This window comes from Teleopsis dalmanni, chromosome 1, assembly GCF_002237135.1.
Source record: "Teleopsis dalmanni isolate 2A chromosome 1, ASM223713v2, whole genome shotgun sequence".
Lineage (NCBI taxonomy): Eukaryota > Metazoa > Arthropoda > Insecta > Diptera > Diopsidae > Teleopsis > Teleopsis dalmanni.
Genome location: NC_051846.1, coordinates 96472307 through 96535362, shown reverse-complemented (window position 1 = coordinate 96535362; position 63056 = coordinate 96472307). Strand labels below are relative to the sequence as shown.

Below are 63056 nucleotides of genomic sequence, written 5' to 3'. Positions count from 1 at the left end.
GGGCCCTGTTGCACCAACACTTTTCACTTTTCACTTTGCAAATTTTTATGAGTTTTTGAGCATTTTTCTCTCATTGAGAACATAAAGCATTAATTTGAGAATTGAGTTATGCAAAGTTTTGAAAACACTCAAAAAATGCAAAGCGTTGCACCAATGTACTTTTCAATGAAAAGTAAAGTATGAAAAGAAAAGTGAAATATTTGACAAAAAACTGGTTTCTTTGCACTTTCTGTTGCACCAACACTTTTTATTTTGCGCTTTGCAAAAGTAAACTGCAAAACTTTACAAAAAAACTGCAAATGATTAATTCACTTTGCAAATTTTGCAAAGTGATTTCTTTCAATGCGTAAAATGAAAGAAATCATTAATAAATAAATAAAAATAGTTTTAAAAAAATAGAAATAGAAAATTAGTTTAAACAAATATTATTGCTGTTTTTGAAATAAATTTAGTTGCAATAATTAAAGGGATATATTACCGGACAATACTTTTAAATTGTGAATTAAAGAGTTCAGTTTCTAAAAAAAATTTACAATACATTTAATATAAATATTTTATGTGAATTATTGTTTAAGCATGAACACTTATTTATTATAATAATCAGTTTATTATTATTATAAGTCTGTTACCGTTCAAATTCTCCGAATTATGAACTAAGAAAAAACATGGGTATAAAATATCCTATAATAGCTAACATTGTAACATTTTTAAATATCTAATTATCCGTATCTAATTATGATAATAAAAATGTATTTCTAAAGACAATAGAAGAAAAAATCACAAGTGCCTGGACTTGCGTCGTTTTTTGAACCTTGTTTGAAATGTAATTAAAAATAATATAGTTCACTAAAATTAGTGATAACAGATAACATATTATTTTAACGTTGATAGTAAAATTAGTTAAGTTAGTTTTAAGGTAATTTTGTATAAATTAAGAAAAATGTTCTAAATAAAATCAGTAATTTAGGCCCTTTATGCGTAGGTTTCTTTTGTATTAGGATAATACACAGCGACAAGTAAACAATACTTTAATAACTTATAATATTTTAAAATTAAATAATAATGACAGATTTTCAACTAAATTTTTATATAAAAGCAACTTATTATATTTGTTAACTTTGTTTTTCAATATAATTGTTGTTAAAACAACTCATACTCATACTCCTTATATATAAATTCTTTTTCTATAACTTTTCAAACAGCAAAATAAATTAAAAGCATAAAAATTGTCTCTATGGATATACACAACTTCTTTATCTACGATTCAATGTCAATAAAAGAAATCATATACAAAAATTTTGTGTTTTGTATTAATATATAACATATAATTGTACTAAAATTATACAAATATTACAAATTGTAATAATATAAATTGTTAAAATAAAATATTATTTTAAAAACTTTTATTTTAAACAAAAATTAAACTCATAAGTACATACTATGCATAAATCATGTACTCATAGCATCAAAATATCAAACAAACAAAAAACAAGTATACATACAGAATCGAAATGCTTTCAAAGACCAATACAAAATGAAAGTGATCTAATTTTTTGGTGCAACGCTTTGCTTTGCATTTTATGCAAAGACTTTGCAGTGAAATTTTTATTTGCAAAGTGCAAAGTAAAAGTGAAAAGCGTTGCACCAAAGACTTAACATAATTTACTTTGCACTTTGCAAATAAAAATTTCACTGCAAAGTCTTTGCATAAAATGCAAAGCAAAGCGTTGCACCAAAAAATTAGATCACTTTCATTTTGTATTGGTCTTTGAAAGCATTTCGATTCTGTATGTATACTTGTTTTTTGTTTGTTTGATATTTTGATGCTATGAGTACATGATTTATGCATAGTATGTACTTATGAGTTTAATTTTTGTTCAAAATAAAAGTTTTTAAAATAATATTTTATTTTAATAATTTATATTATTACAATTTGTAATATTTGTATAATTTTAGTACAATTATATGTTATATATTAATACAAAACACAAAATTTTTGTATATGATTTCTTTTATTGACATTGAATCGTAGATAAAGAAGTTGTGTATATCCATAGAGACAATTTTTATGCTTTTAATTTATTTTGCTGTTTGAAAAGTTATAGAAAAAGAATTTATATATAAGGAGTATGAGTATGAGTTGTTTTAACAACAATTATATTGAAAAACAAAGTTAACAAATATAATAAGTTGCTTTTATATAAAAATTTAGTTGAAAAACTGTCATTATTATTTAATTTTAAAATATTATAAGTTATTAAAGTATTGTTTACTTGTCGCTGTGTATTATCCTAATACAAAAGAAACCTACGCATAAAAGGCCTAAATTACTGATTTTATTTAGAACATTTTTCTTAATTTATACAAAATTACCTTAAAACTAACTTAAGTAATATTACTATCAACGTTAAAATAATATGTTATCACTAATTTTAGTGAACTATATTATTTTTAATTACATTTCAAACAAGGTTCAAAAAACGACGCAAGTCCAGGCACTTGTGATTTTTTCTTCTATTGTCTTTAGAAATACATTTTTATTATCATAATTAGATACGGATAATTAGATATTTAAAAATGTTACAATGTTAGCTATTATAGGATATTTTATACCCATGTTTTTTCTTAGTTCATAATTCGGAGAATTTGAACGGTAACAGACTTATAATAATAATAAACTGATTATTATAATAAATAAGTGTTCATGCTTAAACAATAATTCACATAAAATATTTATATTAAATGTATTGTAAATTTTTTTTAGAAACTGAACTCTTTAATTCACAATTTAAAAGTATTGTCCGGTAATATATCCCTTTAATTATTGCAACTAAATTTATTTCAAAAACAGCAATAATATTTGTTTAAACTAATTTTCTATTTCTATTTTTTTAAAACTATTTTTATTTATTTATTAATGATTTCTTTCATTTTACGCATTGAAAGAAATCACTTTGCAAAATTTGCAAAGTGAATTAATCATTTGCAGTTTTTTTGAAAAGTTTTGCAGTTTACTTTTGCAAAGCGCAGAATAAAAAGTGTTGGTGCAACAGAAACTGCAAAGAAAGCAGTTTTTTGTCAAATATTTCACTTTTCTTTTCATACTTTACTTTTCATTGAAAAGTACTTTGGTGCAACGCTTTGCATTTTTTGAGTGTTTTCAAAACTTTGCATAACTCAATTCTCAAATTAATGCTTTATGTTCTCAATGAGAGAAAAATGCTCAAAAACTCATAAAAATTTGCAAAGTGAAAAGTGAAAAGTGTTGGTGCAACAGGGCCCTGGTATATGGTTAAAAACTTATTTTCTTTCAATCTTGAACTGAGTCCATATACCAGTTTACTTCACAAACATAATTATTATTTTAATAATTATAATACGCGAGCTTGCACAAACGAATTTTCATTCCTCATAATGTTCTGTATTAGAATATTGCACATGCCAAATGCATGGCTTATCTGTAGATTCATATGACTAGCAAAATGTGCTCGTGTCATATATAAATGTTGTTGTTGTTTTTAATAAATGTTGATATCTTAACCCACCATTCAAGGTTAAGAAAATTCGCTTTGGCTTAAGTTTAAGAAAATTTAAAAATACAATAAAATAAATTAAATAAATTTTATTAAATTTATAAATAAGTGATTTGTTATATATATTATTGATCATTATTATGTCCAAATTGGACAGTCGTAAATAACATCTTATAAAAATTCTGTCTGACTATTGCATATGAATTTATATTCTTCATCTGGCTTGATTTCGACACTGTAAATAATAAAAACATTAATTAAATCGACTTTAATAAAAATTTTTTACAATCCAAATAAAAGGAATAATATTTATTAAAGTATTCAAAAATTCTAAATACTACTAATTATCACTGCAATTCGCAGTTTTTTGATCAGCTGCAATCTAAAAATTTAATTGAAATCAAATTGTGGACGAAATCACTTAGTCGCTCTGTATTTCGCTCATGGTCACATCAAAGCATCGCTGTGGTCACTATTCGTCTAGTTCTATGTTCTTCAGTTCTCTGTAGTTAGTTTGTGTGTAGAATTGTTCTTTATTACTTCGTTAATTCAATATTGCTGGTAAAGGTGATATCAATTGCTGACGATCTGTTGCTGACTTTAAAGGTATGATATCAAATATTTAGCCACTTGCCGGATGATACGCATTTGGTGGCATTTGCAGATGACGTAGCCGCAGTGATAAAGGCAAGAAATGCAGAAGAAGCTCAACATGGTAATGATACGAACACAGGCATGGTTGGATGACCACAGAATCAAACTCGTCGCGGAGAAAACAGAGCTGATATTTCTCACAAAAAAGCACATGCAGCTAGGAGTCGAGCTGCGAGTAAGTGACAAAACTATAATGTCGCAGAAAACAGTGGAATATTTGGGATTTCGCAGAAATACCGCAGAAAAGCGTAAGTGTCAGTGCAAAGAACAGCAGCTCTGAGGATATCTTCAGCGTACCACACCGTTTCAGAAGCAGCGATACTCGTGATTAGTGGTGATATTCCCATTGACCTACAGGCTCAAGAGCGAAAAGCATGTTGGCAGGCAAAACACATGAGAAACAACAGAATCATTGCAGTATGGGTGATGGACCGCAAGATTTATCCCAGATCTAAAAAACGGGCTAGCAAGAGATATCGGCGAGGTTAACTACTATCTCACTCAGTTCCTGTCTGGACGTGGATATTTTAACAGCTACCTTTGCATGCGCAAAGTAGAGTCACCAAATTGCATATATTGCGGAGCTGAGGACGATACCACAGAACTCTTTGAGTTCTGTACAATAAGTGGTCCCCTGAACGAGAAGCACTAGCAGCGCAGGTTGGTATTTTCTCTCCAAGGACGGTGACAGAAAAAATGACCGAAAACAAAACAAGCTGGGATCGCGTAAAAATATTTGCTGAAAAGATCCTGAGATTGTAAAAAGTAACTATTGACCCCAAGACAGCTGGAGTAAACAGATGTATCACATCAAGATAAAGGGCAAGGTTAATCATATGCAGCAGTAGCGGGATCTGGATGTAGGTCACACCGATGAAAGTCTTAAATGACCAATAGAGACCCTACCTCGAAGTAATACTAACGTAGTCCCGGGGTAGGACAAGGTCTCTAGGAATGAGGGGAAGTGGTTTAGTCCGTGCGGGTCAGACACTCACTTTCTCCGGGGCACCGGATCGTGGTCAGTGCGTAGATATGCCACTCCTTTCCCCAAAAAGAAAAAATGGTATTGTTTACAGAAGATCACAACATTTATTTGTTGTTCAGTCACAATTCGCATCAGTATCGGCGAAAAGCTTGAACAAGTATTTTTTTGATGGCTTTTCTAGCAATTTTTTTCCATTAAGAGAGTTTTGCAGAACCGAAAGAAAAGACAGTTCGAAGATGCAATTTCCACGCTATACGGTGGATGTGTCAAAATTTTTCAAGCTAGTTACGTCAATTCTTTGTTATGCATCAACGATGTATGTACTCTGACATTATTATTATTGAACACAACTCGTAGCATGTCTAATCTGCTAGTATTTTATTATTAGTTTAAAAGCCAACTCTTTTACTAATGTCAGTACACGTGAAATTCTTAGCATGAACACCTCAATGGCTGAGATTAAATTAGGCACGTAACTCTTGCGGTGGATTTCGCTAAATGTATATTTGATTTAGTTGATGTTTAGTCCTCTTGAAAGCAAGTTAGAAACCATCCGTAGTTTCTCTATTGTGTTGCAATGAAAGAAGTCGTGCCTTTTTTTCCAAAATAGACCAGGGAAATTTATGTGCAGTACTTAAGACCGTTAAATGATTGCCGTCTACGACCATGAAGTGCTACTCAACATTTAAACTATGCGCCCCAGCGCGACCATTCAGTTCTGCAAATTTCAAACAGATGTTAACAAAGCTTTATATAGTGGCTCATTTAAGTGTGCCAGCACCGCGCATATTGGCATAATTAAGTAATTGAATCCCGTATCAGAAGTTCAAAAACAGCAGTATATAAAAATTGCGATTGATTTATGTGTAAATACTTTATGTCGATTCTAGCTCAGCCATCCGGCGTCAGGCCTCGACCTGCCTAATCGACCTGCAATCAATATTGCTGTTAATATAGAGTACACACTGAAATTATATCTCTATAATTTTTCTTTCAAGATGTTCTTAACATAACATTGAATTCCTGCCCAGTTGCTTTTAGAATTCGAACTAAAACCAGGTTACAATCAATTTATTTGGTTATGATTAATACACTTTTGCATGCGTTCGAACAATTTGTCGAAGCATTTCTTCCAATCTTCTTCAGACATTTCCAAAACATTGTTTCTAAATTCAACAACGGCTTCTTCCGCCGACAAAAATCGTTATCTACGCAATTTGTTATTGACGTTCAGGAACAAGAAGAAGTCATTGAGTGCTATATCAGGACTGTACGTAAATCTGGCGGATGATCTATCAATTCGATTTCTTGAATGTTCAAATAGTCGGTTACAATATCAGCTGTTACAATATTATATACGTCTTTTAAGGCATCGCCATTGTACTTCTTAAGCATTTGTGAGCACCAAACGGCACGAGAGCATATTTTCGAGATTTTGTCTACTGATAGGGGATGGTATCCAACGAGAACAAACTATTCTGACGGCTAAATGATCGAGAAATATTTTATATGCTGGTATATGATCATATTATATTTCATGACGATCTTGCATTATCAGTTTTTGCACAGGATTAATGTTTCAACTGATTTTAGACGACCTTTACAAAATTCGTCAGTGGGCGAACTGCGGTCACCATGAAAATCATTGTACTTACGTTTCACAGTGGCAAAGGATGAAGCTTCATCGCCAAATGTGGAAGTATGTCTATCGATGCCTTCTTGTCTTGATACTCACAATCCAAGATTATTTTTGTGTTAATATTTATTTAGTACTACATAGGTGAAAAACTACCATTTCACATCTTATGGTAATTGATAACATGCACTTATGTAACATAAATAAAAAAAAGGTCGCAAATGATCGCAAATACAGGTACGACCCCAACTTTCAGAAAAGAAGGATGTCAAGGTACTATACCAGATATCACACTTACATCGGAAAGCTAGTAAGCTTAACCAATGGAGAGTCTTAGAAGAATACACAGGAAGTGACCACGAATATCTGTCGTATTGTGTACAGACCGAGACAATTTCGGGTAATGATCGAAGCACAAGAGGAACCTACAAATGGAAGGTGGCGAAACTAGAAACAAGAAGCCTATAAGAAGCAATTGATGCCGCACTTCCCACGCATATGGCAAACGCCGAAGAAATGGTGAGACATACAATGATAAGAATTACACAGGCATGTGCGATATCAATGCCAAAAACTACCCAAAAGAAAGGTAAAAAGGGCGCTTCTTGGTGAGCAGAAGAAATAAGTTAACTGCGAAATGCATGTCTACGTACACGAAGACGCTACACGAGAGGTAGACAAAATGGATCCTGTGAGGCAGAAGGTCGAGAATATATCTAAGCCAAAAAGAACCTAAAAAAAGCGATTAACACAACGAAGAAAATGGGAGGAACTTCGAAAGGACATAAATCATAATCCATGGGGCCTTGGATACAAAATAGTCATGAAGAAATTTGGAATAAAATCACCAGTAAGTGATTTAGAAGAAAGGAAAATGAACGAAATTGTTAATACCCTGTTCCCAAACTACGATATAAGGAGTGACGAAAATGTCGCACAAGTTCAACTGGAAAATATTGACAACTTCAGGGAAAGAGAACTAACGATCACGCCTAAAGAACTACAAAATAATAAAGCACCTGGACCGGTTGGGGTACCAAACGAAGTTTTAAAAATAATTGCGGAAAATAAGCCTCAATTATTACTGACAATGTACAATGCATGTCTTAGAGAGGGAATTTTCCCAGATATATGGAAAAGGCAGCGATTAGTGCTTATCGACAAAGGCAAGGGAAACAGAGATACTGCAGCAGCATTTAGACCACTGTGTTTGCTAGATACCGCAAGAAAACTCTATGAAAAGCTGATAAAGTCTAGACTAAAATTCCCAGTAGAAGCATCTGGTGGACTCAGCTCTAAATAATATGGCTTCAGAGCCAAAAGATTCACAATAGGAGCCATCACTGAGGTTATCTCGATCGCAAAAGTAACCCAATGTGATACTCAAGACCAGTAGTATTTCTTGCCACCTTAGACATCAAAAATGCCTTTAATAGTCTCAGATGGAAAGACGTCATACAGGCGGTAGAAAATCGCTTCCAAGTACCCGTTTATATAAGCAGAATAATTAAAAGCTACTTAAAAAACCAACAATTAATATATTCAACAAAATATGGTTTAAAAACGGTACAAATAACGGCTGGAGCAACGCAAGGATCAACCTAGGGACCTGAATTATGAAACATCACTTATAATGACATTTTGCAAATAAAGATGCCTCAACATACCTTTTTAGTAGCTTACGCAGATGATTTGGCAGCAATTATTTCCGGCCGTGATACCCAAATAGTTCAAAGAAAACTCACACAAGTGATGTTGAGAGTACAGGACTGGTTAAGCACGCATGGCTACTCATAAAACGGAGATATTACTGTTAACTCGTAAGCATGTAAATACAGAAATAGAAATGCGAGTAAATAATAATGTGCTGAGGACCCAAAAAACGATTAACTACCTTGGAATGAGATTAGATGGGAAACTTACGTTTTGGGTGCAAATAAAGTATGCGGTAGAGAAAGCAGCGAAGGCCACTGCTGCCTTAAGTAAACTAATGGCTAACACAGGAGGACCCGTCGCGAAAAAAAGGAAATTGTTAATGACAACAGTAAACGCAATTCTTCCATATAGTAGCGAAGTGTGGGCAGATGCACTAGATATCGAAACGCGTAGAAAAGAAATAATAGCGGTGCATAGAAGGGCAGCTCTACGTATCACATCAGCGTATCGCACTGTCCTGGCGGAAGCAGTTTTTGTAATAGCAGGTGTAACTCCAATTGATCTTCAAGCAAAGGAGCGCCAAAGAGTATACAACAGGAAAACAAACGGTGACTATACTCAACAAATGGCAAGACAAGATCAGGACCAAACCATCGAAATGTGGCAACAAAGATGGAACAATAGCACACAAGGAAGATGAACAGCTAGATTGATACCAAATATATTCACTTGGCTCAAACGGAAATCGGGAGACACAAATTACTATCTCACTCAGATGCTGACCGGACATGGTTACTTTTGTAAGTACCTGTACCGCATGGGAAAAATGAATTTGCCCGACTGCATATATGGCGATGGAGACTATGCCGACGCAGAGCACGCCTTTTACTGTAATAGGTGGCTCACAAATAGAGAAGAGTAATAGCGCAGATTGGACCTAAAAATCCGAAAAATATAGTGGAAAAGTTGAAAGCGAACCCAGAGAGTTGGCGAACGATAGAGTCATATGTGACTCAAGTTCTCAAAACGGAGAAATTAGATCTAGAAAGGAGAGTTAGAAACTAAAATAAGAAATATAATAAATAGAGTGGACACTAAGAAAAGTGGTGGTCTAGACGCAGATCGAAAATCAGGAGAGCGTGACTTGAAACGCCAGCATAAAAAAGACCCTCCTCGAAGTAATGCGAAAGCGTTTCCGAGGGGGAATAATTCTCGTTGAAGAGGGGGTGTTTTAGTCCGTATACTACATATTAATGTTAGGGAGTCGGATACACCATTCCGACGTCGGTCGGTTTGACGGAACATAAAGCATTCCACCTCCTCACCACAAAAAAAAAAATAAATAAAAAGATTAAAATAAGAAGTAGCAAAGTAAAAACGAATACAAAAATGTATATATATTAAGAATTTTTATAAATAAATTTAGTAAATTTAGTATTGAACAAAAACTCATCACCTTCGGTTGATTTTCTTATTAAGGCAAAACCTTAATATACAGTACATTAAAAGAGTTAACTATATAAGTTCAAGTATTTTTAATTTTTGCTCTTCATCAGCAGTACTTAAGGAGTATTTACCTCCATAGTTATTAAATGTAATTACTTGGCGTGAAGGCTCACCACTTTGGTGATCTTAGCAGAAGTATCGGTATATTGCGCTGACAAACCCCCCATTTGAATTTTCAGGGAATTACGCCGATACCAATTGAAACTGTTTGGATATAGTTTCCTCATTGGTGAGGAAATCACCTCATTGGTCACCTCATCCTCATTGGTAAGGTAATAGGAAGATAAATAAATTAAGTTTTAGCGGTAGAAATTAATTCGATTAACATTTAGAAATCTAAATCGATATAAACCAATGTGTGAGAAGTTAGACTAGTGAAGATTTAGGGCAACTATCAGAATGATAGTGAAATTGTGGTTTACTTGTTTGGTAGAAAATGTTGTACAATACGTGTGCTTGCTGTTAGGCTTGCAAGTGTAATTAGGACAGCTATGAATGATTTTCCTAAAGTTGTTTTTTATACAAAATATTTTAATAAACTTTATAGATGTTTTTTATCGAACATACAGATCATTCAACATTATCGGTGCCTGTATGGTCGTGTTTAAAAGTATCAATGATTCTACTCTAAGGCACCTGTGGTGTGCATACACATCTTATATATACTTGCCGCAGCGTACTTTATACCAACATTCCATTTCGATACTTAGTTGCAATAACTGTGCAACGGAAATTGGACACCACGTAAATAGCGTCGAAAAAGACGCTTAGTAAGCGAATATGCCTATGCACACTCTATACCTATAATATACTTTTATAAGTAATGTATTTTAAATTAAATACGTCTTAACAACTTCATTGTTGAAATAATAATCTTTTTCATTTTCATTATACAAAAAATACATTAGTTTAGAAAACATGCTTCTTTACCGTTTCTATAAATTCAGAGTAAACAAATAGCAACAATTTGAAGGCGATGAGTTGATCATGTCATTAAACCGTTTCTCCAAATTTATAGAAACAGTTTACAATTACTAAAGAAAGGCAGGGGCGGATTAATACGATTATGTTACTTATATACATAAGCCTCATGTACATGTGCTGCGACGCTATGCACATGTAATAGTATACATTCTATGTACATGCGCTGCGACGCTTTTTACATAGAAGGTTAACTTAAGTTTTAACAAAAGAAAATAATAAAGATTACTTTTATATCATATCTCAAACACAACGGACTTTTAATCCCACACACCATAACATTTTTCAAGCCATTACTGGATATCAAACTGTGTTTTTTTTTTGTTAATTAATTTGAAAAATACAAAAATAATGTCATTAAACAAATCGTAATTGATATAGTGTTGACATATACCGTTTGAAGATCTTTAATTTCTAAAAATCGTAAATCGTAAAATCAAAGTGAAGCCTTTATACTCGTGTGTAAAATTTCCAACTTATTGAATGGCGATATCGACATACATAAATTTTATTTCCAATTTTATTATAATTATATAATAATTATAAGTATAAATGTTAATTATTGTTAATTGTTAAAATCTATTATTTCTCAAATTTCAACGATTTGACCATACATAAATTTTAGTTCCAATTTGTTATAATTATATAATAATTTTAAGTAAAAATGTTAATTATTAATAATTGTTAAAATCTATTATTTCTCAAATTTAAATTTCTATAATTTTTAGACGGTTCAAATTTAGTACGAATGCGGAGCTCATTAGGAAAGTCGGCACCATGCTTAATTGGAAATAATTCATTTCAAGAGGGAAGAACAAATCAAATATCTACACACAACTTGCTTTCTCAGTCTCTCTCTTTATCATTTAACAACCAAGTTTCCCATAACAATACTTCAGCCACAACATCCATCCCAACAGTTTCATCTAATAGTACACGATTGAATACAGGGCTTGGTATTGGTAAGCACCATTTACATGGTGTTGTTATGAGAGGTGGTAGTACCTCTATCAGTGTAGCATCTCATCGTTTGAGTTTAGTGACATCTGGTGTGGGAGTAATAAACACATCTCCAAACTCTCATTCACCTTACTCAGCTAGTCCAGTTGACAGTCCCCGTATAAATTCTCCAATGCAGTTTCCTTTTGCACCTATTAAACGCATAGCTGCCTACCGTGGGGATGGAAGACGGTGGTCAGTAGCATCATTACCATCCTCTGGATATGGAACCACCCCAGGCAGTTCAACTGTTTCCGTAAGATTTCTATTAAAAGAATTACCTTTACAATTGATTTATTAAATTTGATTTTTATTCAGTCACAATGTTCCAGTCAAGAGGCTTTGCATGCTATATCAACTACGTCTACATATGACGACATGAAAAAGGTAGCTGCACAAGATCATTCTTGTTGTTCTAAGCATAAACCACATCAACAAGCAAAGTATAGCTTTACGAAATACTGTGAAGCTTTTGAAAATATTGGAGGTTCATTGAAAAGCAATAAATGTGTAATTTTTGCTGGAGGTATTCCAAAAGATTTAAGTGACCAAAAGAGTTGCAGTACTAGTTTAGTCAACAATAATGAAAAGTTAGATTATTGTTATTCAGATGTCAGCCCAATATGTAGTAACTGTACAAACAACCGAATACTCGTTCATCGCCCTCGTTCTCGATCGCTGTCTAGTCCATCACGATTACCAATTATTGATAATGATATTGCAGTTATGAATACTTTATATAAAGAACGTTTTCCTAAAGCAACTTTACAAATGGAGGAGCGGCTGAAGCATTTTGTTAATGAAAACAAAAGTGCTGTATGCAATAGTTTTCGCGATTCTCAACCAATTGTACGGTAAGCTGTAAAACTTAGTAATTTAATCATATTACTAATTTATAAACATGTAAATTCGTTTTGTTTAATTTTTTATAAAGAATCGTATTTACTTTAGAAAATTTGGTAATAAATTTAAAATTTATTATAAGAACAAATAACACTAGTTAAGAATTTCGCAAGCACGTAATAATGTCATTTTCAAGTATTTTGGCTCGCTAAATCCGAAAATGATAATTAAAAAAACATTAATAATATTTTTGAGATATTGGCAAATAACGGATTTTTCACTTTTGGTTAAAATAACATGCCAATTTTGAAATCGTTAATCCATTTTTGATAAACTTATTTTTAATTATTGTACACGAAAGAGAAAAGAATTAGCAATTACTTTTACTGATTTTCATTTATTTTCTGTCACATGTACATTAGAGTGGCCGCAAAAAAATTTTTTTTTGATTTTCATATGTTTCTGCTTCTTAAAACATTTCCTTTGATGATAATTTAAGGAAAATTAAATTTCAGATCGATCCCATTGTGCCAACCCGTTTCGAGTTGAGCTCAAAAAGTTGTAAAAGTACCTCAATATAGAAAAACTCATAAAAATTACTACTTTGCTCGTAAAATATATTACTATAGTTTTATTTCAGGAATATTTTTGACTAATTTATATATTTTGGGTGTTAAGCCCTCTTTGAAATAACGTAGATACCATTTGGAACATGCGCCACTTAGACCTGTCGATTACCTGGCATCACCGAAAGAGACGGTTACCCCGGATATTCGTTCAGTATTGGTCGAGTGTTGTGGGATGGTCGCCTTAAATGTCGAATCATCTATAGAACCCGCAACCATCTTTTTGTTTTTTACCTGATGAAATTGCAGTTGTTGCTGAATACGCTGGACCAAGTTTCTTTTCCTTAAATTTGTTGTTCCTTTCGTTCTTGTAACCTCCGTGTAGGAGATAAAGTCTGGCGTTCACTATTTCGGATATCAGACTCCGCCTGATTCGCCAGTTGAGTTGTGGTATGAGAACCTGCTAGTTTGTTTAATTATTTTGTGACATCCATAAACATCCCATAAGTGTGAGAGAAAGCTATGTCCTCCGTGTCACGATAAGCCTACAGTGGGCTTGCCGGCGGGCAGGTATCAGTGAGATATCCCGGATTGGGATGCTTTACAGTTTACTCTAACACCTTCACACTTCTATCAACTCCAACTACATTCACATCATATATATAGACATATAACATAAATATAAAAACATATGCACAACATATCACAGCATATATACACAAAAGTAACACATGCCACTGCTTTGACTTCCCTGTGATTAAGCTTTAGCAGCAGTGAATTAATTGTCAAAATTCATAATAAAGCGGATAACACTTCTTGTAGTCTATCTCTCTCGACGCATTTCTTAATGCTTAGATTGCCCATCTCTGCATTGATGATTCTGTACACCAAGCATTGATGCGATCCATCGAGAGAGGTAAATCGGAATGCCAATTTTTCTGAGAGCCTCCTGAATGGCCTCCACACTGACGATTACATCCTAGAAATTTTTGTACAACGGTTACTACCGCATATATTGCCATTTCCGTGGTGTTTCCTTTGAGGTAAGCATGCTAAACGCTTGATAGGTTTGTGAAACTAGGCACCGATCTAATATAAGCGTCGATCAGTCTTTCCATAGTCTTAAGTAAAAAAGAAGTGAAGCTGATGGATCTATAATCCTTGACCGTAATGTGAATTTTTCTACCTGCCTTTGGAATACATAATACTCCAAGCGAAATAGCTACTATGGAAATGTCCATCATAAACATGATGTATCTGTGATCAGAAAAGGATCTCTTAGTTGGGACTCTCCAATTATTGATCCCTAAAGAACGGGAAGTCAAACAATGGGTGCTATCTAAAATCTCTTCCCAACCTATATGATCCTCCGTACTACGATAAACGAAGGTAGGAGTGTTATCCTGATTACAAATTTCAATATTACATTTTAATATATAATCAAAAAGCGATTCACCTCTATTTCCCATCAGGAAAACTAGCTTTTCGGTCTGTGCGAAATTGTGAACTACTTCTACCCTCTCTGGAGACGTCTCATCATCGTGTGACATGTAGGCGGACACTATTAAAACTACAGGCTTATGGTTCCGCTCTACCCTGATGGTGGTGATATCTAAAGAGCTCGATCCTGGCCATTATTTCATCAATAAACTTTGTTATTGATGATTGGGCCATCTAGCAGCTTGCTAGTGCCCTCAACCTCATCCAAAATGCTATCCGGTGGCTCATTTTTGAATATCTTACTTTTGGCCTTTCGGATGCAACAACGAAGCTTGTAGTTGTTAGCTTCACTGATTGGCAAGCATTCATTGATAAGAAAGAGGTATAATTGGCTATATTTATGCGGTTCCTTCGTCTTTAGAACTGACCAGTCTTCTATCTGGATTTCTGAATATTGCAGCTTCAGTTGCTGCAAAATAAGGTCCAGAGGGCCCAGATTTTTGGGCAACCAAACGCGCCCTCTAGACATCGATGGAATTTCCGCAGCAGGGACAGTTTAAGCTTTAAACCGTTGTCGTGTCTAATTACTCGATGATCACGGACGATATCTCTGCAGTCGAATTATGCAACGAACCCCGGATTGGTAATGAGCTCAGCCGTAACCAATTCATACAGTTTGTTTTCAATCAACGCCCAGCTCTCCATCAGCATCTTGCCATTCGAGTTGTGTTTATCGATGGTTCCTTGCCACTTCACTAAGGGGACAAGCAGATTTTATCAAACCACGTTTTATCCAACCACGAGTTCGAAGACAGTTTTGGAAGAGTTCATAGCATAATCATAGAATTCATGGCATAAGAGTTCATACATAATCGTCCACCTTACCCGATAAGACAGGAGTGGCAGACCCGAGGTAAATTGGACAATAGAAGCCACCACCATAATAGCGTCCCATATCATGGCTAGACCGCACTTACTCCCCAAAGCGGTCATGTATTGGAGACGCTCCGTAAAAATGCAGTCAGACAGACCCTTTGACTGCAGATCTACGCCCGGTGAGCACGGATCGCGTAACACTTCCGGGTTAATGGGACCTCTATATCATGATCAAAAAGTATAGAGTGGTGCGCAGCTATTGAAGAGCTAACAACAATATTTGCTGGGTACTGCCCTAACAACGTATAGAACAAGAATACTATGTGACGCATTTTCATGTGCCTCCATGTGGAGCGTTCAGTAGAAGGATTTTTATGTATATAAAATAAAACAATAAAAAAAAAACAAGAATTTTAGTGGTGAAGTGTTAAAAATTAAGTATTGATATTGAATGCGTGAACTTATATTAATTGATGTATTGTTAAACATCTTTTGCTGTGATATAGCCAACTCTATTCTTTAAATTCATTATACTCGTATAAGGTGTATCATAGTCTTCGTCAAACCATTTGTTTGAAAAAAAAAGTTTTTATAAGTGAAATATATATTTTATTTTGAGTCTGTTTCGCAGTGAATTAGTCGAACTATTGTTTCATTTTGGTTTTACCCAAACTCTATTCAATACTTCAGTTAACAATTCAAAACAATACTTTAAAAATATACTTAATAAATAAATGAAAATAAAAAAAAAGATACTGCCACCCCACGAAAACCCGACCGATCACCACGCTTGCTCCGAAAAGAAGAAGGCAAAACTTGCCAACAAAGAAAAAGAAGCCCACACACAGTAATGGCCAGATTGATATCATATGTAATTTTAAACATTTCTCCAACCTAGACGTGGAGATACGGCCGCATCTTTCGTCTGTCTTACTCGTTCGTTTCCGGACGTCCTTCAATGTTGATTCGTAAACCAGAGATCTTCGTAATTACCCATTTCACCATGGTCACCACGAACAGCACCGTCCATGCCAGGATGGACTAGGATAATGAGACCAAGCAACCAGAAGCTTAGAGGCAATCGTTCATTTTGAATTAACTTCAGTGGACCGGCTGTGACATTCATTTGCCTTTTATTCCATTTATTTTTCACATGTAACGTTCGATTATAAGCTTGATTGATAATCAATCTAGTAAAATTGTAACGGTTTGGTAAGATAATCGGACATCGTTCATCTGAGGGAATATTCGAATTTTGTAGTCATCTGTTTAGAGTCATCTGTCCACAGGTAATCGTACCTACGAAAGTTCGTTCATTTGGAACCATTCGCTTTGCTGTGAATGCACCTCAAGACGCATATTTCTATTGGAGTCAAGCTTTGGGTTTAATTTAAAAACTTTACTATATTTGTTCATTTGATTGCCTTTCGGTAAAGCAGCACAATCGTTGGTAAACTGGTTCTTTTGTACAATTTATAGTAATTTTTTGAGGACCGTTTAGGTCACATACACAAAACTTTCAAACGCGTCTGTTTTTTGACACACATGAATAAAACGTAAACATAGTGCACTGACTGCAAGTAATTTGTCAGAAGTGGTATATTTTCCAAATATTTCCAATAATTTCGTTGATAACTGCGTAGGTAATGAGGTAATCTCCCTTCTCTGATGTAAACCATCAGGAATGAGATTGAGTTGGTGTTTAGACCACATTTCTTCATTTAAACAAAGCCAAAATGGTCCGTACCACCACATTAAATTGTCTCTTAGCTACAAGACGCACAACCAGCCGGCTTATCTTTTGTTGCAATATACCTCCAGTCTTCAATATTTGTCATTAACTGATTTTGTGACACTCTGTTTGCCACAAACTGTTTTAGTTTGCCTGGATCAGTTCTAATCAACCACAGTGCGGTTGTGTTATCAGTTCACAAAATACATCGTGATGGCTGACACTTAAATGTTCCTTTAACCTTGTGTAGAATTTTTGCTGCTAGCAAAGTTATACATATTTCTAAGCGTTGTATAGACGTTTCTTTAAAGGAGGCTGAAGCTGCATAAACTTGGTTTGATGAATCACTAAACGCGTAACTCAATTGCATTTGTCTAAAAGTATTTATCCAACGTGATATTCGGATGTTATGTAATTGTTGTAAGTTAGTACGAAAATTATGTTAAGTGTGTGTCATCTCTTCTGACAAGGTGTCATCCCAATCTAATCCAGTACGCCAAAGTTGTTGCAAAAACATCTTTCTTCGAGCAATGATCGGCGCCAAGCATCCAAGCGGATCAAATAACTTTGATATCAGACAACATTAGTCGTTTTGTGTAATGATGGTTGTCACAAGTGTATCGACCTTCTCCGGTCCTACCGAAAGTGGGAGTATGACTCTGTAAGTATACCAGGATTCGTTATAAGAATTAAAAATGAAAAAACGAGACACTTCTACGTTGTGCTTATATTTTCTATATAGTTGAATCTTAAAAAAAGAACAAAAATTACATATAGAGTAAGCGGTGAAACTGTTGAGTTGTCGTGCGTTCGAAAATGGGCGAGCGTTGAAATGGCTGGAACCACCGTGCGTGCGTAGAACTTTCAATGGCGAGAATTTTCAAATAGCTTAAGTACATAATTGTTAAAAGTTTAATGCATACTTTGGTCACCTATAGCCAGGCAAAGATCCCTTCCCTGATGCTACTCCTGGCCACGCTCGTCAGCAATCGCCAAAAGCTCGTAAAACCCACACGCCTTCCAACAGTGTTGGTGACTCGTCATCCATTCTTTCATCAGCTTTACCCAAATGGCAGTCCGGATGACTAGTTAAGTTGCTCTATGCTAGCATAAGCCAAGCAGAAGGCAACTCAACCAATGTTCCTAGCAAACTCCTAACTCAGTGCTGGTGGTTCGCCATTCATTTTTCCATCAGTAATGGCCAGATGGAAATCCGATTGGCTGATTAAGCCACACTTCGTCAGCATAGGCCATACGAAAGGTAACTTAATCAATATCACCTCGGCCATCTAAACTTAATTGTCCACATGATTAAAGTCAGCAAATGCCAAACGAACCATTATGTGTCCAGATCACCTGGACTGCGCTCTCACTGTTATCTCTAAGCACACACAACTTATCTTCAATGATACGAAATTTCAAATATGTAGAACAAAAGGCAAATTGGTTTTCTTTTATATAAAATTCCTTCCATTGCAGGCAACAACAAAAAAAATGTTTGAAGTCAACAAAATACCGTTTGCAAAGCAACTCTCACATTGCATTCAAATTTAACAAACTTAATTTAAAATTCGCCGAATTTTGCTAGTAGTAAAATCGTGGAAAAACCATGATTTTGTGAACTTAAAAAGAATACTGGCATAAAATGCACAATTACGAAATGATTAAAATTCGTTATATTGACTTTGTAGCCAAAGCTGTTCGAATTTGTACACCAAGTGTCTTATTTTCAGTGATAATTGTTTAAAACTTAAGCCTGCAGTTGCTAAAAGCTCCTGAAAGTCATGCAATTTCGTTCGAGTATGACAGCAGTTAATTTGTCCTGTCACTGGTGTGTATTTAGGTAGCAACAGTCTACCAAAAATTACCCAACGAGTTACATATGTTAAGCAACAATATTGTTAGTTGGTTGCTCAAATACAATAGCAGCGTAATCTGAATCATATCAATTGCCCCAGGAACCTGTAATTACGGATCGATCAAATATTAGTTTAGAAAATCATCAAGTGTTTCCTTTGGTACTGGAATAGTTGGGGTAACACGACCCATTTTTGGAAGTATTAATGCAACACAATTCATTTTGAAATTGAATTTTAAAGAATGGAGTGTAAATGAAACCATTTACCAGCTCTTTGACATTTATTTTGTCCAGTTTTAATGAACTAGCTGACAAACGTTGCTTCCGACGTACTATCCAAAACAGGACGTACAGTAAGCTTTTGGCCAGAAAGACCTGTTACTTCTATCAGTGCAGTTAAAACAGTCGGTAGATGCAATGCTCGAGTACCTTGACTGGCACTAGAAACGTATATGTTGTTTGATGTCACAGCGTATTTCTTAGTTGCTTCGGTGGACGTACAGTAAGCTTTTGGCCAGAAGGACCTGTTACTTCTATCAGTGCAGTTAAAACAGTCGGTAGATGCAATGCTCGAGTACCTTGACTGGCACTAGAAACGTATATGTTGTTTGATGTCACAGCGTATTTCTTAGTTGCTTCGGTGGTTTTTTGCTGTGTATTTGAGTAATTCGTTTCTCCACCACTTCGATTGTGTTCATGTAGCAGTGTATGATGAGTTGCATCACATCTCAGGTACCGATGTTTCGATGGTCAACTATGACACATGTTTCCCGCTCTCAAACAATTGAAACACAATCTTGCAGTTCTGGCTACCTCATATTTCTGTGGCCCAGTCATTTGTCAAAACTCTGCGCAATATGCCAGCAAATACTTACCCTAGCATTATACACATTGCTGAATAGTTGTATAAGAGCCTTTTCCAAAACTCTTTGCTCGGGTAGTTGTTTTTCTCCCGATTGGATTTATCGGGATCGATTTTCTATGAAGTTGACCAACTTCTGAACTGGTCGTTGACAGCTCTCAGGTTGAACGCGTTCTAGTGTGTAGTTTATATAGGAGAATAAAAACCAACCAATCATTAAAATGTTGTACTGGACGACCCAGTTGTTCTAACGCACGTACAGCTGACGTAATGGTGCCACATTGTAATCTATTTAGATTTAGTGAGCAGTCAGACACCGCTGTTATATTAACAATTTCCTTCAAATACACATTAAGGATTATCCTTTACTGCCCAATGTGCATCTGTTGTAGTAATGTTGTCTAGCGCGTGTTAAGCGTCCAATTCCATTCCACGTTTTTAATTAGTTTTATTGTTATCTGAGGAGTCTATAATTTCAGTGTTTGCTAACGCATCAAATAGCTCTCCCATCGTTTCTGCATATATCATTTCGATTTCCAAGTAATTGTCTTTGCTGACTAACGGTACCACTGAGTCACTCGTTTCTTCAATTTTTGCACCGTCATGGATATAGGCTAACAAATTTTCTCAAGCTTCTTTGTACTACTTCCAATAACTTTCAAAGAGATTCTTCTTTATGGTAAAGAAGCCTTTTGTTTGCTTGCTTTTTGTAGTTTTTTTTAAGTTGATGGAGAAGCTGTTCCGCATGGATTGTTTACCCGCCAATTTTCTTACAATTCTGTCCATTTTCCGTTTATATGCAAATCAAAATACGACTATTATATGTAAGGTAACTACTTGTGCCCAACGGTTTTTCTAATTCAAAGCAAACAATTGTACCCAGTGAGTATAGAAAGTAACCAGTTGTGCCGGTCGGCTTTTATATGGTAGATAGTGGCCAATTGTGCCCAGCAACTTTTATAAAATTTGAAAAATTTGTCCAGCGATATTCGTAGTCAGCAAACACAAAATTGTAAGATATGTTACTCCACGCAAAGGATGTCTAAATGTTTCGCAATGAATTAGCCGAACTATTGGAATTTTATTACTGAACAATTTTCATTTTTTTTTATTTTATAAAAAATCACCAAGGTGCACAAATTTCAATTATTTGCAAAAAGTCAACCAAACATCTGATGAAATCGAAATATTATTTTAAATTCTACGTTCAAAAAGCAAAGTTCCAATCTACATTCTCTGGTTCATAATTGGTGATTCTCGCTTGCGCAATTGAACGCTAATTTACATAAAGTTTTTCGTTTTTTAGGGTTTTGTCGACATGGTGTCTTTGAATCGCTATAGATCTCTTTTAGCTGGGTTTATGTATTTATATTGTATTATATGTATTTAGAGTAACATATGTTTTTGGTTTTCTGTTTCACATATACTTTATATCACAGCTTTATCTTAATGTAATTTGTTTACGTTTATAGTTTTGTTCATCATCAAGTTCTTGAAATGGCTCGAGATTGCTTGCATAAATCAGAGGCAAAATTAATTACATCCCGTTATTTTTATGAAATGAGTGATAATTTAGAACGCTTATTATTGGAAACAAAAGATAAATCTCCTGAAGCAGCAACTGAACTTACTGGTGTAATAAAAAAATTACTTTTAATAATATCTAGACCTGCACGTTTACTTGAATGCCTAGAATTCGATCCTAAAGAGTTTTACCACTTACTTGAAGCTGCTGAAGGACAAGCAAGAGCAATACAAGGAATAAAAGCAGATATACCTCAGTACATCATACAAAAGTTAGGACTTAATCGTGATCCAATTGCTGACTTGCAAAAGGAACTTAATGAAACTAAAAAACTATGTAAAGAATTGGAATCAACAAATAGCTCTAATATGGGACCATCACCGTTTTCTATATTATTAAGTTCACCAAGAACTTTTGTTTCGTCTAATTTGAACAAATCCAAAAATGTCTTGGAGTCTGAAGGCAATTTTTGTTGTAGTGGACTCAGTTCCTTACAACTATCCCCACCTAAACAACCGCCGCATACTCCTGTAGTAACTGGCGATGATATGCCGACACCATCCTTTGAAGCAACCGTTAGCGCCACTGGTAATCCACATTTACTTGATTATAATCAAGCATCACAACAGCCCATACCAAATGAACATGATTTTGATATAATTAAATTGATCTCAAATGGTGCCTATGGTGCCGTGTATTTAGTAAAACATAATTGTACAAGACAGCGTTTTGCTATGAAAAAAATTAATAAGAATAATTTAATATTACGCAATCAAGTGGAGCAAGTTTTTGCCGAACGCGACATACTCTCTTTTGCAGACAATCCCTTCGTTGTTAGTATGTATTGTTCATTCGAAACGAAAAAACATTTGTGCTTGGTTATGGAGTATGTAGAAGGTGGGGATTGTGCAACTTTGCTTAAAAATATCGGAGCGTTGCCACCAGATATGGCCAGATTTTATTTCGCAGAAACTGTTTTGGCTGTTGAATACTTGCATAGCTATGGAATTGTACATAGAGACTTAAAACCTGATAATTTACTAATAACAGCGCTAGGCCATATCAAACTCACAGATTTTGGGTTATCTAAAATGGGATTAATGTCGTTAGCTACCAATTTGTATGAAGGTTACATAGATTCAGAAACAAAACAATTTTCCGATAAACAGGTAAAAAAATACAATTAATTATTATTAATTAATGCAATTAATTATAAATATTCAAAATATAACAGGTTTATGGTACGCCGGAATATATTGCTCCAGAAGTGATATTAAGGCAGGGGTATGGAAAGCCAGTGGATTGGTGGTCAATGGGTGTTATATTGTACGAATTTTTAATTGGATGTGTACCATTTTTTGGGGAGACCGCCGAAGAACTTTTTGCGCACACTGTGAATGACGATATTGAGTGGCCTGATAACGACGACTGGCCTGTGCAACCGGAGGGGAAGGATATAATTACGCAATTATTACAACAAAATCCCCGTGATCGACTTGGTACACAGAGCGGTGCATTTGAAGTAAAAGAACATTTTTATTTTAATAAACTTGATTGGAATTCTCTTCTTCGACAAAAAGCTGAGTTTGTTCCGCAATTAGCAAATGAAGATGATACCAGCTACTTTGATTGTGTGTTATGTATTGAGGTACAGTTATTATAAATAATAATATTGTAATTTTTTATAGCTCGTATTGATCGTTTTAATCACGATCTGGCCGGAGAAGATACAGACGATACAGATGATACACCAGTTTTCGGTTCATTTTCTTCTTATACTCCACAATACCGAAAACAGCATTACTCCTGGCCAAAGTTTTATTCATCAAATGATTCAACAATAGCAAACAGCAACGTAATGGGATCAGATTTTCTGCAAACAGTAAAGAGTAATCAAAATGATTACGTTAAAAGCTTTACAAATACTTCGATGCATTGTTTAGAAGATGAAAAAGTAATATCCCCTAATGATAGTGAAATAGCTGCATTTGATTCATCTTTTATTGATAATATGAAGTCCCCAATTAAACCACAATTACAAAAAGTTGGTGTAAGTTTGTTAAAATTTTAAATTTGTTGTGCTGAAATATTAATGTTACATTACGTATTTTTAGTATTCTACCAGTTCTTTAAAAGTTCCATCTACGCCTGATTCTGAATATATGCCAGAATTACTTCAAAACGTTGATATAACAGATGAAAAAGTATCGAACCAACAAATTCGTCAGTCGATATCAGCGACAACAATGCCAGTAAATAAAATATGGCGTAAACCAAATCAACAGAATTTTATGCACAGTATGCCACCTAATAACATAACAGTTTTAAATATATCAACTAGTTCGCCGAATAAAATAAAACCAACTATGATTAGTTTGAATTCAAATACACCGGAATCGTCACAAACAGATAGTGATGATTTTTCACCACAAATACATCGAAAGCGTAAGGGAGTTTGTGCACGTGATATTTTACCACGATTTTCAATTTCCATAGAAGATGAAACAGTAAGTGAAGGTTCCTCCTCGACAGAAAATAAACGAGAATTCGCATCACTTATATTGCACCATCAAAAGTCTATAGATAATCATTCTAATAAATATCGATCACGATCAATTGTTAAATCGGCATCAACATTAGGTTTATCGTTAATATCTAATGAACGTAAGTAATAAAGTAATTATTTTAATTCGTATTAGATATTATTGATTATATATTTTTTATCAGCTGATAATAAACAGCTAACGCAAAATATGACTGACATTGTAAGCAATGACGTTCATTCGGCTAGGGGAATTGGAGGAGGCGGAGGGTCTAGTACTGCCAGCTCTCGAGATACTTCACCATGTCGTGAATTGTCACCATTAGTCACTAATCTTAAGCCACCTATAATTATAAGCAGGGGACCAAAAGGATTTGGTTTTACCGTTCATACTATACGTGTATACTATGGTGATACTGATTTTTATACAATGCATCATTTAGTTATGGCTGTTGATGAAGGCAGTCCTGCATTTGAAGCAGGTTTACGTCCAGCGGATCTTATAACTCACGTCAATAATGAACCTGTTCAAGGTTTATTTCATACACAAGTCCTGCAATTACTGTTAAGTGGAGGTGAGCATGTTACCTTACGTGCCACACCACTTGAGCATACCAGCATTCAAAGTGGTGGCCGTAAAAGAGATTTACTGCAGAGCAAATTAGCTAAGAAGGGCGTAAATCGGCAAAAAAAACAAACTAAAAAAGAACATGATAAAAAACGTAAAACTTCACTTTTTAGGCGAATAAGTAATAAACGCGCTTCAGTCGAAATACAACAGGTAAGCTTTTTTTCTATATTTAACTGTTGCAGATTTAAATTTATGTATGTTATATTTTAATCCTAATCGTATGAGAAATACAATTAATTCATTTATTTTACTTCACAAAACTATTGTTTTTAATAGTTTATAAATTTTAAAATTGATAACTATTAGTTTTTGTAGTACTGCAAACAGAGTTAATAATACTGTTAGTAGCGCTAACAGATGTCATTCATGCGTGACGATGAACGAATGAATATAATTAATATATTTCATAAAAAAAATATTAGGGGATTAGTAGGTATACATAATGAAAGTTATATACGTATATTTAAATATTAAAAGGTTGTTTGTTTTAATTTATTGTTATAAATTTTAATGTTAAAATACGAAAGTGGTTTGATAAGTCAATGACTTTTTGAATTTCTCGCGCAGTTACTCCAAATGCAACAGTGCTGCCGTCAGTTGTAATCTACCAGTGGGCAAGTTTTTAATTTTGAGCAAGTTACGTCGTTCAGTTGGTGTTTGATAGCCGTTCAAAGTAGACAGCCTCGTGAATTTTTACGAAAATGGAAAAAAGTGCATTTTGTGTACTGATTAAGCATTGTGACCAAAATCCATGAATTGGAATACGAACTGCTAACCCATCCAGCATATTCTCCAGATTTAGCCCCCTGCGACTATTTTCTGTTTCCAAGCCTAAAGAAATGGCATACTTTCATCTAACTATATTCTGCAGATAATCTGATGCAAACACCCCATTAGAATACCACCGCCGGCGTTTAACAATTCAGCAGGTAGGCCATCGGTACCTGCCGCTTTGTTGTTCTTAAGTCGCTTTATAGCAACGCGCCAAAGGCGGGTTGCTTAACAATTCCACCTTTGGAATTGTTAAGTCAATTCCAAAGGCGGAATTGATGTTATCATCCTCAATTAGTAGTTCAAAAAAATGTTCCTTCAATACTTTCAATACATTCTGTGTATCTTTAACAAGACTACAATTTAGCTTAAATTGTAGTCTTGGCTTAAAGCCTTGAGTCAGACGGTTGACCTTTTTGATAAAATTTACAGGCATCATTCCTGTTGATCTCGTTTCTTCTGTCTGAATAGGCGCCTCTCTACGTTCCTCATCTCCCAATATTGTTCACGGGCGATTTGCGTTGCTGTTGACTGCAGGGTCCTTTTATAGATCGCATTCTTCGCAGCAGTAGTTAAAGCAAAATGAATTGAAATGTCTGTGTATATGGTATTTATTTCTGAAAGCTATGATTTTGGTGGTAAATCTTTTGCAAAGAAAACTTGTAAATTATATATTTGTAGACGATATTAAAACAAAATTCGTATGTGTACTTCCTGTGAATGCTTTCAGGTTATATTTTTTGTTTGTACTCTGTTATAATTAATATTTATTAATTTTTAGATGACCGCAGGTATCAGTTCTTCACCATCTGTTAATGTAAATAATAGGAACTTATCACCCAAGGACTCTTCTTGTCATAGCAGTACTTTTTATCAATCTACTACAACTTCATCACAATCCTCTTCACCATCATCATCAACACCAAATACCCCTACTGGATGTAATATTATACAAAATCAACAATTATTAAATAATTCTTCACCCTTAGCGTCTGTAGGAATACTATTACCAGCAAATAGCATCATTTCAAAACCAAATTCCGCCACTGGAACATTAAATGTTTTACCAGGTTTGTACTTTGTTTTCTGATTGCGAACAAGTTTACATAATAATACCAATAACAGTGTCTCAACTATACCAGCGCCCTTCAACGCTTCATGGTTTAAAACATAAGCTTCATACTAGTTGTACCAGTAACAACACAGTTTGTGTTACTAGTGGTGGTGTGAAGGCGTTGCATTCTAATAATTCGAATTCGTTGTCTAATAGACGAAAATCGGTGGGACATATACCATTGTCTCCATTGGCTAGAACGCCTTCTCCATCCCCAATCCCTTCATCACCTACGCGATCACCATCTCCACTTGCATTTCCAACTATTGGGCATCACCCAGGTTCTTCCAATACTACTCAGTCATATAGTCCAGGATGCTCAGTACCTATCCAGTCGGCCAGCACAAGCTCCAAAAAGAATGGATTCGCGCGTACGAAATCTTCAGAACCTAATTCACCACTTTTACGTCGCGCGTTATCGCCAGACAGATTACATCCTCGTACTGCTGAATCAAAATGTAGTTTATTGTCACCTCTTTGTTGTCCGCCTCCCATACAACAACAGCGTGTTAAAAATGGAATATGGCGTCCTATAAATACAGCTGGATTAAGTACGAATGTTACATCAAAAAATACAGTACATGTAATTGCTAATTCAAATGATGGCCCAATAAGTTGTGAAACACTTAAAACGCAACTTCCATCAACTGATACGCAAGTAAATGTTACTTTGGCAGCACCCAGCGAACTTTTACCACGCATTACCGAAGAAAAGGATTCTCCCACTAATATTCAAGAACCTAAAATTGGACTCACACAAAAAGTAGATAAAAATGATTCCGATTTCTGTGTTGATTGCGTAAAGAAAGCAAGTAAAAATAATGATACTGTGATTATAAAAAAAATGAGCGAATGAAACCTTACACAAAAATACGTAAGTTTTTGAAAATGTACTTGATCTTCATTTTGAAAATTTAATTCTGTTTAACTTTTTCAGCTTTACAGTTTGAAGAAATCAACATATAAGGTGTTTAAGAAATGTAAAATATAAATTTATGTTATAAAATATGCTGAATGTAATTGTTTCCAAGTCAAAGAACAACAGAGTTTTGCTATTTTTCATTAAAACGTTAAATTTAAAACTCAATATTACAAATAAAACACTTTTCGGCAAATAGTGCAGTTATTATAATTGTGAAATTAGTTTTTATATAAATTCCATATACTAAACGTGACTAATAATAATAAACACATAAGACGTTCTTAAATATAAGTTTTAAAATGATCATCAATTAAAGTTTGAAATATGTGTAAAAAAAATTTTGTTTATTATTTGTAAGTAATAAATATTTACAGTTGGAATATACTCTATTTAATTCAAAGGAAACGTGATTTTAATAATTTTGTATGAAAGTTTTCTAATTTAAAAAAGATAAAAAAAATAGTTATTTTCTTTTTATAAAGAGGTTTTTTCGAACAGTAGTGAAATACAACACCAACAATTTTTGGCTGACCATACAACTATTTCGAGTATTGCCAAATACCCATCATCAGTGGTCTTGGAAATAATTCTTGTATTTAATTATTTGTAAATAATTATAATTATAATTATAATTATTCTTTTGAAATAGTAAAAATTATGGACAAAATTATTATTTTAAAAATACATTTCTTTTTATGATGCCATGCGATAAAAAATCTCTAAAATAAAATAAAGATAAGGTGAGAGGATAATATTATGCATTGTAGTTTAAACTTGTCTTGTCAGTACTTTTTTATTTTAAAACACAAAGACTTTAAATTGAGTTACACTACAATAAATTTTACTTTTATTTAAACCAACTTCTTTTAGGCTGTTTAATTTAAATTCAAAGAGAAAACATTATAAAATATTATTTCGTACATCATTTTAAAAATATTTATGTAAGGCAAAAAAACTTTGCTTATAATGCTTTGATTTAAAAGCAAATGAATACTGACATGTAGGGAGAAATAATGATTTTATTTTAATTACATGTATTGTACACTGAAAATAAATAAAGTAAATAGTACATTAGGTTTGTCAAAATATTTGTGATATAGAGTAAGAAAGGTTGGCAACCAAGTAAGGTATAAGTATTTTTAACCAGCGTGGAAATGCGAATCGTTTTAGCGCTGGCCGTCTGTATTTTCGTGAATGCAAATGAATTTTTTTTTCTTCTCGCGTTTTGATGTCACTGAAAGCGCGCGCGAAAATTGTTCAAACCGTAACTTTTGTCTTTTTTGATTAGAAATAGCTAAATTTAAATTTCAAAGTTATGATCATTTGAACGATAGACCATAAATAAATCGAATCTGTGAAAAAACAGTGCTAGTGGACGGTGTTAATCAGTCTTTTGTAAATATAAAAAATTTTTTTTAAACAAATTAAATTTTAAATTTGCAAAAAATAACAAAACCAAAACAAAATTAAGTTTTGCTCAAAACAGCTGATAGAGACAGCATATGATCGAAAGCAAAGAATACTTGTACAAGAACGGCAACTTAAATGTAAACAAAAAAAACCAACCAATACACTCTCAAAATAATTTACTACTACCAAACCAAGCACGTAGTTTTGTTGTTGCAATTCGACCCATCACGACTGAAAAGTTTCACCACCCCGAACGGAACGTTTCACAACCACGAACGGTCTTAATTTTTTTTATTACGAAAGAGCAATATGAAGAGCGCAATTTGGGTTTTGTTTAGTTATTTTGGCAGGAGAAATGCGCCAAAAACTGAAAAACGTTCTCAAATCAAACTGAGTAGTGTTTGAATAAGTAGTGAATAAGTTTCTTTGAAAAAATAATTATATTTATTATAATTATTATTATAGTAAATTATTATATATTTATATTTGAAGATGGTGCGGAATTGCGTGATGGGATGTAAGTTATTTAAGGGAATGTATGAATTTCTTAGAAATGACGAAGGAAGGTAAAAAAGATATTTTCTGGTAAGAAATTATAATTTGGTGTTGCCACAGTGTAACTTTCAAGTATTAAATATAAATACGTAAAAAAATTTTATTTACTTTTTCTCTTATTAAAATTAAAACACCTTATATAAAAATAAATAAATTTATTATAAATTTAAATTTTAAAAAAAAATTAAAATGTAATTAAATAAACTAACTATATAATATTCTAAATCCGTTGTATGACCGATTACGGAGGAATTGTACGTCGGCAATCTCTAATAAGTGAAAATGGCCTAAATGGCTATATAACACTAAACACAGATGACACTAATATAATAAACCATTCCCCAAGCAAACCTTTAGAAAATTGAAAAATTGAAACAAGTATAAGTAGATAGTAGATAGTAGATAGCGAAATTGCCATCGCTAATAAAATTAAATTAATAAATAATAAAAACGAAAAGTTAAAACATAGTTCCCCAAACCAACACGCAACAATACATATCAATACACGCAAAGAAACTAACATGAACACGTTACAGGCATCAAGCAATGCGACTTTGGGTCAATAAAAGATAAAACATCTAAATCAATTCAGGTGAAAAATATACAACAACAAATTCTACAACTTCAACAACAGCTTCAAAAATTGTGTAATGATAAAAAAAATAACCTCCTCCAAGACAAAGGTTCAACTCAAGCTGCAGCCACCATAAACGCTACCTCTGTTAACGACACTTGGACAGTAGTTAATAATCGTAAACGTCAACGCGATAGTCCAAATAAAAATCATCAAGCAAGTCAAAAACAAATCAAGCTAGACTCATACTGGCTAAATGAACCCATTAAACCAAACCGACACGCAGATCTACAGGTAGATAACTCTGAAGAAACTGAAGAATTGTTAAAAAATAATGATACGGTTCCAAAAATACTGAAACCTCCACCTATATTTATTGATAAGGTACATTGCATCAAACCTCTAATAGATGTATTAAACGAACATGCAGCTAATCAATACAACTTAAAAGTGCTAAATTCATGTCAAGTAAGAGTTCAACCTTCTACATCTGACTCATACGTAAGCATTGTAAAACAGTTGGAACTCAAAAACACTGAATTTTTCACTTACAAACCAAAAACCGAGAGAAGCTTTAGGGTTATATATTTAAAAATTTGCATCATTCAACCGATATTGATGAAATCAAAAATGCACTGTTGGAGCAAGATTATACGGCTGTAAACGTTTGGAACAAAAGCTTAGAGGGTCAGGTGAACCCCTTCCCATGTTTATAATTGAACTTGCACCAAACCTAACAATAAGGATATCTATTTGGTTAAGAAACTCTTATATACTACAGTTACATTCGAAACACCTCACCTGAAACTTGAAATTCCTCAATGTGCAAATTGCCAGCAGTATGGGCACACGAAAGGATACTGTCACCGCAAACCCAAATGCATCAAGTGCGCTGGAAACCATGCATCTGTTAATTGCGAAAGGAAAAGCAGATCAAATGTGTTTTATGTGAGGGAAATCATTCGGCCAACTACAAAGGATGTCAAATATACAAAAACCTACAAAAAAAAATGTATCCCCAATTAAGGCCTAGGTCGCCGGAAGTGCAAATTCAAGAAAATCCTCTTCCTTCTCTAAACAAAAATCACATCACGAATTCACATTCATCTCAAACATTCGCACAAATAGTGAAGTCAGACACCAGTAGCGCAACAGAGGAGAAGCTATCACCAATTCCAAATAATTTTGTGGAAGAATTCCGTGAGATGACATCGCTCCATATTGTAGTAGCCATATGGAACGCTAATGGTCTATCAAAACATGCTGTCGAAATAAAAGCATTCTTAAAAATAAACCAGGCCGACGTAATGATGGTATCAGAAACCCATTTTACGATAGGTTTCTTTAAAATTCCGAACTATGAACTTTATCACACAATGCATCCCAGTGGTAAAGGAAATGGAGGCTCTGCGGTGCTCATAAGGAAATCGATAAAACATTATGAAGTAAAACCATATTGTACGAATGAAATTCAGGCAACAAACATTGTAGTACAAACTAAAGAAGGCGACATGACTTTCTCATCACTCTACAGCCCACCGCGCCACAGTATCTCGAAGGATATGTACATATCATTTTTTCAGCTGCTTGGATCTAGGTTCCTAGTTGGCGGAGATTTTAATGCTAAACACTTAAAAGGGGGTTCCCGCCTAATAGCTCCAAAAGGACGACAACTTTTCGAAGCAATAAATATACTCAATCTCAACAGGTGAACCCACATACTGGCCAACGGATAGAAGAAAAATACCTGACTTAATTGATTTTGCGGTATCAAAGGGGGTACGTATCGAGACAACTACCTGTAAGTCCAATTTCGACTTGTCATCTGACCACTCGCCAATAAAAATCACTCTCAATGACTGCTGTGAAATTATAGAAAAATGTATTTTTCAAAACAAAAATACTGACTAGAACAGTTATCGTCAACTAATTACAATTGGTCTAAATGCCGAAGTTAGGTTGAAAACTGAATCTGATGTAACTGAAGCAGTAGAGCATTTCAACTCTTGTGTCCAAATGTCTGCATGGGAATCAACTCCACCGTTTCCTAAAAGTGTTAACCAAGATTATCCATTTAACATTAGATACCTGATCAAAGAAAAGCGTAGGATGAGAAAACATTGACAAAAGACGAGATTCCCTGCGGATAAAACTCGCTTAAACAAATTATGTAAACTCGATAAAGTCCTAATATTAAAGTATAACAATAATCGCACGTCCCTATACCTCCAAAACCTAAGTGCTTCATGTGATACAAATTACTCCCTTTGGAAAGTCATAAAAAAGAATAACAGACCTATTGCTTATCAACCACCTATACGCAAAATAGACAACTCATGGGCAAAAAGCGATATTGAAAAAGCAGAAACATTCGCATTACATTTGGACCAGGTCTTTAAACCAAATGATAACGAAAATATGCCTGATATCATGAAACAAAAAATTAATTTTCTACAAGAGCCTTATCAATTGGAACTTCCAATTAAAAGATATACTATTAATGAAGTTGGGGATATAATAGCAAAGTTGAAAGTAAAAAAAGCTCCAGGATACGATTTAATCACAGGCATGGCTTTGCAGCAGCTTCCACCAAAAGGATATGTATTTCTGACTTATCTATTTAACGCTGTGATAATAAGGTGGTTTATTTCGCCACAGTGGAAGATAGCGCGAATCTCCATGATACCGAAACCAGGGAAAAGCCCAGAAGACGTCAAATCATACCGCCCAATAAGTCTACTTCCAATCCTGTCGAAAGTTATGGAAATCCTGTTTCTAAAGCGCCTTACACCGATTATCCAACAAAACAGACTCATCCCTGACCATCAATTCGGCTTTCGCCAAAAACATAGCACAATAGAACAAATTCATAGACTTGTCAGATATATCCATAGTGCGTTAGAAGGTAAGAAATATTGCACTGCTGCATTTATAGATATTTCACAAGCTTTTGATCGAGTATGGCATGAAGGCCTTCTTTTCAAACTAAAACTGAATCTACCCCTAAATTTTATCATATTTATAAAATCATACCTCTCGGCAAGGCACTTTTTCATTGTTACCAATGCTTTATCTATTATATACTGCGGATCTTCCCCTTACTGATGAGAGTGTTATCGGTACATTTGCAAACGACACAGCTATTTTATCAGTTGACAGTGACCAAATTCGTGCTTCCACCAAACTTCAAACCTGCCTTAACAATGTTGCTCTCTGGATGAAAAATGAATGAATCAAAATCTGTTCAGGTAACATTTACTACAAAACGTTCTATGTGCCCGCCTGTTTTAATAAACAATACTGAATTACCACAAGCTGTAGAAACAAAATACTTGGGCATACATCTGGATAGTAAGCTAACCTGGAAATCACACATATTCAAAAAGTGTAAGGCTCTGGGTCTTAAATTACGAAACTTATTTTGGTTCCTCAGCCGAAACTTCAAACTGTCACTAGACAATAAGCTGCTCATATACAAATCTAAAACCTATACTACTAAAACATACATGGAGTTATGGGGCCAATTATGGGGTACTGCAGCAGACTCAAACCTGGCAATTATTCAGCGTTTCCAATCTAAAACATTGCGAATGATCACAAATGCACCTTGGTATATAACGAATGAACAGCTGCACAAACAATTTTTTTTTTTTTTGTGTTTTTTTTTTGTGGTGAGGAGGTGGAATGCTTTATGCACCGTCAAACCGACTGTCGTCGGAATGGTGTGCCCGACTCCCTAACATTAATATGTAGTCTACGGACTAAAACACCCCCTTTTCAGCGAAACTTATCCCTCCTCGGAACCGCTTTCGCATTACTTCGAGGAGGGTCTCTTTTATGTTGACATTTCAAGCCATGCTCTTTTGATTTTCGATCTGCGTCCAGACCACCACTTTTCACCGCATTTTCTTGGTGTCCACTCTATTTATTATAATTCTTATTCTAGTTTCTAGTTTTCCTTTCTAGATCTAATTTCTTCGTTTCTGAACTTGAATCACATATGACTCTATCGTTCGCCAACTCTCTGAGTTTGCTTTCATCTTTTCCACTATGTTTTCGGGACTTATATGTCCAATCTGCGCTATTATATCTTCTCTATTTGTGAGCCATCTGTTATAGTAAAAGAAGGTGTGCTCTGCGTCGTCACAGTCTCCATCACCATAAATGCAGTCTGACAAATCCATTTTTCCCATACGGTACAGGTACTTACAAAAGTGGTTATATTTGGTATCAATCTAGCTGTCCATCTTCCTTGTGTGCTATTGTTCCATCTTTGTTGCCACATTTCGATGGTTTGGTCTTGATCTTCTCTTGCCATTTGTTGAGTATAATCGCCGTTTGTTTTCCTGTTGTATACTCTTTGGCGCTCCTTTGCTTGAAGATCAATTGGAGTTACACCTGCTATTACAAAAACCGCTTCCGCCGAGACAGTGCGATACGCTGATGTGATACGTAGAGCCGCCCTTCTATGCACTATGCGCTATTCTATGCGCTATTATTTCTTTTCTGCGCTTTTCTATGTCTAGTGCATCTGCCCACACTTCGCTACCGTATAGAAGAATTGCGTTTACTGTTGTCATTAACAATTTCCGTTTTTCCGCGACGGGTCCTCCTGTGTTAGCCATTAGTTTGCTTAAGGCAGCAGTGGCGTTCGCTGCGTTCTCTACTGCATACTTTATTTGCGCCCAAAACGTAAGTTTCCCATCTATTCGTATTCCAAGGTAATTAATCGTTTTTTGGGTTCTCAGCACATCATTATTTACTCGCATTTCTATTTCTGTGTTTATATGCTTTCGAGTTAACAGTAATATCTCCGTTTTATGAGTAGCCAGCTGTAAGCCATGACAGCTTAACCAGTCCTGCACTCTCAGCATCACTTGTGTGAGTTTTCTTTGAACTAATTGGGTATCGCGGTCGGTAATAACTGCTGCCACATCATCTGCATAAGCTACTAGAAAGGTATCTTGAGGCATTTCTATTGCTGCACAAACAATTACATGTTCCGACAATCAAGGAAGAAATAGCCAGTATTTTAAAGAATTACGCTCATCGTATATATATGCACCCAAACCCGCTGGTTACACACCTGATGTCCCCTTCCAACACTTTCACAAGGCTGAGAAGGAAAACATCGAGAGATATTTTAGATATGTATTTATAGATCACACATTGTTATTTTAAATATATATGGATATGTCACTGGGCATAGTCCATACGTGTCTTTCATTTTTTAGATCGTAATAATTATTACTACGATTTATAATTACATAATATATGTAATTACATAATATTATTGTCATTCATACCTGACAGATTGTAATAAAATAAATGGATTCAAAAAAACAAAAAAAAATGAATTGCTAAACGCAAAAATCTGTATCAATAATATGTATTAAGCGCAACTATAAAATTTTTTAATAATTTATGTTGTAATGACACTCTACCAGCCTAGTTTTCAGTCTCGCAAGACTACGACATAGTTCACAACCATTATAGTATTGTCATCCTTGGGAACGTAGGTTCGAATCCTACTGGGGCAATTACATTATGACTCTTCGTTCTGTCCAAAGGAAAATACACACGTCGGTTGTTTTGTAAGTCAATTTTATGACTTGTTTTCATTCAATATTTATTCATTCAAAAAATAAATTTTAGGTGGGACCTCTTACCCCACTTTGGTTTCACAAGGATTAATAATAAAATGTAGTAATTAAATAAAATCAATTTTTATTTTTTAATTTTGTTATTTTATTAATTTATACAATATATATATAAGTTCATTATATAAGTTCTCAAAAAAGTAATGGAAATTCCCATTACTATTCTGCTATTACGCAGAAAAATAGAAAATAAAATATTGACCTAATTACCTATTGGTAACTGCCAATATTTGGAAACCATGCATTTCCGTATATGTTGAGTTCAATGACTGAACTCAATAATATATAATAACACTTAGTTACCTGTTGGTAACTGTCAATATTCAGAAAAAATGGAATTCTGCATAGTATAAATGTTGAGTTCAATGGCGCAAAATTCAATAATATTTAATTACTAAATACAATGAAATTGCTGGAATCTGATACCACCAAATTTCTAACTACGATAAAATTAATCCACCTTCCATTATCAGAAGTTTTTGTATGAAGGCTGAACTTTCCGACCGTAGCACCAAAAATACCTTCTTTCCTGACTTTTGCGTTGAAATCTCCTTGTCGTGATCTTTATTTTCTATCGGGCTATGTGCACAAATTAGGGTGATGTAAAAATATTTGGCCTTAATACGGATTTTAGCAAGCCTTTCGTTTATTGGTGTGAAGGTTTAAACCGAATGTGCTTACGGCAAATCCGACTCTAAATTCGTGCTTTGTAGTAAATGTCACAATGTTTTCGTTTACAGCATCCTTGTCTCGCATTTTCTGGAGGGCGGTAATGTCAGCCTTATATTACTTGAGAACATTGACCAATTGTATAGATGTATCGTCTCTGTTAAGAGTTCAGGCATTCCAGATACATATTCTTAAATCATGTTCCTATAATGTTTGTGTGTATCGTCAACAGTGACCGGTTTCGTTATCCGAGGCTAATTCTTTGTTTTCAGTGGGTTCCAAACCCGACACATAACGTCATATATATATGAGAATTTCGCTGCACATATTAGTTCACTACGCACAGAAGATTATAGCTATCCAGGGGTCACGTGGAGTATATGTGTCTTGACACTGTGACGACTATAAGAAACTACGACGTCATCATAACAATAAACTTGCTATTATCAATCAGTCCCTTGGTTGTAAATTTTATTAACAACACTAACCATTTTCCGTTGGGTGTAAACACTAAATTTATGGTTTTGCTTCATATTAAATGAATTCAATTTGAGCTATACACCGTATGAATAACAACAGCAAAAGTCTCGTAAAATAAAAAACGCATAAAAGGAGACGAAAAATCCAACAGCGAGTAACTTGGTTGTAGCACATAGAACAGTGCACTTCGTTACGACACTTACATCAATTAATTCGGTCTGAGCACTCACAGCAATTCACATCGTTACAGCGCTTACAACAGGACACTTAGTAGCTGCACTGTCAACAGACATTTTGGAGCACTCGCAAAGATTATTCAGACACGGTAAATTAGATGATCTCCTAACCTAACAACATAGCGCATTGGGCATCGTTGATCTCCTAACTTAGCAACGTGACTCAATCGGTAACGTTGATCTCCTAATCTAGTTACGTAGCCCATTCGGTTACGTTGATCTCCCAACCTAGCAACGTGACTTTGTCGTGACTTTGCCACAGCTACAATATGACATTATGCATAATTTTTATTTCGAAAACACTCAGCACATATCGAGCTTACTTTTTAAATGTAGAGGCGGTCTTTTTAATCTGAACAGTAGAGAGTTTAATACATCTGATCGTGATTGTTCTATATGTAATCGTCATGAAATAGAAAATATATGTCATATTATTGGTATATGTCCAATTTTCAGAGAACTTAGGCGTAGTTTTTTTTGATAAAGCACTTCTGTCCGAAGAAGAAGTGAAAATCTTATTAAACGGTAGCAATATTTATAAACTGTATAATTTTATGAAAAGTGTTTTGAGTTACAGAAAATTAATTATTGAAGAATTTATATAAATAATAATGTTAATATTATGCACCTTCTTTTGTATGCCAATCTGACACACAACAAATATGTTATTGTCAATTTAGATTTTAAGTAAAATTCTATAATTTTTATAAGTGCTGTATGAATTTTTTTTGAATCAATAAATAATAAATAATAATAATATAATTAAAAAGTGTAAAATTGAATATTCTACTTCTTGATATATGACACGTTTGCAATTTTAGTTGTATGATATGATAAGATGAATTATATGATTAATTTAAATGATATTGAAATTTACGAATATTTGAGTATTTCACTATTAACATACGTTTAACACTTCAATACATTTTTCATCTTCTTGTGTTAATAGTGTTATGGCAGCACTAAAAATAGACAACACGTTGATCTGGCAAGACAACAACTGAAGATGATCGAGCGTGCATATACATAGAAGAAAGTAAGACTTAGCAAATGATTGTAACAATTTACTGTAATAACAATAAACTATTCACAACTGTTATATAACAACTGTAATATAACAACTGTTTTTGAGTAATATAACATGGTGTCAGGTGTGATAGCCTAAATAAAAATTCAACAAAAATGGCGGAGCTTGCAGACTTACAAGAACAAGTAAGACAGCTAAAAATGAACTAACGCGTAAAAATCAACAGCACGTTCCACAAATACAAATATTACAGCAGATTCCGCTTCCAGGCCCACTAAACATAAAATCAGGCGATATTAGCGAGAATTACAAGAATTTCAAGCAACAATGGCAAAATTACGTAACAGCGTCAGGAATTGATTCTCAAAACGAGGAAACAAAAAAAGCTATTCTATTAACAGCTGTAGGGCAAGATGTGTTTCAACGGTACATCAACATGCCAATATTAGAAAAAGAAAAAGCAACAGTAGACGAATTATTGGATGCAATCGAACGGAATTTAACACCAACAGTCAACAAACGTTACATCAGAGCGATGTTTAATATGGCAAAACAAGAACAACACGAAACATACGATGAATACTTTAACAAATTGCGCGGTCTCATTAAAAATGCACAATATGGTCCGCTTGAGAATGATTTAATGTTAGATAAAATCATATGTTCAATAAAAGATCAAAATTTACGTGAAAGACTGTGGCTAGACGAAAACATAACGCTAAATAAAGCTATCGATATCTGCAGATCAAAAGAAGTAACAGAAAAACAACTTCGCGGAATTGAATCTTTACCATTCGAAGTCAATAAAATTAACAAACACAAGAAGCATCACGACAGTAATACCCAAAAGAGATTGTGTAAGTTTTGCGGATACAATTATCACTATAAAATCGTACAATGCAAAGCAAGAAAGGAAGTATGCAGGAAATGCAAGAAAAAGGGACATTACGCCAGAGTCTGCATGTCTAAAATCAAAAACCAAAGCGACGACAAAATGACACAAAGCAAAACAAGACATGTTAAAGAAGTAACAACGATAAGAAAGAACGAGAGAAGCCAGAGTAATGAGCAATCTAAAGAGTATGTTCTGCATACATTAGAAGCTGGTTCATCAACAGGCATTTTAATAGATTTAATCATATACAACAACAACAACAACAGTTGCAAAATAAGATGTCAACTGGATACGGGCGCGACATCCAACATAATTTGGAAAAAAGATTTATTAGAAATATTTCCAGACCCTGTTATGAGAAGCACTAAAACAACATTAAAAACCCTTGACGGAGCGCGTATAATGCCAACAAGCACAGTTCAACTAACATTAAAATACAAAAATAGAAAATACAAATTAATATTTTATGTAGTCGAAACTGAACACTGTCCATTACTATCAGCTTTGGGTTAAAACCAGCAATGGAAATTTTCCAAATGAAACAAAATCAAATTATAGCAGGTTTGAAAGGTGTGGTATGCATAGCTGATGATATTCTGGTTTATGGCAAAGGAGAAAATCAACAAGTTGCAGTTGAAGATCACAACAAAAACTTAGAAGAACTCTTGAAACGTTTAAAACAACAAAATTTAAAAATCAACAAAGACAAACTTAAGGTATGCCAACAAGATATTAAATTTTATGGACATATACTAACCAGTGAGGGTGTAAAACCAGACCCTAATAAAACGAGCGCAATTTTGAACATACCAAGACCGGAAGATAAAGCTGAGACTATGAGATTTTTGGGTCTTGTTACATATGTGAGTAAATTTATACCAAATCTAGCAACAATAACAGAACCGCTACGTAACATAACACACATGAAACAAAGATTTATGTGGGGAAAAGCTTTTAACAATTTAAAACAATTAGTAACAACAGCACCAGTTTTACAGTATTACAACATAAACAAACCAATTGTAATACAAACAGATGCATCATTGTATGCAATAGGTTGTGCATTATTACAAGAAGAACATCCAATTATTTATTCATCAAAGACATTAACAGAAACACAAAAGAATTACGCACAAATTGAAAAAGAAATGCTAGCAGTTTTATTTGCATGCAAAAGTCTTGATCAATATAATTGTGGTAGATCAGATGTAACAATTGAGACAGACCATCTACTTTTAATTAATATTTTCAAGAAACCGCTGATAAAAACACCAAAACGTTTACAAGCAATGATTTTAACATTACAACGTTATAATTTCAACATAAAATACAAAAAAGGAACTGAAATGTATATAGCTGACACTCTATCAAGAGCACCAGAAACAAAAAAGAAGCTGGAAAAAGAAATCGAAATCTACAACATCGAAAAAGACATGAAATTCTTAGATGAAATGAACGAAAAAGAAGATAAACGCATAAGTACAAACACGTTTCAGAAAATTAAACAAACAACGGCAAAAGACAGAGTTATGCAGAGTCTGATCAACATAATCAAAAAAGGTTGGCCAGAACAAAAACATTCTGTACCGGAAGAAATCAAACAATACTGGGATTTTAGAGATGAATTAATAGTCAATGACGAAATAGTATTCAAAGGAAACCGAGTTTCCTTATTGTCATACGAGAGCCAATGATAATAACAGATACTCCAACATCACCATTTAAAATGATATCGATGGATGTATTCGAGATGAACATTAACAATCAGAGAAAATATTTTTTGATAACTGTAGACCATTATTCGGATTGTTTCGAGATTGATGAATTAAAAAATTTATCAGCAAAAACTACAATATATCTATGTAGAAAAAACTTCAGCAGATACAGCATACCAGTAGTAGTTATAACAGACAATGGTACAAATTTTGTTAATACAGAATTCAAAAAATTCGCAGAAGAGTGGGAATTTGAACATCGTACTTCGAGCCCATACCATCAACAAGCAAATGGTAAAAGTGAAACAGTAGTGAAAATAGTAAAACAGTTGATAAAAAAGCTATAGAATCGAACATTGATTTCTATAAAGCACTATTAATATGGAGAAACATGCCTAACAAGATTGGATCAAGTCCAGCAAAACGAATGTTTTGCAGATGGCTGAGATGTCATATACCAAACAACGATACAGAACAAGAAGTGATAAGAGATGTGTCAGAACGTATACAACAGCAGAAAAGATATACAAAGCAATATTATGATAAAGGCACAAGAAGGGAAAACAATCTAAAGGAAGGAGATAATGTATATATAAAAGTGAATCCAAATAAAAACTGGATTCAAGGCAACTTACTTCAAAAAGCCACAAATAGAACATTTATAGTCAGCAGTAAAGATAAACATTACAAACGAAACAGTCTACATGTAATGAGAAGAAACGAATCAACAGAACACAACATAACTACGGCAACAGACCCAGAACGAGATGAAGAACTAAAGAGGGATGAACGAATCGAGAAACCTGTAGACAAAAGAAAACAATATGAAAGATCAGAGCAATCAAATAGAAAGCAAGATGAACAACAGAGGCCAAGTCAACAAGATGAACAACATAGACCAAGACGTCAAGCAAGAAAACCAAAACATTTAGAAGACTACGAAACATACTAACGTTATAAAAAAGAGGGGATGTTATGGCAGCACTAAAAATAGACAACACGCGGATCTGGCAAGACAACAACTGAAGATGATCGAGCGTGCATATACATAGAAGAAAGTAAGACTTAGCAAATGATTGCCACAATTTACTGTAATAACAATAAACTATTCACAACTGTTATATAAGAACTGTAATATAACAACTGTTTTTGAGTAATATAACAATAGAAATAATTAATTTCATAGTTTTTATCATTTCTTCATAGTTTGGAGCATCAACTACTAGTTCAGCATTATATATATATATATCAGTGACGATTGCTCTAAGGTGCGGAGGTGTGCGGTGAACACCCTAACATAATTTGCAAAATGTCTAATAACATAGGTATATAAATTTATTAAGTATCTTCACATTAAGAATTATTATTATTTATTACATTTCCATATACATATATATTTTTAAAGTTTTAGCAAAAACAATTAAATATAATTGTCTATGAAAACTCAATCAATTTGCTTCTGTTTGCCGCTATACTTGTTAGTTGTGCTCATATATTTGCAGCTCAAATCACAGAACATTTCTATTTTATTTCGTCTCTCCCCTTTGTGTGCAAAGAAGTTGGCCGCACATTCATACTTTGCATATGAACAAAATAATGTGCGTGTACTCCCGTTCATAATATCAGAAATAGAGATTTATATAGTGGGAATTGTATGAGAGTAATTTTCTGTTCTACTCGAATATCAACTGCATGCATACGAATCCAACATGATGATTTGTCAAAGTGGTTGCATGAGCGGCTAAAGTTTGCAGCTCATATCACCATACATTTCTATTACATCACGTCTCTCCCCTTTTAACAGTAGCACCAACGAATTTCTGTCGCTTACTGTGCGGGGTACTTGTCCGCACATTTATACGTTGCAAGTGGGTTCGATTTTGTTTGATCACTGCACAAACATGTATGTTTCTAAGTACAAACTCTTTTGTTTGAAAAAAGTTGGTTTGATGTTACGAGAATTATGTGAAAAGTTTTGTTTCTTCCATATTGATATAATATTAAACTTATATATATATTTTTAATTTAATTTGTTTAATATGTTATTTTGTTAATGAATTGTTATAATATAGTTATTATTAATAAAAAATCTCATATATTTTAATTTAAGTAGTACATGTAAAAACAACATTATAGAAGGGCCGCACACCCTTCCAGATAGGGCACGCGTCGCCACTGATATATATATATATATATATATATAATGTTGTTTTTATATATATATGTATTATTATATATGTATATATGTGTATTAGGGCATTAGGGTGTCCCCTATATGGGTGAAAAAAAATTTATTTTTTTAAATATTGAAATGCATACCTCATATTTCTTTTTAAACTACCCAGACTTACTTAAATACAAAATTTCATCTTCCTACGTCAACTTTAACCCGTGCCGACAGAACTCTGAAAATTTTAAAAATTGCTGTTTATAACCCTTTCCGTTATATACCTAAAGCAAATAAATATTAAAATTTTTATAAAATATTTATTAAAAGAAGATAAAATTACTGATTAGGCAGGATATTTTCTTCTTAGGGTCTCTTTTTTACAGTCTGGATACAGATTTCTATGCTCCTGAATACAGCGTAGCAAAAATTGCTTTTGCTCCTCCTTTGCAGTGATCAAACCAAAAAAATCTTATATAATTTTACAGCTCTTTCAGCCGTATCATTAACTGCCCTTAAGGAAAGCACTTTCCTTTTCGCCTCCGAATAGACAACACCATTATCCCATGTAACATAGAAACGGATCTCTGGAGGAGATTTTGATCCATTTTTAATCGAGAAAATAAATTTGTACTCTTGATAGACATAAAGTCACTTAATGATTTTCCTGCAACAAGAAATAAGGTAATATTATTAACAATTTATTGAAAACTGTATAAAAAATAGTACTACTTATTGTATTCCTACTTACTATACAAATAATTCGACATATCTTCTTCAGATGGAATGTATCTCTTCCTAGAAACATACATATATGGTTTTACATAAAAAACCGCAATGAATAAACAGACGTCTTCAAGTGCTCGCTTATCCTTGGTGCTAGTTTTAAACTGTGATTACAACAAACATATCTTCAAAGAGTAAATAGCTCTAGCCATCCACCTTGCTTGATGCATCGTTCCATGAGGTCTAATTTTAATTTTTTTTTCACTGTCTCCTAAGAAAATAATAGATAGTTCAATCAGTTCCCGATAATTGTCACGTCCAATGGTTTTTGCAGCTCTTGATTATAAAATGTCAACAAATCTTCTATTGTTGTTTTACAAAAACGTCGTGTGACGATATTGGTATATGATTCATAGTTTCCAGTTTCTAAACTTTTTGAACAGCGGGATATCGGGGCTACTTGTGACTTGGTGGATTTTTGTTTCCAACACACATTTTAAAACCAGTTCGTAAACGTGATGGCGGCAAGCAAAGTGCAGTAATTCCCTGTCTAATTTTTGTTCCAAAAGTATACAAGATTCTTTCAATCGCATTGTATTAGACGCAGTTGTGTCACAGCACATTATTTTTACTTTATCATTAAGATTCCAGTCATAAAGTGCGTTCAACACAACTTAAGTTTGATCTTGGCCGGAGGAGCTCTCCAGTTTGGGTACAGCTAGAAGCTGTTCCTTTTTCCAAATGAAATTAGAATTAGCAGGCATTATTCTGTAGAACTTTTCACGTCAAGTCCAGGTAATAATTTCCTATCCCAGTGATCGGTCACCATTTCAGGCATGTTATTCTGAAAATCTGATTTTATGGATTCCGCTCTAACTTTTCGACTTTGTGTGCGAATACGTTGAATAGACGATTTGTTTATCGGAAAATCATCACAGCTAAGATCTAGTGCTTCTACTATAACCTGAGGTATCCAAAATAAAGTTGCAACTAACTTAGGCGTGGTAAAGTTCTTCCTTTCTCTTTTTGTAGTAGTTTCAGAACATACCATTTGAGAGATGGATGCCGAGGGTTCCTCAAGGCTTTCATCATCAGAGCTAGTAAGTTGATCGTGAAGTTCTTGCATTTGAATAGAATCATGCGTAGTAACTGTAATGATCCTTTTTCCGGGGTAGATCTCAGCCCAATCCAAGGTGCTACAAGAATTTTATATTTACCGAGACCCAAACGTTTAACAAAAGTTTCTTCCATCGTTGCAATGTAATAAGTTAAGCTAGTATAGGTATTTATTACTAACCACCAATCAATAAAACAAATAATTTTTTTCTGTTTATCTATTATATAAAATATTTTTAATCAGTATTTTAATTATTTTTAATTGGTTTATTCATATCCAACTTCCTTTATTTCAAGATTTAATTATTTTTATTCAACACTACAATCCATTACAATTCAAAATTTAAATTAATTTTTCCTTTTTCCAAGCTTAAACTTTATTATTACAAAATTTATCCAATTTTATTTCTTTAAATGTTCTTTATATGTGTTTTATTTCACTATATTCAATTATTGCAACGTTAACTTATATGCATTTTAATAAAATTACAATGAATAACAAAACTGGTGAGCTTTGTTTTTTCTTTTTCCTTTTCATACCTGTCTGTGTCCATCAGTGAATCGAGTGGACACTCCAGCCGCGCTGGAGTCTATCCACTTTCGGTTGGATATACGGATTTTTTTTTTACTCGCCTTAGCTTCTTCGAACAACCTTTTAATTGACCACTGTTAAAGCCGTCGATATTTGCTGTTGCACTTCTGTTCTTTGAATTAATTAATAAAAAAAATTAACCCGAATAAATTTTGCACTGGCCACTGTTAAAATCGCCAAAATATTTTTAACCACTTCGAGCCGCTGTCGATAAGAATTTTATATATTGTTAATTCGCCTGTATTAACGACTATGTTGCTTTTTTTTAAATTATTTTATTTTTGAGTTAGCCATTTAAGTGTTTAATTATATTATTCACAGTTTATCAAATATAAAATATATAAGAAAATTTATTCGTTTATATTATTTACATTTTACTTCAATTATAATTAGTTCCGAGAAGCGAAATCCACAAATTGCAATTCAAACGAAAAAAACTTTTATAACTTAAACATGAGGAAAAACGAAAAAATTCTTGTCGCGGGTATTATATGTCACGTTCCAAACATCACAAGCTAAGACAAAGAAGCTCCTCCACCTGCCCCTTTTATTCTATTTTTTTCTAACTGCTTCGAGAAGACTTTTCCGCTAGCTGTTTTGCGGTCGATCCTCCCAACCTTTCCCCTCATCAGATGTTCGGTTGTTTTCCTTCCAGACTTCTGGAAGCTTTCATTACTTTGCAATTCGTTCTTGTTTTCTTTCTCATTGTGATTTTTAAACTGCACTCGCAGCGTTTTCTATTGCCCGCTGCAACTTTTGACGATCAACCGAAAAATGTACAAAACAAATTAAAATGGCATTTCTCACGTTGCTATTTTTATTTTGATTTTTCAATAAAATGTATTTCAATGCGGGTGTTAGTGTGATTCGCGAAAATTAATCAAAATTTATTTTAATTAATAAAATTCGTTCCAATAACTATTCAAAAGTGTAGTCCAAGGTATGTATAACATTCCTTCAATATATTAGTTTACACAATATTAAATTTTATTTCATCTAATTTCAGAGTTTGCCAATTGTAAAAGTTCTGTTGATGGCGGCAGTGGAATTCTGTGAGTTGGTTCATCTACTTTTGTTTTTAATATTTCTTATCAAATTTTTATTATAGGTGTTTTCTTCGTCAGCATTCTTAAACCCAGTGAGTTTTATTTTAAAATACGTGTGGAATGTGTGTTTATCATCTTCCCGTGTTGTTGTAACATTAAAATTTATTCAAAAATTTTAATCGTTACATAACAGATGACGATAAACCTTCGAAACACATATGTTCACATTTTTTTTCTCTTCATTTAATTTCCTTTATCTTGATCCTTCTTCTTTTTCGGCTAATTTTTTGTCTACACCCGCTAAACACCCTGGACGCCCAGGTTCTCTTTGTTTTTGTACAAAATATCTTATTTTCTTTAATTCTCATTCGTTCAAAAGCATCAGCGTGTGCTATATTAAATAAATTATCTAAATTGTTCTTAAAGTCGTCCTCACGGCGCTTGTAAATATCTTGTATTTTTTTAGAATTTTTTTGCAACTCCCTCTACGCATGGGGAAGATCCACAAGTTTTTTTACACAGTTAGGTAAAGCTCTAGTAGGGTTTCTAATTTTTTCCCAAAATATAAAACACTCCTGAATTACGAGATTAGCGCTTTCACTAACAGTCAATTTAACTTCGCGAATGTTAAAAAAAAGTACTACAAGAACTTGACGATTAGACGGTAACTTTGCGCTTGTTATTTGATAATTTACGTCACCAACTAAGAAAGTACATTTTTTTATTGCTTCTTAATTCCACCGCCATCTTTTAAATGTAAAACAATACGTATTAATCGCGAGAATAATTGAGAACAAATGACAAATGTGAATACGCACCACTACTCACGCGTATCATATATGAACATGATTCGATGCAAGTCGACACGGGTTATCGTACTCTAAATAAGGTAAAAATTTATTTCCGAGTGTTTTAGATGCAAATGAACAAAACTAAGACCTATGCGTTAGAAATTTAAAACTTCGAAAACTAAGGGACACCCTAATGTGTATATACACATTGTTTTGGTACACCTCTTATTGATTTTCCTCTGTATTTAGTAGGTTTTCAAAACGTTGTTTCCACGTGTCAATAATTTCTGTATCGTAATTAACAATTTTTCCCCAAGCATTCTTTCATATTGTTACGTAATCGCCTGTATGCGTGTATGTGCGAATCACAGGATTTTGTAAAAATGAAACAAACTTCTTAATTAGAGAAACTATACTTTATTATGTTTGTAGTATTAAAAAGAACTAGTATTTACTAGGAGCAAATTCAGGAAAACATAGCTTCACTCAAAACAAATTCCAACTCATTTTTTTATAAAATATCAATTGACATAATGATTAAATAATATTTAAACATTCCATTGCTAATCTGAAAAAATTCGTAACATTGCCCTCCTCTTATATCTGTTCGTCCCGAACAGGTATTACCAAATCGTTGCAATAAGGTGCCAGCCGTTCCAAATGCACCACTTTGATTCGAGCTCTATGATGTCCCGGCTGTTGAATTCAATAAACACCATCATTGATCTTCGTTCCATCAGGGACAGGGGGGGGCTTCAAACAAACATCACAACATCTTCATCAGACACAAATTGCAAACACACAACGTTCTCACTCAAGATTTTCAATATTTGCTTACTTTCTAATTGCAGAAATTCTATGAATCCTATATTTATTTACAAATTGCTTATCCTATACTTATAGCTATTGGGTGGAGATTTTGAGTATCATCATCATCATTAGCATTTCAGTTCCTGGTCAGTAGGAGCCGTCTTCTGTGGTATCCTCATGAAACAAGACATTTCCATTAATTGTCACGTTCTCATCATTTATGAGGTCGGCATCAACGTTTAACGGTATATCTTTATAAGATAACTTATCCGTGACCAACAAGCCCTCTGCGATCTCCGCATCATATTTGATTTCCTGATTAATCCTGAAAACTGTATCAACTGCACTGACGGCATCGATTTGAGTATCTGTACCCAACATGCTATCAAAGACATCCGCATTGGATGGAATATCAGCAGCTAACACGTCATCTGCCTTAAGTGGCATATTTGCCGGGGATATGTCATTTATGCCAATTGCTTCACATGGAATAAAAACATCGCATGTGAAATCTACTTCAAATGGAATACCCTCAACATATATAACATATAGGGACTCTTGCTCGTCCAAGCAGATGTTAATTTCAACTGATTCAGCTATACCAGAGCCGATTAACACGAAATCATAACTACCTAAGCCGAAATAGTCTTTCCTTCTTTTGTTCCTTGTCTTTCTTCTGTTTTTTTTCTCTATTCATTATGTGAATCAGTCTTCTTCTTCGTCTTATCTTCTATCTTGTCTTCTCTCTTATCTGACATCAAATGTTACGTAATCGCCTGTATGTGTGTACGTTCGAATCACAGGATTTTGTAAAAATGAAACAAACTTCTTAATTAGAGAAACTATACTTTATTATGTTTGTAGTATTAAAAAGAACTAGTATTTACTAGGAGCAAATTTAGGAAAACATAGCTTCACTCAAAACAAATTCCAACTCATTTTTTTACAAAATATAAATTGACAATGATTAAATAATATTTAAACATTCCATTGCTAATCTGATCAAATTCGTAACAATATATATGTTTTAGGTTAATATCCGTTTTTGATATTTGTTACTTCTTTGTAAAATACTCTTATTTTGTTATTGCCTGGAGCTTCGATGTCTTCTAATTTCTTGCTGAAACCTTTCTATTCTTTCTTCAAATAATCTTGTTAGCTTCCATTCTTCGCTTGCTGCATTCTTCAGATGCACTTCATTTTAATTAGATTAGATTATGCTAACATACCAAAAAGGTCACGTATAGACCATTAAGGTCCATTGCGATACAAGATCAGAGTCTTAATTTAGCGATTGTGTGCATCACTTAGGATGTGCGTTTCGTTAGCAAATTTTATTAGGATTCCAACAGAAACCCTAGGTATGTGCTCCAGTTCTGTTAAACTAACAGTCCCAAGTATTTTTTGTCGAGTTTTCTAGAGAGCCGGGCAATTACATAGTATATGCTCCAGAGTTTCCTTTGCATCCGGCTCGCTGCATTTTCGACAAGCATCACTGTGAGTTAGGTTTAGTTTTCGGGTATGTGATACGATCAGACAGTGATTTGTCAACACACTAATTAATATTCTGCAGTTGCTTCGATTAGACGATATAACATCCTTGGTGTACTTTTCTTCGTATATGTGTTTACACATAATTCCAGCTATTCTACAGGTGATTAAGTTCCGCCACCTTACCTTTGCTCTCCTTGTCATGTGCTCGTCCAGAAGTTTGTGTATTTGTTTCAGAGGTCTAAGTACTTCGCTCGTTTGTTCCTCTGAAAGTTTTGCGCCATTTTTAGCAATAGCATCAACTGTCTCATTTCCCTCTATGCCTTTATGACCAGGAATCCAGTACATACAAAGTCTGCGGTTGCAGGCTAGTCTTGCTATAGCTTCCTCACATTCTAGAACATTTGTGGATGATGACCAGTAAGATTTGATCGCCTTAATAGCTGCTATCCACATAGAAATTTATGCAGTAGTTTCTCGTTTCATCCATATATACAAGCTCCGCCGTTTTCTTAACAGCAAACACTTCTGCTTGGAACACACTTCTGCTAGCAGTAGTTGGAAAGTTTAAACGACATTCTTATGCACAATAGATGTCAGCTCCTACTCCCACTTCCATCTTCGAACCGGCTGTAAATTCATTTATGGTGTTGCATTTTAGTAAAATGCCTTTTTTCCATCCTGTGGTATCGATCACAGTTTTTATCGTTGCTCCGGGGTACATGATCGGGATCATATAATCCGAATCGGGAGTGGCGTTCTGATTTACAACGTTATGCCTGCAAGATCTTCGGGTAAGTTGCCCAATGATGCGTAGCCGTTTGGCTGTTTTTGGCGCCATATTTTCGGCAAAGACATCAATCGTGGGTAAGTTTAGTATAGCATCAAAAGATGCAATTGGAATTGTTCTTATTGCGCCAGTGATGCAGATCGCGTGGTGTCTTTGGACGTTTTCCAGAGGTTTTATATACGTTTCCTTTTCTACAACTGTCCATCAAACCAATATACCGTAAAGTAATATAGGTCTGACTATAGCCGTGTTGCACCAATACATAAGAGCGGGTGAGAGGTCCCATGTACTTCCCAGCATCCTTTTACATGGGTATAAGGCACTCCTCTACATTGAACTTCAACGCTAGCTTGCTATCCACAATTACTCCAAGATATTTCGTTTGAGTTTTTAGTGGCAAAAGAGTTCCGTTTAAGTTCGGTAGCGTCCATGCTGTGACCTTGTGCTTTCTTGTGAGAAGTATTGTGTCAGTTTTTCCTGCATTTACGCTTTAGCCAGCGTCGGTCGCCCAGTTGTAAATTGATCTGAGAGCGTCGCTCATTAACGCACTTAGAGTTGATAGGCATCTCCCCGTTGTAACTACAGCAATGTCGTCTGCATTGTAATGAACCTTACCGCCGAGGTTTCGCTCGCTAGATGCCAGAGTCGTAACAAGAATATTTCTTTGTAACCCTGAATCTTCTCGTAATACAATAAGTTTGGACACTTGATAATTTTTTTTATACTTATTTTTACTTATGTTTACCTACATCAGAAACGCACAACTGGGCACCTTAAAATTTTAACAACATGTGGTCATCTAACATATGTGTGACAGCGAACGTCAAGCGCGAGTGAACGAGAGTAACGGAAGTTCGTTGAATAGCGTCAGTTGGATAGCGTCGTGATTAAATATTTTGTTCAGTTAAATAAAGTATATTAAAGTTATGTTATAAAATATTTTGTTCAGATAAATAAAGTATATTAAAGTTATGTTATTAAATATTTTGTTCAGTTAAATAAAGTAAAGTAAAGTTATTTAAATAAAGTCTATTAAAGTTATGTACTTAACTCAAAAACCATATTTAAAGTTCAGAAGTGGGATTACTCACGGTTAACTACGAAACCTGTACGTAAATTGTGCGCGTTAAGACTCCGCTAGCGAGTTCTAAGAAATTGTGCGCGTCAAGACTCCGCTGGCGAGTTCTAAGAAATTGTGAGTGTGAGACTTCGCTGGCGAGTTCAAAGAAACAAAACGTTAACTCGAACGTTAACATTTCTTCACGCGGTGAAAACGAAGAATTGAGAAAACAAATTAGCGAACTGCGGCAAATGGTTCAACAAGTAGCCATTAACCAGAATAACGTTAGAAACAATCAAAACAGTACTTCAGAAGTGCCTAGTAAGGGCCGTAGCGCGCGTTCTATACGAGAAATCGCAGAAGTCTTGCCCGAATTCGACCCAACGAATGAAGATTCTATTACAGCTACGCAATTTGTCGAACGTGTTGAAGCTGTTATGTCTGTATATGCGTCGCCCGAAAAAGTGTGCTTCTTGCAGTGACGGCTTGAAGGATGTAGCGCGCATGTGGCTGGACGCATCACCAAGAATGCATGCTACTTGGAAGGAGTTCTCAAATGAGCTTGTCACCGAGTTCGGTTGCGAATACGATGAAGCGGATATACATTACAATATGTCGCGCGTTGCTCGAAGGCAAAACGAAACAATAACTGAGTTCATTTTTCGTGTCTCTGTGCTAGGACGACGTCATAATCTTAGTGAGATGGCTATCACGAAATACGCCCGAGAAGGATTAAAACATCGAGAACTACAACTGGCGATTGCTCCGCAAAAATTCGTATCCGTTAAAGAAATGTGTGAAGCATGCGAGAACTTTTTACAAAATTGCATTAAGATAAACGAAAAGCCTTTTCATAATGCGGGTGAAAGCGAACAAAGAATACAATCGTTCAGTAAGGCAAAGAATGTTATGTGTTACAATTGTGGTGAGTCAGGGCACTTGTCAGTAAATTGTGCAAGACCCCCAAAACGTCCTCGTTGTATAGATTGTAATAAGGTGCACCCCAAAAATGAACAGCAAAATTGCGGAAAACCATCAGCTTTCGTGCGAAAAAGTGGTATTATCGACAATAAATTTCTTAAGAAAATAACGATTGGTGGCAAGCAAGCCATTGCATTTATTGATACTGGAAGCGAATGTAATATGGTCCGGAAAACATTTGCCAACGATTTTGGTGGTACGCGCAGCAAAAACCTATTTACCATCAGTGGATTCGGTGGTGGTATAGAACGATCTGAGATACAAATCGACACGGATTTGAAAATCGATGAAGCTGAAAAACCGACGGGAAAATCTCCAAACGAATTGCTTTTTGGATTCAAGCCACGCGACATATTAGGTAACAAGCTGATCCAAATTCTCCAAGATGAAGACGATACTATTCCCATCACCCAAGAAGAACTTCACCGCCGACGATTACTTGCTGCTAATAACACCGATAGTAAGCGGGTAAACGCGAAAAAGCGTTTCGACGATAAACACAGGAAACCAACGAAATATGAGCAAGGTGATTTAGTTCTAGCAGAACGAGAACCAGCATCCACAGGCACGTCCCGCAAACTTGAATGTCGATATAAAGGACCGTTCGTAGTCACCGAAGTTCTCGATAATGACCGTTACGTCATCGAAGACCTACCAGGATCCGATCGAAAACAACGACATTATAAATCAATCTATGAGTCTGATCTCCTAAAGACATGGTGTCAATTGCCGTGTGACAGCGAATGTCAAAAGCGAGTGAACGAGAGTAACGGAAGTTCGTTGAATAGCGTCATTTGGATAGCGTCGTGATTAAATATTTTGTTCAGTTAAATAAAGTATATTAAAGTTATGTTATTAAATATTTTGTTCAGGTAAATAAAGTAAAGTAAAGTTATTTAAATAAAGTCTATTAAAGTTATGTACTTAACTCAAAAACCAAATTTAAATTTATTATATATTTTCTTTATTTTACAATATCTTATAATTTATATTTATTCAAAACACTTATATTTAAAACACTTACACTTATTAAAACTTATTATAGTTACAAATATTTTTATAATTCCTGTATTAAGAAAAAAACTGATTAATGGTACGCTGGGAAACAACGTTACCGACAAGGCTACGCTGATAGGCTATGTTGCTACGAATTAGCATTACCGACAAGGCTACGCTGGTAGGTTGTGAACCAATGTTACCGACAAGGCTACGGTGGTAGGTTAGGAATCAACGTTACCGACAAGGCTGTGTTGCTAGAAATCAGTGTTACCGACTGGGCTATACTGGTGGACTAGAAATCAACGCTACCGACAAGGCTACTTTGTTTGGTATTAGTGTAAACGACAAGGCTACTTTGGAAATCAATGTTCTACGAATTTTTTAATTATCTTGTTATTATATTTCCTGTGATCAAGTGTCTTTTACTTGATTTTACTCCTCCTTTTATATAAATCTTGCGAAACGGGACTTCTAACTTCCGAGTGCACATTGTGTAGATTTCGTCTAAGTTGTTATTGCCTACTCTAAATGCTTGCGGCTGGTTTTGCTATGTTTGCTGCACATTTATTAAAAATTCGGCAAAATAAATAACACTCAAAAAAATGATAATTGTTACCACTTAATTTATATTTCACAGAGGAATATTGTTTTTTTTTTAAATTATTAAACTAATAATAACTTAATGTTATTGATAGTTTATATTAACTTAATAATACCTTAATTTTTAAATAGTTCATATTAACTTATTAATACCTTAATTTTATTAATAGCTTATAATAACATTTTTTTGTGAGTTTATATTAACTAATAATAAGCTTTTTTTTATGAGTTTAGATTAAGTAATAATGAAAAATTTTTTTTTATTAATTAAAAATAGCTTAATTCTATTGTTGTGTTATTAATATTTATTTTTCTTTTTGTTTTTTAGTTTTACATTAATAATAACTTAATTGTATGCCTAGTGCATTTCTATTTTTGTGGTGAGATGGTAAAAGTCGTCACAGCATATGCAATTAGTTTCGGAGCTTTACCATCAAATTGTATAAGAATTTTATTGATTACCAATTACCAGAAAAGGGGTGAGAGAACACCTCCCTGCGGGGTTCCTCTACATGTTTCCCTAGTTAGAGTTGTGTCGTTCCATTCTGCCCTTATCTGTCTGCAGCTTAAAAGGCTTGCAATCAATTGATATGTGGCCGAGTCTATACTAACATCACCTAAGCTATTTAAAATAACTTGCGTTGACACATTATTGAAAGCACCCGCAATGTCCAGAAAAACTCCTAGAGCGTATTCTCTGTATTCTAAGGTCTTTTCAATATTAGAGACAAGTGTATGGAGAGCAGTCTATGTGGATTTGCCTTTCCTGTAAGCGTGCTGTGCCTTTGACAGAACTTCGGAATCTAATTGATCCCGTACATGTGCTACCAGTATTTTTTCAAAAATTTTGAGAATAAAAGAGGTAAGACTAATTGGCCTATAATCTTTAGAGTAGAGGTGACCACTTTTTCCTGCTTTCGGAATAAAAAAAAAATCTTGCCACTCTCCACTTTACAGGTACGTAATTATACTTCAAGCATTCTCTATAGATATTTATCAGCCATGTTTTTATTAGGTCCGAGGCCTTTTGTATCATAACTGGATATACACCATCGAGTCCAGGAGATTTATATGAGGCGAATGAGTTAATTGCTCATTCCAACCTCGCGTATGTGACAAGGTTCGGTATTGCTCACGATTGCACAGCCAGGAATGTAACTGTTAGTAAGATCTACAAGCGATTCGGTGTTGGTTTTAGTCTATTCGCCGTTTTCCTTCCTGACAAGGTTAGGCATAGTTGGGTATTTAGATAGTAGTTTTTTAAACCTAGCTACCTCCACCGTCTTTTCTATACCTGCGCAGAAATCCTTCCAGGAGTTTCTTTACGTATTTCGAATGGCCTTCTTGTATTGCTTATGAATATCTCTATACTCCTCCCAGATAACTTCACATTCTGCCAGCTGAGCTAGCTTGAAAATTTCGAGGACTTAGAGCCTTTTTGATCCAAATTCCTTATTTCACCAAGGTGGTTGATCTATGTTTAGTACGCATTGGCATGCACGAGATGTGGTAAGCTGTAGTTAGGGCTCTAGTAAGTTGGTCAAACCTAGCTTCTAGATCCACGTAAAAGTCAATTATCGTAATTTTTTTCAGTTTCTGTTTTAGAATTTTTCGATAAAGGTCCCAATTCGTTTGTTTGGGATTTCTTAGAAGTTTGCTGCTTTTCAGGTACTGATAATCTATTTGGAAACTAATATATTTGTGATCTGAAACTGATGATTCGTTAAGAACCTTCCATTCCGTCACCGCTACATTATCTTCCGTGAAGAGTATTATATCTAAAAAGTTTTTGGAGGTCGGTCCAACATAGGTCGGTTCCTCTTCTCTATTTGTAGCACTAAGCCTACTTTGTATTATGTAATTAAAAAGAGACTCACCTCTGTCATTAATGCCAGTGCTTCCCTAAAGCATATGATGTGCGTTGGCGTCAGTATCGATAATCAGACTTTGCTCTCCCTCGCCGGCTAAATCTGCCAGCCTTTGAAGTTCTTCTGATGGTGTTTCTTCCTCGTGTGTAACAAGGCGCAAGTAGTACGTTTCTATCGCCATCAACCGCCACCACCGTTAGATCATCTGTAGAGAGAGAGTTTACAATATAAGAATTAATACCTTTCTTTATCAGTATAACAGTTCTTACCCTTATTACCCCTTGTGGAATAAATGTATCGCAGTTGCCCGAGACCGAGATCCTCCTCGATTTCCTCCGCAGCGAGTGTGTTTGAGTTCCTATCGGTCGAGTGTCGTTTTTTGAGGTGGAGGTACACGCCCCCTACTCCCCACGAAATCTTCCCGTATCGTGAATACAGAATGTCCTCGGCCATTTTGTTGATTAACAAGATGTAATTTTCTCCCTCGCCTTCCTTGGCTGACTTAAGGACCGTTAACACCTTGCAATCACTTGTTGGCATATCCGGATTTTATCGTTGTAGGAGACGAAGAGCATCCTCTGGCTTCACCACTCGAGGTATGAGAACTTTCACTTTGGGCAAAGACGGGATGCTTTTTTCTGTCCACTACTTCCAAAGATGTTCCTACTCATAGGACTTTGAGTGTTTTAACTGCCTCGCTTGACCAGTTCAGGGTCGACTCATCCTTACATTTCAGTAACTTTACTCCGTTGAACCAGCCAGCGCCGTCAAATGATGGCATTGAAGCGTCTGGTTCTGCACTCATTTTGTCGAACATAGCATCTAATAGCTTCATTTCTACTATTTTCAATCTAGTTTCTGCCATTTGTCCCTGTGGATCACTGCAATCGATAAGTGCCACAATCAAGCGTCGCTTGGCCACTATCTTCGCCATTGTTAATTTAGATGTGAACGCTTCCTGTTCTTTGGGTTCATCGGCTTTTTTTCCTTTTTGTTGCCGTTGCTATCTTAGATGTGGATGCTTCCGGCTTTTTAATAATGTCGGCTTTCGTCCTCTTCATGACAGTTTTCGGTTGAATGGCAGCCTCATCTTTACGCTTTTGTCTCTTTCCAGAAGGACCTTCGCTTTCGGTTGAGAGCTGCCTCATGATCCGAGACTACGGAGACTATGGCATCACTGCATTACATTGTATTTCTGTTTTTTGAAATCACGCCTTTGTGACCAAAGTCTACAGGGACTTTGGCATCACTGCGCTGTTGTTTGGCAGTAGTAGTACAACTGCTGGAACCTGCTCCGATCCTAGCAGAGGTGCAGTCACTGACAACGCGGCTTACATCACCGCGCCTACTGGTGGTAGCAACTGCGCCTCCCACCGACGTTTGGACTGATATCCCAACCCGACCTTCATCATTATTTAACTCAATTTGGTTTTTTTATGAAAAAACCTACCATTTTGCATTTCATGCCTACTGCCAAACATCTCAAAGTTATGACTAGGGCTCACCTGCACTGACCCTGTAACACTTCGTTCAATAATGTGTGTGACTGACACAAAGATGGCGGCACTAATACTAAATAAATATTTTTTTTTCGAAAGTAGCAACCTTTTTAGGCTTACTGTCAAAATCATATGTTAATCCGACCATTTGTTTACAAGTTACAGTGCTTTAAGTGACGCTACTTTTGAGTTTTCAAAAAAAAAATTTATTCAAAGCAATTCCGTGTGGTGATTTATCATTGTTTTTTAATGAAAAAAAATACTGTTCAATGCCAGGTGTTATGATCCGTACCTAGTTTGATACGGACTGAAGCTAATCCGGCACTTGAACCAGCTTAGCTTTTCACGATATGTTATCCTCCGTATCTAGTCTGATACGGATTCACTAATCCGGCACTTTAACCAGCTTAGTAATTCACTTACGTAATCCGGCACATAAACCAGTTACGTAATTTATAGATATCTAGATATATATGTAAATATATATATAGATATTTATTTGTTTATTTTATTTTTATTATTGATTTTCAAATTCGGCACATAAACCGACTTTGCTCAAGCTTCTTTTAGGCACTTAAACCAAAAGAAAACACTTGGTTGTATTCAGGTTGTTAAATTGAATCAAATGTTTATTAAAAATGTTGTGCTTTTATACAAAATTCTTAACACTAAGCTTATGGTAAAGGAGGAAATGCACCCAGTTCCCACGATTTGTTATCCGATGGACTTTGAACATTCAAGGCCAAGGGCATTCGTGGGAAATATGTGCATTACCTATGCATATACTATTTAATGCAACCAGCAAGCTGATATATGTATTTTGCCATATATCAACCTGCTTCACAAATTTGGTGACTTAAATGTGTTATCACTGAAGCCATGCGCCAACTCATATTGCACCTGTGGGAACAACAGAATTGTCGCAGCGGCTTGCCTATTGCTGTAACTCACAACGAACACACGATAAAAGAAAATGAACATAATGCTTATCAACCTTGCACAGTGGCGTGTGAAGATGATCATGTTACGTCTGGCACGCTGCTAGCGTGCGAATATTTAGTTGTGAGAGCCAGCAACATTGCTAAAAATGTTTGATAACACAAATAAACACCAACAACAAAAACAACATAAGAACTAATTTAGGTGCTTATGTACACATATAATTAATGCACTAATTAGAATACAATTATAATAATTGACAATAATAATACAATAATAAGAAAACAGTTATAATAATTGATACAATGATAATGGATTTAATATGAAACTTAACATTCTCCCTCCTGTTGACTTCGGTCAAATCTGTGCTTCTACGTCTACTTCGAATTTTGCTTGTTGTTGTCGAGTTCGGGGTTGAGGTACTGGATTGTTGTTCCGCTTTCTTCGTTTATGCGTATATCGAACTATGATAATGCATAGTATTAATATACTTAGTCCAAGTGCTAAGTACTCGATAACAAAATGATGTTGATGATGTGCTCTTTCATTTGCAGGAAGTTCTTCTTGTTGTTGAAATGTCTTTAAAGCCGCTTTCAGCTGATTGATGTCATCATCATGCATGGGAACACTGGTGTTCTGCCAATTTGGTGACTGATGTTGTTGTTGATATGTTGTTGTATTCATTGGACCTGAATGGAAACTCGTATGAGAGTACTTTAAACGAGTAGTCAACGTATAATGACTATATAGTGATGTTGTGGTATGTTTAAGTACACACCCTGGAGGTAATTCCATTAATCCAGTGTCTTGCAATGTTATTTGTGACTGCTCTTTGATACATACTACGTTTAGCCTCACAGGTTCTCTCTTCGCGAACACCCAATGATTTCGTGCTATCGGTTGGAACCATAATGCATTCATATTAAAACGTTGCCAGGAACAGGATGCCGTATAGTTATTAAATAGATCAAGTTCACACTCACATTTGCCGGAACCTGGAGAGTATACTTCTTGGGTATTACTACACAAATACTGATCGTCTTGTAACGTTCTGCATTGACTTAACTGTAAGTCTGACATGGTGAGATATTCATTCCTGTGAGCGGTGAATGCTATTAGAGTAGTACATGGTGTTATTTGCTGATAGATGCTGTCTTTAACCCCCGGTATTGGAATTACAGAGAACAAATCAAATATTTGATCACTGACTATTGGCAGTGTTATCCGAAACAGAACTTTGGTGTCGACTAGACCGCTGGTAACGGTCATTAATGAATAGAGTTCAGCTATGTTGCTCGTATTCCCTGGCAGACGCGTGGTTGGATTGAGATGCTCTCGAATCGTAGTTATTTCATTATTAAGCTGCACTGGTGTCAACAGAAGCGGACTGATTTTACCATGATTGGTATCAGTTAAAACGCCTAAAATTGCAGACTCGTAAAACTGCACGTTGGTAGTTACACTCAGCAATTGTGTTGCGATTGCGGTGAACAGTTGATAAAGTTTAAGATGAGAAATCTCATCTTCATCCTTTTGTATTTTATTCTGTAAATCAGTCATCCGTTTGACTGTCAATTCGAAAGTTGATTGCGCGAGTTGGCGATCTTTCTTCATGATGTTTAATGTAGAATCTAATATTGACGTTTGATTTTTCAATAGATGAATGAGGTGATCGTCGTTGTCTTTTAAGTGTTGGATAGTCTGAGCCATTTGTTTAGCATACTCAGAATCCAGAACACCAAACACCGCATTTGCGACGTTACCAATGATGTCTATGGCACCTCTCTTCTTTCGTTTAGGTTGTAGTACCATACTCGCCGACAACATTTCTAAGTTTGTCATTTTGAATTGGTCAATTAAGACCCAGCAATTGTTATAACCATTCATTTGGTCACATATGGTTGCCAATGAGTTAGTTGCATTTGTGATAAATTCGACCTCTAACTGTAGAAAACTTATATCATAGTAGGCTATGATTGTCCATTCTGCTGGTGATCTCATGATTGAACCCATGTGTTCAAAATGAATCCCAGGCTTTTTATTGAACGATGTGATGCTGATCCCATTAGCAGATATCATCGGTAGATAGAACATAATGAGTAACGCTAGTACATAGAGTTTTGCCCGTTTTAGTGGCGTTTCTTCAGGTTGAAGTTGGTGTGAAGTGGTAGACGAATGTAATTCTGCTGGTACCGGTGCCAATTGATGTATTGGCCGCTTCAAACTACCGTTCTTAGTTTTACCATCTGCCACTCGAATTTTACCTTTAATTCTTGGATGGGTATTCACACTTCGATTTACTGGCGATTCCTTAATTTGACGAGTATTTCCAATAGATGTTGCTTCACGTTTTTTCTCGACATATGTAACTTGCCCATCATGATTCGCAACTTTATCTAATTTTTGCTCATTGTCGGTGGCCTTTATACAAGTGATTGTATCCTGATTACATCCACCTAAGGCACCGCTGCATACGCAACCAAGCACGGTATTCTGTAATACTGGTAAATTGTTGATCATATGAATTTGACCTCTTGATATTAACGAATAGAAATGCTCGGCACCTATTAATAAATCGACATCACTGTTTACATTAAACTCGGAATCGGCGAGTTTGATGTTTTTGGGGATCGGCCAATGAGATATGTCGAACGATTTGTTTGGTAGAGGTGAGGTAATTTTTTCCATTACAACTGCTTTCAATTTTATGTTGAAATTAGTGGTACGTGACGAGATGTCGGCAGTGACCTGATGGTTTGCCCTTCTTTTACCTGTGCCAATTCCTGTGATCCATATTGGATTTGGATTTAGCTGTAGTTGTAATTTTTTGGCCAGGTTTTCTGACATTAGGTTCATTTGAGAACCAGAATCCAGAATGGCTCTGCATTCAATTGCTTCGCCAGTATTTGAATTAATATTGACCTTGGCGGTCCCAAGCAACACATATGGTTTTGTTGACAGTGCTGTAGTTAAAACAGCAGCAGCTTCTTCTTGATTGGAGGAAGTGGTCTTCTTGGATACAGCCGCGTTGATGTTGGTGAATTCAGGTGCGCCAGTTGTTGGCGCCTTTACATTGTACTGAAGATGGAGTAATGTGTTGTGCGCTTTATTGCATTTGACGCAATGCCTGCTGTTGCAATCACTTGTTCTATGTCCGCTGCGAAGACAATTGAAACACAATTTCAACCGTTGTGCTGCGGAGACACGATCAACAACTGATAATGCCAAGAACTTGTCACACTGGTAAATTTGATGGCCATTGAGGTGACACATCTTGCACGATAGCGTATTGTTTGTAGTTACTGTTGCTGTCACTACTTTGACTGCTGGTTGATTTGGATAGACACTTTCCAATGATTGAAATCGCTTTTCCAGAAATAGCAGAAAATCATCAATTGATTGTAATTCGCGCGGATGCACTAGAGACTGTTCATATAGCAGTCTAGTTTGTTTATCCAATTTTTGAGTTAGTACATATAACAATATTGGACCCCAGGAACTGGTGTCAATGCCCAAATTGTTTAATGCCAATAACCCTTCCAGTGTACAGTCATGTATGACCCGAATGTCATTCGCTGCTGAACCCTTCACAGTTGCTTGATTCATGAGTTTCTGGATGATGGACGAAACGATAATTCTTTTATTGTCATACCGTTCCTTCAATATCTGCCATGCTGTTGCATAGTTTTGATTGGTTAGAGCTAGATGTGCTACTAATCCTGCTGCATCTCCAGTTAAATGATTTTTTAAATACCACATCTTCTGTGCGTCTGGCAACTGAGTGTTGTGGATCATTTCTGTGAACAAGTTGTCGAACTCCATCCACTTGGTATATGTTCCGTCAAACTTCGGAATTGTTATGTTAGGTAACCTAACTTGCACCTTTTCCGCAACGAGAGGCGGTTGCTGTTGATTTGATGTCACCTTTGATGTTAGTGACACCAGCACATTTTGAACTTCTTCTTCTAGTTCAATATATTTCTGGATATCATATCCAACTTCTATTGGATTGGAATGTATTTCCCAGATTTTAAAATTAACGGCTTCAATTTCTTGCCATAATTTGTTAATTCTGTCAATATTTACTTGGTAATATGACAGAGGCTGTTGCTCGTATATGCGCTTGACGCCATTGATGAGCCGCAATAATGAACATGATATTGCGCGTTGTTTGTTGATGAGCCCTTGAATCTGTGGATCAGGGCCGCACGCTGGATCATCTGTGTGTCCAACATTAAATCTTGATGTTGATGGAACAGTTACAGGCTCGACTATCTCTTCTTGGTTGAATTGTTGAATGGCCGCTTCAAATTGTCGGCTGTACTGTTTGTAAATATTCAGGATCTCTTGATAATATTCCTTTTTTATGTAGTCGTGTTCGACTGGAATTGAATCAAGACTCTGAATTTTACTGTCGACTTCATCGAAGGACTCCCACGCTGAGTTTAAACGCTTCAGTCGTTCTTCATAGTACGCCTGGGTTTTCCTTGCCTGACCATCCTTCTTGAAGTTTCTTATGATGTTCTGGATTTCAGCACCTGTTTCAGCCTGTTGGTTGATAAGGTCCTCCATTGTCACCAGAAAATTGATTGTTGAAATGTTAATACGTGTATGTCACCAAATGACAACAATGATGCGTGTATGTCCACAAATGACAATACTGCTGCGTGAATGACAATACTGATGCGTGATAGATCACGTGTATGCCCACAAATGACAATACTGATG

At 34.9% G+C, this 63056-nt stretch overlaps 3 protein-coding genes across 3 annotated transcripts; all 3 read left to right on the top strand.

The window, feature by feature from the left end:
- The first annotated feature begins 8708 nt into the window (after positions 1–8708).
- LOC119689451 lies at positions 8709–9164 on the top strand. The gene has a single exon (XM_038104287.1). It carries the CDS (start codon positions 8709–8711, stop codon positions 9162–9164), a length of 456 nt encoding a protein of 151 aa, XP_037960215.1.
- A 2520-nt stretch (positions 9165–11684) lies between these two features.
- LOC119673418 (microtubule-associated serine/threonine-protein kinase 3) lies at positions 11685–27906 on the top strand. The gene is made up of 10 exons (XM_038084689.1): positions 11685–12206; positions 12269–12804; positions 21600–22821; positions 22887–23283; positions 23341–23702; positions 23767–24316; positions 24380–24975; positions 26378–26666; positions 26722–27584; positions 27648–27906. The coding sequence occupies exons 1-9, from the start codon at positions 11700–11702 to the stop codon at positions 27564–27566; spliced, it is 5304 nt and encodes a 1767-aa protein (XP_037940617.1). The 5' UTR covers positions 11685–11699; the 3' UTR covers positions 27567–27584; positions 27648–27906.
- Positions 27907–38398: 10492 nt separating this feature from the next.
- LOC119689442 lies at positions 38399–39651 on the top strand. Its single transcript, XM_038104277.1, has 2 exons — positions 38399–38428; positions 38470–39651. Exons 1-2 carry the CDS (start codon positions 38399–38401, stop codon positions 39649–39651), a joined length of 1212 nt encoding a protein of 403 aa, XP_037960205.1.
- Positions 39652–63056: the final 23405 nt, after the last annotated feature.

Excerpts from the sequence above, each read along its gene's own strand:
- LOC119689451 (XM_038104287.1), top strand. The coding sequence starts at position 8,709 with ATGAGATTAGATGGGAAACTTACGTTTTGGGTGCAAATAAAGTATGCG.
- LOC119673418 (XM_038084689.1), top strand. The coding sequence starts at position 11,700 with ATGCGGAGCTCATTAGGAAAGTCGGCACCATGCTTAATTGGAAATAAT. Across the intron at positions 12,207-12,268 it reads CAGGCAGTTCAACTGTTTCC|TCACAATGTTCCAGTCAAGA; the intron begins GTAAGATTTCTA and ends ATTTTTATTCAG. Across the intron at positions 22,822-22,886 it reads AACAATTTTCCGATAAACAG|GTTTATGGTACGCCGGAATA; the intron begins GTAAAAAAATAC and ends AAAATATAACAG.
- LOC119689442 (XM_038104277.1), top strand. The coding sequence starts at position 38,399 with ATGGCGGAGCTTGCAGACTTACAAGAACAA. Across the intron at positions 38,429-38,469 it reads TTGCAGACTTACAAGAACAA|CACGTTCCACAAATACAAAT; the intron begins GTAAGACAGCTA and ends AAAAATCAACAG.